The 72,089-nt window shown below is 33.4% G+C and overlaps 4 protein-coding genes and 1 long non-coding RNA gene across 7 annotated transcripts; 2 read left to right on the plus strand and 3 right to left on the minus strand.

Annotated features, from left to right (window-relative positions):
• Positions 1–18,423: 18,423 nt before the first annotated feature.
• On the plus strand, positions 18,424–26,320 carry LOC105968046 (protein MEI2-like 4). Of its 2 annotated transcripts, none has more exons than XM_088825170.1 (16): positions 18,424–18,912; positions 19,008–19,307; positions 19,925–20,079; positions 20,269–20,314; positions 21,494–21,838; positions 21,935–22,350; positions 22,442–22,600; positions 22,714–22,830; positions 22,909–23,057; positions 23,218–23,315; positions 23,401–23,802; positions 23,926–24,541; positions 24,745–24,829; positions 24,948–25,016; positions 25,119–25,298; positions 25,576–26,320. In XM_088825170.1, exons 3-16 carry the CDS (start codon positions 20,014–20,016, stop codon positions 25,732–25,734), a joined length of 2,907 nt encoding a protein of 968 aa, XP_088681296.1. In that variant the 5' UTR covers positions 18,424–18,912; positions 19,008–19,307; positions 19,925–20,013; the 3' UTR covers positions 25,735–26,320. The 2 variants fall into 2 exon arrangements, with proteins under 2 accessions (XP_088681296.1, XP_012848096.2); XM_012992642.2 differs by having other exon boundaries at positions 18,427–18,916.
• Positions 26,321–32,389: 6,069 nt separating this feature from the next.
• Positions 32,390–35,107, plus strand: LOC148766875 (uncharacterized). The gene has a single exon (XM_088825501.1). It carries the CDS (start codon positions 32,522–32,524, stop codon positions 35,024–35,026), a length of 2,505 nt encoding a protein of 834 aa, XP_088681627.1. The 5' UTR covers positions 32,390–32,521; the 3' UTR covers positions 35,027–35,107.
• Positions 35,108–37,445: 2,338 nt separating this feature from the next.
• Positions 37,446–40,721, minus strand: LOC105968136 (ubiquitin thioesterase otubain-like protein). Of its 2 annotated transcripts, none has more exons than XM_012992757.2 (9): positions 40,482–40,721; positions 39,509–39,797; positions 38,958–39,023; positions 38,787–38,870; positions 38,574–38,696; positions 38,403–38,455; positions 38,246–38,295; positions 38,059–38,159; positions 37,446–37,922 (listed from the first exon to the last, which is right to left on the minus strand). In XM_012992757.2, exons 2-9 carry the CDS (start codon positions 39,683–39,685, stop codon positions 37,641–37,643), a joined length of 936 nt encoding a protein of 311 aa, XP_012848211.2. In that variant the 5' UTR covers positions 39,686–39,797; positions 40,482–40,721; the 3' UTR covers positions 37,446–37,640. The 2 variants fall into 2 exon arrangements, with proteins under 2 accessions (XP_012848211.2, XP_088681360.1); XM_088825234.1 differs by having other exon boundaries at positions 38,958–39,092; positions 39,329–39,797; positions 40,482–40,569.
• Positions 40,722–42,848: 2,127 nt separating this feature from the next.
• LOC148766876 (uncharacterized) lies at positions 42,849–43,679 on the minus strand. Its single transcript, XR_016034281.1, has 3 exons — positions 43,593–43,679; positions 43,106–43,437; positions 42,849–43,039 (listed from the first exon to the last, which is right to left on the minus strand). It is a non-coding gene; the product is annotated as an uncharacterized LOC148766876 (long non-coding RNA).
• Positions 43,680–67,439: 23,760 nt separating this feature from the next.
• Positions 67,440–67,922, minus strand: LOC148766877 (uncharacterized). The gene has a single exon (XM_088825851.1). It carries the CDS (start codon positions 67,755–67,757, stop codon positions 67,440–67,442), a length of 318 nt encoding a protein of 105 aa, XP_088681977.1. The 5' UTR covers positions 67,758–67,922.
• Between the last annotated feature and the right edge of the window lie 4,167 nt (positions 67,923–72,089).

The raw sequence follows: 72,089 nt of genomic DNA on the forward strand, positions 1-72,089 counted from the left end.
TTGATTTGGAAGTGCTGCACTCGGGACCGAGAATTCAAGAGGAGGATCGGGAGACACTAATTGGCCCCGATCCTTAGTTTGGAAATTAAGGACACATTGTTTGATATTTTTTATGACAAAGCACCGGGGCCTGATGGCTTCACCGCCCACTTTTTCAAAAAAACATAGGAAATGGTTGGGCCACTCTTGACGGAAGCGGTTTAAGAATTTTTTAGGAGCAGCTCTTTGCTCAAACAATGGGATAATATAGTATAGGTCTTTATACCGAAGTCAGCACAAGCCCAAGAAGTATGGGACTTTCGACCCATAGCCTGCTGCAATGTGATCTAATGATCTACAAGGTTATCGGGAAAGTTCTAACTAACCGTCTATCAACCGTTCTGCCAAGGATTATTGACAAAGCCTAATCAACGTTGGAGGGGGGGGGGGGGGGGGGGGGAACTGATCACGGACAACATACACGTGGTGGAACACCTTATGCGGCATTATGAGAGGAAAATAATATCGCTTAGGTGTCTGTTGAAGATGGATTTATGCAAAGCATATGACTCAATCAATTAGGAATTTCTTCAAGCTATGTTGGAGGGCTTTGGATTCCCAGTTGAATTCACGGGATAGATTATGCAATGTGTTACTTCAGTGTCGTACACAATCTCGGTAAATGGTGAGACGAAGGGTTTCTTCCCGGCCATGCGAGGATTGAGGCAAGGGGATTCTCTATCACCATACATATTCGGCATATGCATGGAGTACCTCTCCCAGTTACTGCACGTATGGCCGGTGGATCAGGAGTTAAATTATCACCCGTATGCCATTTGCACAAGATCACACAACTAATAGTGAAAGATGACTTAATGAAAGTTGTAGTGTCTGGGACTTCTGTTCCAACCTTAGGAGATACAAGTTTGCAGGTGAATAAATGATTACCTTATTTCTTTCCCAACAGTTTGAGATCCAGTAGAAGTGGGAGTGCCGCCTCTTAGAAAATCCAATTATAGATATTGTATAAAGGACTATTATCAAACTTAAGCTAAAATATACTTCTACTCAGTCGACCGAAAGCACATCTTTGTAAAATATAGAGGTGGTTTTAGTACGGTTGCCGAATATTTTGATCAATACTGTATACCTACCGAATTATATGGCATTGAAAAATTCGATATCGTTACCGTACCAACAAGTGCGATATACCGTTATTCGGTATACCGTTACTTTCGGTACGGTATATCGGGACATGGTAACTCTACCGTTAATTTTAATTTGTTATACTTTTAAGACGATCATTATAAAAACACAGCACTTTAAACAAGAACATTGGCCATTTATATGATCATATTCAATTTTTTAAAGCTCATTTGAATATTTGTCAAACTTCAACTTCATTGATTTAGTCACACCTTGCACAATAAGATTACTAGAGTCATGATTTTTTTTCAATCTCAATTTGGAGCCGTACTATTTCAGTGAAAACCAACTGGGTGGGATGTACGTTTTTTTGTTGCACTAAGCTTCAATGTTGCCTCATAAATTTTTAAGAACTGTAATTCAACTTTTTTAAGTTTGACCTATTTATTTTATGTAGTAATTTTATTTTAGTTAATTACTAACCAATATAGAATAAATATATATTAATTAAATTATAAAATTCAAATTTCCGGTACGGTACGGTATTACCATGGTACTGAAAGTACAATACCACTACCGTACTGTATAATAGTCGTACGGTACCAGTACCGTACCAAATATAGTGGTTACCGAAGTTTTAGTAATCTTTCGATATTGTTTGGTAGGTATACCATGGTATTCGGTAGGGTTTAATTATTTTCCAGCCCTAGTGAAATATATTATCAAGCTTAGGTGCCTTACTTATCGTAGAAAACTAGGAAACGTTTAGTTTTAAAGCGTTGACATTTTATTCACACCAAAGAAAGTGGCGAGAATAGAAAATGTAGCCCCTATAGATGATCTAATGGTTCTATCACGAGGAGATGTGGAGTCGGTCCCCATCCTCGCCAAAAATGTCTTTGAATTTGGGCAGGCATCGAGGCTCAAGGCAAATCACACGAAGTTGAACATCTTTCTTGCATGAGTCAAGCCGGGCGATCGAGCAACCATCGAAAACAAGTTTAACTTTGCCACGGGGATGTTTCCGTTGCGATACCTCAGTATTCCACTCGCTGCCTCCAAACTTCGGGTACTCAACTATCAATCATTGTTGGACAAAATTGAACAAGAAATAAAAGCGTGGACTTTCCAAACACTCTCTTATGCCAGTCGCTTGGAAATTTCAAAAACAGTGGTTCAAGGTACGTGTTGCTACTGCAGGTTGTCAATATTCTTGATCCCGCACTCGATTATAGAGTATATTGAGCAACTTTGTAGGACGTTTTTATAGGGTGAGACAGCACCGAAAGAAGCGTAGCCTAACATGTGTAAACCGAAAGAAGAAGAGAGGGATTGACCTGCTCGATCTGACTGACTAGAATCGAAGTCTTCTCGTGAAAAATGTATGGGATTTCCACTTGAAGAAAGAGTCCCTTTGGATACAGTGGGTAAATGAATTCTATCTCAAGGGACAAACCATATGGGAGTGGTCACCGCCAAATACATCTTCACCCTTCTTGAAGAGCATCATCTGGATACATGACGAACTAGTGGGAGAGCGGGGACTACTCAGTTACTTACTGCTAAGATGGAATAGTGTACGGAGCTTGGCAAACTGAATGTTAGCAAGTTTTTCGATTGGAGCTTTGGGATTCGTCGATGACTCCAAAGCTCTCGTTTATTATATGGATGGGCAGCCCTTGACTGCATGGCCCCGATGGACCGGGTGGAGCGAATGGGGTCTCCAATCGAACACTCTAAATGTGTCTTGTGTGGTGTGGTTAACAAAAATAGGAAGCACGTTTTCTTCAGATGCAGCATGTTGAGGGAGGTGTGGTTGGAGATCAGCCAGAGATCGACCACATTGGATGCAACACTCAAGTGGCTCAAGAAGGATTTACAAGGGAAGTCGTACAGTAGCAAGAAGAAACGATGTGCACTGGCTAGCATCGTATAACACATTTGGGAGGCTCGGAACAAGTGGAAAGTCATTATTATTCTGTAATACAGTAATATTTATATGTTCAACGGTCCACATATAAATATTACTAAATTACACAATAATAATGACTTTTGTTGTGTTAATATTACCGTGCTGAGATTAATATAGCAATATTTTTTGTGTTAAACTGTAGTATAGTTAATAAGGGTTAATATGTTGGGGTCATTCGTAGCAAATTTAATTAGAGTTAAATGACAATCCCAAACTAATTTTTTTAAATGCATCCCTATTTTAAAATATAATATGTCTTACATCCCTAATTTTTTTTAATCCCTAACTTGCCCTTATACCCTAAATATAAACTCTATTTACGTCTCTCCAACCCAAATCTGTTTCTTTTCTTTTATTCTCTCTATTTCTTTCTCTAGTTCATTTCTCTCCTTTACATGTCTGTTGCTCTTTCTCTCTCTCCCTCTCGATCTCTCTTACTCCCAGTTATATGGTGGGTGACTATGGCGTCTACGGCGGTGGTGGGGGTGGTCATGGAGGCGGCGGGTAACGTGGGGGTTGTTATGGAGGCGGTCATGGTGAATGGCGGCGGCTATAGAGACAGTGCATATGGTTGGGATTGTTATGGCGGCGGCCATGGAGGTCGTGGGTATGGTGGAGATAGTTATGGAGGCAGTTAGGGGCGGTGGTGGTCGCAATTATGAAGGGGGTTGGTTATGGAGATAGAGAAAGGTAGGGAGGCGATGAATATGGAGGTGATGGGGGCTATGGTGACGGTTTTGCAAATCTAGGTTTTTATTTTGGCGGCTATGATGACGGTGGTTGTAGATCTAGGGTTTTATTTTTGGATGACTATAGATTTTCGTGAGTGTCTATGATCGTCTATGGCTTGTTGGCGGCTAGGGTTCAAAGAGGGTGTTAGGGTTTTCGTGGTGGAGCGAATCTAGGGTTTGGTGCAGAAAATTTAAGAATTTTCGATTTGGATGTCTACAGATGTCTGTGAGTGTCTATGGGTGTCTGGCGGCTAGAGTTCAAATGAGGAGTTAGGGTTTCAAGATGTCTGTGGGTGACTACGGATTACTACGGTTCATACGGGTTTCTGTAGATGTCTACAAACGAAAAAAATTAAAAAAAAAAATCATAATTTTCAATTTATGTAGAAAAGAAGGGAAAAAAATAGATTTTTATATAATGAAAAATACGAAAAATGAAAAAAAAAAAACGTGTTCCACGTAAATGCTAGATGCAAACTTAAAAATGTCAAATAATACCATACTTTATCATAGTATATTTACAATCTGCTGTAACTTTGAATTTGGGAGTGGAGGGGCATTTTTGGAATGTAATTTAATAAAGGATGTGAAGCCAATTTTAGTTAGAATTGTCATTTAGTTCTAATAAGTTTCGTCACCAGGGACTTGTATCTTAAGACCACTAGTTAATATTATTGTGTTTAATAGGTGTTTAATAGTAATATAGTTAATACTACTGTTAACCACAACAATATTGTTTTTAAACGAGGGCAAAAAGATATTTAAAAAAAATTAGAAAAAAAAAAAGTCAACGCCGCCGGAGACCGGCGTTAACCGCCAGTCAGCGGCGGTAGAAGCCGGAAAAAAAAAACGAAAAAGTAAAAGCCAGAGCCCGACGGAAAAATCAGGAAGAAAAAAAAAATCAATGCCGGAGACCAGCGGTCAACGGCAGCGACGGACGGAATTGTACTCAAAATAATGTTTTGGGTCAAAATTGAATAATTTGTAAAATTATGGGTCAGAATGAGGTTAAATTAAATCAAAAGATGAATTTTGTGCATATTAAAATATGAGGATTATTTCTCAAAAAAAAAAATATGAGGATTATTTTAGTCTTTTACAAACCTTTGAACAATATGTTGACTCTTTTGTTAAATAGTTTTATGCCCAGGCCCATTTATGAATAAATACATATTAATGGGTTTATATATAAAGTGTCCAATTAATAAAAACTATTTTCAATTTATCTTAAAAATATAAAATAAAATTGGTCTTTTTATAATGGGGTTTTTGTGCATAAGTCCCCAACCAAACATGTTTATTATTCTAGGTTTAGGGGCTATATCTCTTTCACTAATAAGCCCATCCCTTTAATATTTATTATAAATAAAGGAAACATTCATGTATATGTCAATATTACCCTCAACCATTTATACCCAATTCTTAATTGTAACCTCAATTTAATCAATTTTGTCCACAAAAATCCGATTTTGACCACAAAAATTCAATTTTGGCTTTTTTTTTGGAGCATACTTTAATATGCTCCAATTTCATCATTAACTTAATTTAATTTCAATTTGACCCCAAATTTCACAAATTACTCAATTTTGACCCAAAACTTTTTTTTTCAAAACAAATTTTTTTGCCGCCGGTCTCGGGCGTTGACTTTTCAAAAAATATATATATATATATATATTTTTTTTCTTTCGGATTTTTTCGCCGGTTTCCGGCGTTGACTTTTTTTTTCTTTTTTTTTTTTTTTTGCTTTTTTCTTTTTTCTTTTCTTTTCTTCCATATTTTTTCGCCGGTTTCCTGCGGTCTCTGGCGTTGAATTTTTTTAGTGCTTTTTCAAGTTTTTTTTTTTGTCTTTTTTTGTTTGGTTTGTTTTTTTTTTTTTTACGTCCGCCGCTAAACGTTGACCGTAATTGTGTTGTCACAGACAGTAAATTAACGTAATTATACTGTCAATGACAGTTAATTAACGTAATTGTACTGCCGTTGACAATACATTTATGTAATTGTGCTGCCTTTGACAGTAAATTAATGTAATATTATTATTTTTTATTTTTTGTTGTTTTTTTTTTATTTTGTTTGATTTGTTGACAAGTCAACGTAATTAAATTACTGTCGTTGACAGTAAAATAACTGTAAACACAATAATATTACTGTCAACTACATCAATATTATTATTTTTTTGGGTTTTTTGTTTTGTTTGAGTTATTCACGGAGTAACGTAATAATATTAATGTCTATTATTGTAATATTACTGTAAACACAATAATATTATTGTGGTTGACGGTAATATTACTGTTGTTATAGTAATATTGTTGTCAACCACATCAATATTATTATTTTGTTTGGATTTTTTGTTTGTTTGAGTTATTCACGGAGTAACGTAATAATATTAATGTCTATTATTGTAAAATTACTGTGGTTGACGGTAATATTACTGTTGTTATAGTAATATTACTGTCACTCACAGTAATATTAATTCTTTTGGTTTTTTATTATGTTTACATTTGTTGAACGGTCAACATAGTAATATTACTCTATTACACAATAATAATAAGTTTTTTGTGTTAATATTGCTGTGCTAGAGATTAATATAGCAATATTACGGTGTTAAACTGTAGTTTAGTTAATTTTACTGTGTTTAACAGTAAGATAGTTAATATTACTGTTAATCACAACAATATTATTGTTTAAACGAAAAAAAAAATTGCATAAAGAAAGAAAAGAAGAAGGAAAAAAAAATTGAAAAATCAACGCTGGAGACTGGCGTTGACCGCCGGAATCCGGGCGGAAAAAAAAGTTTTTTAAGAAAAAAAAAATTGAAAAAAAAAAGTTTTGGGTCAAAATTGAATAATTTATGAAATTTGGGGTCAAATTGAGGTTAAATAAAGTTAAGGATGAAATCGGAGCATATTAAAGTATGAGGGGTTATTTTAGTCCTTTACAAAAATCTGGACCATGTGTGAACTTATTGGTAAAGGAGTTTTTTGTCTGGATCTCTTTATGAATAAGTATCCATTGATAGGCTTATTTGTAAAGACCCATTTTATAATAATACTTATATAACGAGGGAATGTGTCAAATTTTACCAATTAAATAATTTATGTACCAGCGAAAGTAGACGTTAGTTGACTAAATTACTCGTACTACTGAATTGTGCGACGAGCTGTTAATTTACATAAACGTTTTAGCTTTTTCTTTCATTTAAACATGTAAGGGCATCTCCAACCTTAAAAGCTAAAAAGAGACATGTTATAATTTTTTTAGCATTTGAACAGGTGTTTAACATGCCATTTTTTACCACCACCTCCAACCACGTCATTTATAATTTACCATTTTATATATTTTATTAATTTTGTTATTTGAATATAATATATATATATATACATGGCTTTTATTCTCACAACTTTATGGGGAGTTGTGGCATGTTTAGAATTATTATAATATATTTTCAAATACCTTTGGTGAACAGAAAGTGGTATATATACTAGTTGAATCTTCAATTTTTACAGGCCATGTAAATTATACCACTCCCGTTGGAGCAAATTTTTTTGTTCAAAAATGGTAAAAATGTTAAAATATAAGTTTTAGCTTCCCAAAACCAAGAAGGTTGGAGATGCCCTAGGAGGGTAAAAAAAAAATTAAAAGAAAATGGACATGGGAACAGTATTTTAATAGCGATATACTGTATAAATAAGCACGCCGAAATCAACAAATAAATGGGATTTTGTTCTTATAAATTTTACTAATTAATTTAACTAGCTCTCACGTGTCTTAATGTGAAGTGTTACTGTATTAAATTGGATGATCCTTTTTTTCTTTTCTTTTTTCTTTTTGAATTTTGTACAAAGCTAGTGGGGACAAAATTGTACACTTTGACTGTAGCTAAGATTAAGAAATGACATTGGGAATGACAATATGGGATAATGCACATTCCAACATTTTGTCAAAATACATTGCCATAAAACATTAGAGTACATTTTATTATTTCTTGAGAAAACAATTTTTTGGTTGAATAAGTTTGAGATCGAAAGTTATGTTTATCTATATTTTGTGAGAAAATACGAAAAGTAATTTGGCTAATACAGTTAAACTTTTATAAATTAATGCAAACGTGATTGACTGAACTAATAATTCTATTAATTTAAGGAAATATTAAATTACCGAACTAATAATTTAGTATCATTTTACTGAGTTGGGGTCGAAATAAATTATTATTTAAGCGAAGTTATTAATTTATTGAGTATTAATTTTTGAGGTTCTATTGTAGTTCCTTACAAGGGCTGGATATTCCCAGAGACCCATCCAAATGTTTGGTCTGAAAAGTCCATTAGCTAATTAATTTATCGATATAATAATTTTTTTTTTGATAAGTAACCCTTAACCCTGTCAATATACACAGTTTACTAATACGATATCCTAATTTTACCTCATTTTCATATGATGATCAGGCGTTGATCAACGTTGATCGGCGTAAAGCGATCATTTTTTTTCTTCTAATTTTACTTTTCTTTATTACTTTCTTTCTTTTTATCATAAGTCATCTTAGAGCCCGTTTGACTAAACTTATATAAAACATCTTATAAGCTCCTACATCTGATAAGATTTTTTAGGAGTTGATAAGCTGTTAGACCTTATTTTAAAATTATTTTTTAAGGTATTTGAATATGTAGCTTATAAGTTACTTTTAAATTTTATAGGTTGTTCCGGTGTTTGAAAATATAAGGTCTTTTATCGCCATAATGACGAAAAAGTACATGACACCATTTTTAAATATTTGTATATTTTTTGTGTATACTAAAAAATTACAAAATAAAATAATATTCAAGAGGCCGGTGCCCTCAAATTCCGATAATTTATAAGTTCCTATTTTTTTAAGTGTTATTTATATTATTTTACTATACTTAATTTCGAGACCCTTAGACAAAATTCGTGGATTCGCCAAATGTGAGAATGGTGATAAGCTACCTAACATTAGAAGACTATAAATTGTTTACCACACGTGAAAATCAAGGTTATAAGAAGTTCACATTATTTCTATTTCTTTTGTCTTTTGCAATGGAAGAAGAGTTTACAATATGTCAATGGAAGAAGAGTTTACAAAATTAAAATGTTGGATGTGTTATTGATCCATTTGCATGTAGGTTAAATAACTAGTGATAGTCATTTGATAATAATTATTACGGTAATTACGGCCATCACCCGAGTTAAGGTCAAATTACGAAAAGAAACTCTTATGTTTGAAAATTTACAACTACCCCTCAATTATGTATTTTCTTACGAAAAGATCTCTCATTCAGTAAATACATTTGACATCACAAATGTAAATATGTAAAGCTATATATAATTGAGGAATAGTTATAATTATCCAAACATAAGAAGTTTTTTTAATGTAATCTTACCTCAGTAAATTGATCGTAATTTTCCCTAAGTATTATATTATGCACATATGTACAAGAGCTTTATAAATCAAACTCGTTGAGTGGCACCTGTATTGTGTCATGTGTTGCAAAATTGATAAGCCTTGCTACTATATATTATCTATATTTTATAATTAGGAAAGTAACAAAAAATTGAATGATTGTTTTGCCAGGTAAATTATAAGGTAAGAATCTTCTTTGTCATGGTCTGCACTTTGTGCTGTACGCACTGCTGAAAGTGTCAACAAGGTAATAAATAATGCACATCCACTAGCATCTCGACACGTGGCAATGGCATCTGGACCCCAACTTGCCCCTACAAATCCCGAAACTGAATTCGTGCTAGTGCTAATAGCTCCATCAATTTTCCACTTCACACTGCCTTTCATTTTTGGGTAATTTTTTCAAAACTAATTAGGGGACTTATCTATCAGTTTTAATTTAAATGTATACATACTTGTTTTTAGTTGTACACAAATTCCATTAGTTCATCACTCTATTGGTATAAGTATTTTAATAAAGAATTATTGAACAATGATAGAGGTTTTGTTGGACCAATGCCTCTAGATTAATCAGGACATATGCCTTGAAGGGATCGCAGTGTATGTTAACTATATCATACGATTCTTACAAATTCTTACAGACACTTCATTTGTATATAGGGTATCATGATGCGTAGTTACTAAATGTTAATATTGATTTTTTGGGCATTCGCCAATTTGAGTTTTGGTTAAGTTCAAATGTGTTTTATCTTAAGAAGGAATCTTAGGAGGAGTCCGTATAAGAACAATGTGTTGTTTGTATCACAAAATATTTTGAACCCACGACTAGCTTACAACTGAATCATTGAGGGCCGCACTTCTCGTGTAATAAAGATCCTTGAATACAATGAGCGAAGATTTTGCTAATGTTTGCATAATTGGAGTTCAATGTGATTGGGTACAATGTTCGTAATTGTTGAATGAACATTGTTGACTACGGATTGGAATAAATACATAGAAAGAAATTTGCGGAAATTTAGTGAACTTTCTAAATTGGAAAAAAAAAATTGATTTAGCATGTGCACATAATCAGAAGTTTCTAATTTTCAAAATTGGGAAACTTCAAGTGGCACTCGTATTGAAGAGAGTTTTATTCTCATCGCAAACATATGTTTTTTGCATTTTTCTTAGGTATCGTTTGTTAGAAACGGGGCATGTGGGGAGATGGCCTAACAACTTAATAGACTCAGTCCATGATTTAAGACCACTAGGTTTAAAGAGCCCTAGTATAAGAATAACTCAAAGAGAAGTTGAAATTAGATTTCAACTCCCTAAAAACCATAGTCGTCCCCCTCTTCCTCTTTGCTGACATGATGCAGCCACCGCCGCCTGCCGCCGTCAGTATCCTCATTTTTTTCTCGTTTTCTTTCATTGTACTCTAATCTTTTCGTATCTAGTGTTGTAGAAGGCGTGGATCGAATTATACGAGGTGAAATTCGATTGGAGGAGAAGACAACGAAACACCATTGTCCGCACGCGCCACCGCTGCTGCCGTACGAGTCGTCGTAGTCCGTTGCACATGCAGATGCCGGACTCCAACCGAGGGTGCTGCTCCGGTCCTTGCTATCCACTCACTGTTCTCGAGGTCCGACTAACTTCGGTGATCGTTCGATTATGTTCTTGGAATCTCACGCTTCAAGGGTATATAATGACCTAAACTATTTTCACATATTAATTCATAATGTGAGTATGTTTTCTTCATATATGCAAAATATATGATATGAATGATTGTATGACTTGATTGTATAATTTACTTCGATTGGTTAGTGTTAATTTAATTTTGGATTAAGTTAATTAATATGCATGTTTGTTCTTGCGGGAGCGATCAAGGCACATCCTTAATCCATGTGCATGTATGTTTATATGACATGACATGTTTTATGTGAATTTTTTTTTTATTTTCGCTGCATATATGTGCGTTGATTTCCAGTATTTCTGCATCGCTATAAAATTGTCTTTCACTACATATGTTTGAACTTCTATTCAAAATATTATTTATATGGCGGTTATTGCACATTTTTTGGATGATGATTGGATTTACACAAACGAATCATCTCATTCAGCAAAATCGACAATGTTTAAGAAATTGAGAAATTGAGAATATTTTTGCCATTATGGTGGATAATGCATCAATCAATACCAATGCTATTGATATTTTTAAAGGAAAGCTTGGTTGAAGCAAGGGACTTGTTTTTAATATAAATTATCTGCATGTGAGGTTTTGTTTTCACATCCTAAAGTTGATTGTGTAATATGGTATAAAATTCTTAAATGAGTTGAGTGAAGGAATTAGATTGAGAGTCAAAAAGGTTAAATCATCATCGCAAATGTTGGAGAAATGTAGGGAATAAGCTCGGGCTGGATGTATAAACGGGCAACCAATGGTATGCCTAAATGTGTGTAATAGGTAAAAATGCATCTAACTTATATTGGATCATGTTTTAAACAAATTAAAAGTTTCTAATATTTTACGTCTTTTAGATTCAGAGTACCAGGACTACTTCAAGACCACAGTAATGCTAGGTACCCGAATTTTACTGATTGAGAGAATGCCAAAGAATTTGTCTCGTTCTTAAAAGTTTTTATGAAGAAACTTTCAAGTGCTTCTAAAACACCCACTTCTCACTTTGTGTTCAAACAACTATTGAATATCCAAGCATGGGTGGCTTAGGATTTCGAAAACCAACTAATGAGGCACTGCAGAAAGTGGCGCGGCAACGCCGGCAAGTATGAATTTTTTTTTTAAAACTGTTGGGGGAAGTGGGAGAAAGTAAATCGTTTACTTTATTTTTCCATGGATCTTTATCAAATATATATGTTACCTTATTTGAGTTTTCAATTGAAGAACATTCGGATGGAAAAAAATATGGTACTAAACTTGGAAGCGCATGTGAAAGAAATTTTCCGTGATACGTTTAAAGAGTATGTGATGATGATGCCTAAAAGTAATCAATCTAATGTTGATGGTGTTGATGATGATCCCATGGTTGAAGAGAGTGGTAGTGCTTCTAGAGATAAAATCAATCATTGAAGAAGAGTTAAATTGTTGTCTTAGGAGATAATGTTGATAGATATTTGCATGAGCTTAACCTAGAGACAAGAAGAGCAAGTTCAAGATTTTGCATTACTCTAAGACGGATTTATTTAGATTTTCAATTTTAAAAAGATTGCCAAAGATATATTTGCAATGTCGGTTTCTAGTGTGGCTTGTAAATGTGCATTTAGTTTCGGCTCTAGGAATGTAGATCATTTTAGGACTTGTTAAGCTCCCAGGACGGTTGAGGTATTAATTTGAACAAGTGATTAGCTCAAGGGTGATGGATTTAATTATTACAAGGATCCAACTGAAATTGAATTGGAGCTTTAATTAACTTCAAAAGAACTTGAAAAAGATGATAAATTACTAATACTTGTGTTATTTCAGATTTTTATTTATATAATAGCGTTTGAGTGACCAAACAAACTTAAAGATTCAACATTCAATATTCAGACAATGCTCTTAGCCATTCAGTTTTTTAATCAACATTCAGTATTCAACACTTAATTCTATTAAACGCAACTTAAGTTGGGTGATGTTCGGGTAACTCTACTATTGTCACCGGTGACTGTGGCGTGTGTTGGTATTTGTTTTTTTAAAATAAAATAGAGTAATAGTAATAGTTTTGTTAAAATTGTTGAAATCGTTTTTGTTTCTCCTCGCAAAACACTTGGTATTTTATTTCTAGAACCGATGATTTGCTTATATACATTGGATGAAGTTGACTACAGAAGATTTGTAGCATATTTTAATTAATTTTGTAGTCGCTTTTGGTTTTTTTTATGGCTATGAACATTATATATTTGTTTTTGAATGATTTGTCTATCTACATTTATGAGTGTTGACAACTAAAATTTCGTAGTGAATTACAATAATTTAATAGTTGATTACATCAATTTCGTTATCTATTACTTTAATTTGTAGTGGATTACGTTATTTTGCATGGTGGATTTTGATATATTTACAGTGAATTTGAATATGTTTTTAAAAGATTTCATTATAATAAACCTGTTCGAAAAAAAAATCTATTTTTTGAATGAAAGAAAGACCCAAATTTGTCAAAAAAGTAAAAAAAGAAAATCAAATAATCAAAATTAAAAAAACAAAAATAAAACTTGAAAGAAAAAAAGAAAATTAAAATAAAATTAAAGACAAAGAAAGGACATCTTAGGCATTATAAAACCAATAAGTTTATAACTAAAGTGAATTTAAAATTGGGGGAATGGCAAAAAAGCTCATCACATGGGACTTAAATGCACATTGGTTAATTAAACCAATCCTCATGTCTTTAGTCTACAATACCCTCCATAATATAATTCTTATCAATTCCATCCATTATGCTCTAACTTCCTTAATATTACACATTGATCCCGGCTTTAAACAAATATATCACATTAACCCCCAAAATATTTGTTTTTCTGAATTTTTTTTTTCCGGCCAGATTCCGGCGTTGACTTTTTTTTTTTTAATTTTTTTTTCCTGAAATTTTTTTCCGGCCGGTCAACCACCGTTGACCGCCGGTCTCCGGCGTTGACTTTTATTTTTATTTTTTTTTTCGAAATATTTTTTTCTTAGAAACAAATATTTTAATTAATATTACTGTCTTGGCTACTAAATTATTGTCTCAGACAGTAATATTACTGTTTGGGACAGTAATATTATGAATATTATTTTCCCGAACAGTAATATAATTAATATTATTGTCTAAGACAGTTAAATTACTGTTGGAGACAGTAATTTAGTAGTCAATGCAGTAATATTAATTAAAATTTTTTTTTTTAAGAAAAAAAATTTCAAAAAAAAAAAAAGTCAATTAACAGTTAAATTAATGTCTCCGACAGTTAAATAACTGCTGGAGACGGTAATTTAGCAACGAATACAGTAATATTAATTAAAAATATTTTTTGTAAGAATAAAAAAGTCAATTAACAGTTAAATTACTGTCTCCGACAGCTAAATAACTGCTTGAGACAGTAATTTAGCAACGAATACAGTAATATTAATTAAAATATTTAAAAAACAAAAAAGTCAATTAACAGTTAAATTACTGTCTCCAACAGTTAAATAACTGCTGAAGACAGTAATTTAGCAGCGAAAACAGTAATATTAATTAAAATACTTTTTAAGAAAAAAAGGTCAATTAACAGTTAAATTACTGTCTCCGACAGTTAAATAACTGTTGGAGACAGTAATTTAGCAGCTAAGATAGTAATATTAATTAAAATATTTTCTTAAGAAAAAACAACATTATAAAAAAGAAAAAGTCAACGCCGGAGACCCAGCGGTCAACGGCAGTTGACCTAACGGAAAAAAAAAAGTTTTCAAAAAAAAAAAAAAAGAGTCAACGCCGGAGACTGGAGGTCAACGGCGGCGACTGGCGGTCTCTGGTTGTGGCGGGTCAAAATTGGGGTCAACATTGAAATTATGGTTAAAATTGGTTAATTGATGAAATTGGGCTAAATTGGGGTGTAAATCATGAAATTGGAGTTGCATTGGGTTTCAATGAATTGGGGGTAATTTTGGTATATATAAAAGAATTTTCCTTATTTGCAAGTAAGTTTGAATGAGTTGGATTTATTTGAAAGACAAAAAAGTTGAATGTCCCTCTTATAATTAAGTGCCCTTGTCATACGCCTATTTGCCATTTGACCTTTAAAATTTAGACTTATCACAAACGGGAAATTCACCGGCGGTTTTGTCAAACAACAGATTTCTTATGCCAATCGTCCTAGTTTGGACAAACATTTTTTTAATTAGCTAAACTTTATATGTTTGAATTTGGCCCAAAATTTCATAAATATCTCTACTAATAGAAATAATTTTACTAAAATATTAAACGTTGTTTCAGTTTTACTAATACTGGTTTAATTTTGAATGTGATTATTTTCTAGTTTTATTTTGGTAAAATTTAAAACACGGAAACTGTAGCCCTTTGAGTTAGATTTTTAATCAAACTTGAGTCAACTAGATTGGATGTTAGATCGCAAAGTTATGCATGAATGAAATATATTTTTTGAATTATATTGATTCATGCATATATTTCTCATTCAACATCGAGTCTTAGTGAGTCAAGTTTAATAATAAACCTAATTCAAAAAACTATGAATTCCATATTTCCAGTTTTGCTAATTTCAAATTAAAAAATGGTAAAAATCACGCTCGGAATCGAAACAATGTTATTAAAACTGAAAGGGTAAATTACAAACACCCCCCTGAGGTATGGTCAAATTACAAAAAACCCCTCTTGTTTGGATAATTACATCTACCCCCCTCAACTATGATTTTTTCTTACACCTCCACCCTTATAGTGCCAAATTCAACATAATCATCTAGATTCCGTGAAATTTGCTCTAGTTTGTACTCGTTTTGTGTAAAAATACAGTTTCCGATGCACCAAAAACTGATATATACAAGCTAAAAATCACATATTATGATCATCTTGCTTCATAATGTAGAGTTTGAATGAGATAAAACGGGTACAAAAGTGATAATATTCCATATAATCTCGAAGATTTCACTAAATTTGAGGAGTTGAGGGGGTGGTTGTAATTATCCAAACAAGAGGGGTGTTTTTGTAATTTGACCATACCTCAGGGGGGTGTTTGTAATTTACCCAAACTAAAATGATATTTATCACATCCATTTCGGCAAAGTAAATATATTCACTTCATATGCTTAAGTAAGACATGTCTAATCAAAACGATTCACCCAGCGGAAGAAATATGTCGATTATACCATAAGAAATTTGAATTAAACCCCATCGAATATGAATAACACTATAGAAAGTAACTTTAGCCACCCCCGTAATGATAGGTATTAGGTAATTCAAGATATTTTTCATTAGTACTTTTTTTTGATAAATCATTAGTACTTGTTCTTACAAAGTTACAAGTTTAAAAAAACGTTGAATTTCTCTTTATTTGTTGGACAATCCATCATTCGGAAAGAAACCTTTGGTCTTAGACCAACAAATATTTCAACCTTCAACTAATGCAAAATTATTTAAAAAATGTTGGATGGATGTTGCATTTGCTTTGGAATAAAACACAAGCAATTATCAGCAAAATGTAACATTGGAATATATATATATATATATATATATATATATATATATATATATATATATATATATATATATATATATATATATATATATAGCATCAAAATTAGACTTATACGCCAATGTTTTGAAGCATTTTTATTTTGTTTTTATTGTTTCTCCAAAACAAAATTGGGTTAGTTTGACTCTTCAATTATTTCCTCAAAACAGTTTTAAAAGTTTATCTCTCCTCCAAACACGATTTAACTACTTCTACAGTAAAATAATTTGACTGTTATAGTAAAAAAAAGATCAATTTAACTGCTATAGTAAAAAAAGTTTTCACTAAAAAATAAACAAACATCACTTTATCTTTCACAATTTACTTCTAAAATACATTTTTCTAGCACATTTAAACATTATTTGATTATTACAATGTATTATGTCTTGTTCCAAAATATAAACAAATATTACTTTCATTCTCAAATTCTTCACCCGTGCTACTGCGACCGTTATAAAAAAAAAAAAAAAAAGCAAAAAACACTTATAAATTGACTATTAAAAAACATTGTATGAATGATATTTGCACACTCCAAATTTAAAAAATAAATAAAATTTGCAAACCGAACCTAAATAAGGCTGATAATAATATAAAACACTTGTGACAAGATCCAATAATTTTCTCCAAGGACGCGCCCCCTAATTTTAGATATTATATTAATAATAATAATAATAACAGATAATTAATAAACAATATCAACGATAATAATAATACTAATATAATAGTCGTAACAAATCCTTATCTCCCAAACAGCACATATTTCAAGAGGGCCCCACTCCAAATTAAAGGCATCGTTACCCAAACCTGACCTGTTTCTCACCTAAAGTTTTCTTTGTTTTAATTACCTAATACTGATTAACAAAATTAATGATATTATCATACTCCACAAAACCCCTTTTGGTCTTTTCACATTTAAAGATTAGATAAACCAAAACCAATAACAATCTAGCTAACAATAAATAGCCAGCGTGTTTCTTACCCGATTACAACGGCTGATGCTTCTCTTTCTTTAACGCCGTTTAACTCTCTTAACGGCAACCGGCCTTGTCCTTTGACAAGAAACTATACTCTACATCTCGTACACGTATAGCATTCGTACACCCTTTTATTTCTTGATACTTAATCATAAATTAAATGCAGAATATTTGACAAAACTGAGTTTAAATAAATGCTTTGAAAATTCACTTGACTAACTCATTTGACGTGTTTTAAAAGATTTTATTTATAAATATTTGGTGTCTTTATCCAAATTGCGCATGGAACAATTGATTAAACTTTGATTAGATACACTAATACTACGTATATTACTTATTGTGTATAGCATGCAATATAATCTAATTTAAATTAATTTAATTGCACAATAAAAAAATGCATGAATGATTATTATATACTTTTTATAATTTAGTTGTAACATCTGAGTAATTGGTTGATTATTTCTTACCTAAAAATTAATATTTAGTAATTGAAAAATTATTCGTATAAGATACTGCGATCTACGAAACCGTATAAATACAATAAATTACAAAAATAAAATATAATTAAGTAGAACCAAATTGAAATTATATTTCAATTCACATAACAAGACGAGTTAGTCACCATATATATTTAAAAAATGACGTGTTAGTCACCATTTATACATATATAAAATCAGCCAGAAAGGAAAAGTGAAATTAATATCAACTGTCGTCACTTTTTGACCGAAAACAGCGGAAATAAAATCTTATCAACAATAAAGAAGATAAAAATAAACCGAAAATAAAGGGCGAGAAAATATTTGAGAGGCATCCATATTATATATATATAAAAGAAAATTTGGTTGCAAATTATAATAATAATAAGAATTGTATTTGAAATTAAGGAAATAAAATATGTGAGAGGTGTTAAACAGCCCATGATTAATAATGATCGGATAAATGATGGGCAAAATTTGGCCGAGTGTACGTAGGCACGCGGCGTAGACAATAATATCTCATTCGATAAGAATGGCATTTACGTTTTCGAACCACATTAGCGAAATACACCGGAAAACAGTCTTTCACCCTTTTTTCTAAAGAAAACATTTTTTGTTTGCAAGATTAATTTTTCTTTTTCCTTTTTATTTTTTATTTTTTTTATTGATTTTTAAAAATCTAAATCCTCTCTCTCTCTCTCTCTTCTTTCTCTCTCCTGTTAGTCTAATTTTATTCTCTCTTTTCTTCTCTGTTTCTCTCAATTGTCCACTTTCTCTCTCTTCAAACCCTCCATAAAATCCGATCTCCATCCTTTTTTTTTTTCTCTCTCTACCTTTTTTTCCTGTGCTGCATACGGTTCGATTTTGTTTATTGGTAATTCAAATTCTGAGCTCGGAAGCGGGAGGTGGAGATCAGGATCTCCGCCGTTTCTGGCCGGAAAGTGACGTCATCTCCGGCCGTGAGCGCGGTAGCTGAGAGATTACGCAAGCAGAAAACGGCCGATTTCCTGAATGGGGAGATAGACGGAGAGAGAGAGCGCAATTCGTATGTATAATTTTATATATATATTACAGAGAAATATTTAGGAGAGAGAGAAGAGAGAGAGAATAGATGATACATGTGGTTAACGTGCAATGTAGGGAAAACAGCAAGGAAAAAATGAAGAGAGAGAAAGGCATCGAAGAAGGCTTTGGAGGAGGTTATTTGCACGGCACAGATACCTAGATCTCTTCCTCAATCTCCCTTACCCTTGCCTTTTGCCGCAATTTATTCCCTTTCTTCTCATTTTTAAATTCTCTGTTGATTCCTCTTTTTTTTTTCTTCTCTCTCTTCAAATCCTTCTCTTATAGTTGTCTCCTTCTACTCCTTGTTACCTCTTCTTCCCTTGTTCTTCAAAATTTTGCTTCTGAGTTCCGAGAAATGGCGCTGTAATTTTCGAGGTGAGTTTTTGTTTTTATTTTTTTTTTGAGTTGTTTTTTCTGTGGAATTTTGAGTTTTCTAGACTTGATCTTTTTAGGATTTTGGTCTTTAAGCACAAAGATTGCAAACTTTTGATTTTCTGAGATTTTTTACTGTGTGATCCGATGTTGAATTATGGTTTAATCACCTGAATTTTGAGGGCTGGGCGTTGGTTTTCTCTGATTATGAGTTGGAGAGTTTTAGGCGATCTTTCCTTGTTTCGATCTGCTCAATTCTGAAGTTTTCTATGGGGGATTTGGTAGATTTCGTAAAGCTGTCTTTTTTATTTTTTCAAAAAAATAAAATAAAAATAAATTTAGTTACCTTTCTAGCGGTGAGATCTTAAATGCAACTGTTATCATGAGAATTTTGTACATGTGTTTCATCGCCAGTTTTTGGCAACCTATTAATTTAATCCAACTGAAAATCTCAATTGAATCCTCTCTACTTGTAACTGAAAATTGGTTGAGTTATACCACAGCTTATATTTTTTCTTTTTGGGTTACAAGCACTAGATTACTTGTCCTGTTGTTTCTCTATAGGCTTTTTTATGCTGTTTTTTTTTTTTTAACAAAGTAATCATCTTGTGAATTTCTAGGGTTTCCTCGAGCCGTTTCTTCTTGAGCTTGCTTACAGAGCTTACGTGTTTGTACTTTGGTGGAAGCCATAAATACTTGAATTTTTCAAATGATGAATCGTCGTGGTTTTCCTCCTTCATCTTTCTTTTCTGAGGAGGTGTGTTTGTCTGATGAGGTATTGATTTCCCTACAATGTCGAAGTATGCGTTTTTAAGATATTTCTGTGGGACAATTTGCATCACCATTAAGTTTCACCTCATATAAAACATGAAGACACAAAGAAAGGAAAGAAAATTTTGACATTCTTTTGTTTATATGTGTCTTGTCATTGATTAAGCATGTTGTTTGTTTTCAAATTTTGCAGAGGCAGGTTGGTCTAAGGAAGATGGACCATATGACTGGTTACTCTGGTGAGTAGTCAATGATATTTTAGTTTGCTGGTTGCTTTGTTGAAGCTTAGGCACATCATTATATATTATATTGTGTGCCACAGTGACACTGTTTCAATTACTTCAAATTTCTCTCTTTTAAGAGAAAACAACAGGGGAGGGGAATGAGAGAGGGATATGTTCTTTTACTACATTTTCGTTTTGCTTTCTGAAGCTAATGTTTGTTTACATTTTATTATCTCTTATTTAAGTTCTTCACTGACCTCGGAATTTATATAAGTTCCTCCACCATGTTTGTTTTTGATTGATCACATGCTAGTAGTAATCACTGAACTGAATGATTCTCTGATCTGGATTATACATTTTGGACAAGTAGTTGAACTAACACACTACGGATGAAGAAAATTGAACTAACACACTACGGATGAAGAAAATTAAGTTAAACTCATAAGGTTTTTTGGACAAGTAGTTGAACTTAAACACTGTGGATGAAGAAAATTAAGTAAAACTCATAGCCAGCTCGAACTAGTTAAGATTAGTTTCAGTTTATGGAAATTGAAGTTTTGACATAATATTATTGGGGGTACAAAACAATTAATAATAAGCATAGTTTCATTAGGTATACTAGAAATTTTGTCCTCACAAACTTCAGATTGATTGAAGATGTTTGTTTAGTTAGGACTCGTATTAGCTGTATCAAAACTAATGCTATTCATTGTTTTATTGACTGTGTTTGTATTAATTATCATTCCCTAGTTTTTGGTAGAAAAAGAACAACGGGTTCATCAATGCACCTGTTTCATTCTAAATCCATGAATAAGTTACTAATACTTCGCATTTTGTCTTGTACGACATAAATAATTAAACTGCTGAAGAATCTACTCAAATTTCTGTTCTTAAAAAACTTGGGTTTTACTGGGAAAGTTATATACTCTTTCTTAACGGGCTTGTAAAAGTGTCTCTGTCTTAACTCTGATCGCATGAGTTCCTCTGACTTGTAAATTACGAAGACTTTCCTAAATTAAGGCACATGAACCATGCAATTCTCAGTTATGAAGAAAAAGCCAAATTCCAGCTGTGTATTATAAATGCTCCTAAATCGTTTGAGAAGGGGACGCTTGTCGTGAAAAACAATATCTACCCTTGAGACTTATTTGACCTTTTCTGAACCTTGTGCTAAAATGTTTGGATCTTTTGCAGGTCTAAAATTAGATGGAACATTAAGAACAGAAGGTTTTCCTTCATCACCTCTTGAGAATAGAATCCCACTGGATTTGCAGATGGCAAAGGGTTTCGCTCTTCCCGATTATTATCTCAATCATGGTCGAAATGTTAATCATTCTCTAGGAAAGCATATTGTTGGAGCAGAAAGAGCAGCCAGTCGTTCCTTGCCGAGTACTGTTGACCAAGTTCTAGGTTCTAGAACTAACTTGAATATGGATTACGCGTCCTATTTTTTCGATGGAGAGAAAACAAATCACATTGGTGCTCAGTACGAAAACAGCCTCTTTTCAAGTTCAATGTCCGAAGTATTTACTAGAAACTGTATGTCCTCTCTTTGCCCCTACTTTGCTTCATTCGAATAATTATTAGAGCATGTCATTTAATTGTCTTGTTCTCTCTTGTGTTTATTACTTGCAGTAAAATTATCATCAAATAATGCTGCATACCGCCACTCTGTTGCCTCCCATTACGAGGAAGATGAAGCTTTTGAATCACTTGAAGAACTTGAGGCTCAAACTATTGGTAATCTTCTACCTGACGATGATGACTTGCTCTCTGGGGTGACTGATGGTTTTGACAACATTATGCGATCGAGTGGGGATGACATGGAAGATCTAGACATGTTTAGCAATGTTGGGGGACTGGAACTTGGAGAAGATGGCTACTCACAGAGAAACTCTGAACTGTCTGATGTGAATTCCATTAGCCAGCTGGCAACATCTGTTATTGCAAATGGCGGGGAACATCCTTTCGGAGAGCACCCTTCTAGAACTCTCTTTGTGAGAAACATAAACAGCAATGTTGAAGATTCAGAATTGAAAACACTTTTTGAGGTAAGCAGTGATATGACCTTTTGCGGTTTGAAATTTTAATTCAAGAGTAGATTCGTAAACGTTCTTACTGGTTGATTCTTTATATTTGTAGCAATATGGAGATATTCGCACCCTGTATACAGCATGCAAGCACAGGGGTTTTGTTATGATTTCATATTATGACATAAGAGCAGCCCGCAATGCAATGAAAACTCTCCAGAATAAGCCTTTAAGACGTCGGAAACTTGATATACATTTCTCAATTCCGAAGGTGATTTTCTGCTATGCTGTACTTTGTTGTTTCTGACTTTTTATTCTTCCCTTTTCTTATCTAAACACAAACTATGTTCTCTGAACTGTTCTTTCACTGGCTATGCTTGCCAGGAGAATCCATCAGAAAAGGATATAAATCAGGGCACTCTTGTTGTTTTCAATCTTGATTCTTCTGTTTCAAATGATGAACTCCATGAAATTTTTGGTGTCTATGGTGAAATCAAGGAGGTGAGTCTGAGTGGCAGCTTAAATATGATAACTTGTAGTTCACATTGAGTGGAGGTAACTATTGTTTTTCGGTTGCAGATCCGTGATGCTCCACATATACCTCATCACAAATTTATAGAATTCTATGATATCAGAGCTGCAGAATCCGCACTTCGTGCATTGAACAGGAGTGACATTGCTGGAAAGCAGATTAAGCTTGAACCAGGCCGACCTGGTGGCTCCAAAAGGTGGATTTTTCGTACTTCATCTACGTGTTTCCTCTGTCAGATTTTTCACAATTTATGACATTCGTTTTACAAGTGCGCAATTAATTAGTCGATATTTGGTGATTTTGCAGCAAATATTGCTTTCTGCGGTTCCTAACAGATTGTCCTGTCACATGTATAGGTTAATGCAGGTATTTTCTTCAGAGATGGAGAAGGAAGAATCTGGTCTTCTGTTGCAACAGCATAACACTTCTAATAACATGCCAATTGGATTTTCAGGTAATTTTATTTTCTCATTGTAAAGGTGGTTGGTGGACTTTGAATTAAATCATGATTGAGGACATGGTTGTAATTATGATTCCAGGATCACTTCCACTTGGGGGGATTGCACCCGGTACAGATAATGGAAAAATTCCCCACCTCTCAGCAAATGGAGGCTCTATTAATCCCATGCTGGATGATATGCTTCACTCATCTAGTGTACCTAACAGCTTACCATCTCTAGTAAGAGCTGAACCAGTAAATCAATCCTCCACTATCTCTGAAACCGGCCACTTGAGGAACCACCTGAAATTTGAGCTCCACGGGTCGCCAAATCTTCATCCCCATTCACTTCCTGAATATCACGATGGTTTAGCAAACGGTCATCCCTTTGGTTCACCGAGTAATATGTCTGCCAATATTATTTCCCGACAACAAGAAATGATTGATGGCCAGCAGTTTCGTAGAGTTAGCTCTAACGCTCAATCAATCGAGTTAAATGAAGGTAATAACAATTGCCAAGATTTAGTTGCTTTCTCTATATTCTATGCACCTTTTCCAAGATTTTGTTTTTGTTAGCTGTATATTGGTTAATAGAAGCAGAGTAATTTGGTCTTGTTCTCTTCAGTGTTTGGATCCTCTGGAAATGGGAGCTGCCCGCCACCTGGGCGTCACTATATGTGGAGTAATTCGCATCATCCACAACCGCAGGCTGTTCTGTGGCCTAATTCACATCATCCACAACAGTTGCATGCAGTTCCAAGAGCACCTTCTCACATGCTGAACGCACTTCTGCCTCTAAACAACCATCATGTGGGGTCAGCGCCTTCTGTGAATCCTTCTTCTGTATGGGACAGAAGGAATGCTTATGGTGGGGAATCGCCCGATGCTGCTCTGTTTCACCCTGGTTCACTTGGGAATATGAGGATCTCTGGTAATTCGCCACATCCATTGGAATTTGTCCCTCACAACATCTATCCTCGCTCTGGTGGAAATTCTTTGGACATGCCAAAAAATATTGGATTGCATCCCCATCAACAAAGGTGCATGATTTTTCCTTCGAGAGGCCAAATGCTCCCTATGATGACTTCATTTGATTCTCCTAATGAACGAAGTAGAACTCGGAGAACAGAAAGCAACTCAACTCAACCTGACAACAAGAAACAGTTTGAGCTTGACCTTGACCGGATTTTACGAGGAGATGATAAGCGAACTACCCTTATGATAAAGAACATTCCTAACAAGTACGTCTTAATCCCACTATTTTTTTTTTGAGCTTGTATATTCGTATACATGTGGTAATTATTTTCTTTATACCTTTGTTGATTATATACACATACAAAGCGATGATATTTCGCTGCCCAGATAAACTTTAGGCTGGTTATTTCTAGCTTTTATGCACTTGTATCCTCCTTTTTATAGCCTTTCATTGTGGTTGCAATATTAGGTACACCTCAAAGATGCTGTTGGCTGCAATTGATGAACGTCATAGAGGGACTTATGATTTCATTTACTTGCCAATTGATTTTAAGGCAAGTTTAATTTTTTGCTTCTGAAGTTCATTTTATTTTTGTAGCTGGATGTTTCTGGACGATGTTAATTTGGCAGCATCTTTCATATTTGATTCTTTGATATTTCTTTGTGTTGCAGAATAAATGTAATGTAGGCTACGCATTTATAAATATGACTGAACCCACGCTCATAGTTCCTTTTTGTCAGGTATTATTTACGCAGGGATCCTTCATAAACTTGCTATTGCTTTTATTTCACCGAAAGCACAAGTGCAATAGTAAATAATTAATTTTTTTTTTTTTTTTGCAGACATTCAATGGAAAGAAATGGGAGAAATTTAATAGTGAGAAAGTAGCGTCGTTGGCATATGCTAGAATTCAGGGAAAGGCCGCCCTCATTGCACACTTCCAGAATTCAAGCTTGATGAATGAAGACAAGAGATGTCGTCCTATACTCTTCCATACAGATGGTCCTAATGCAGGCGATCAGGTTCTGCCTCATTCTCTCTCTCCACGATTCTGAATATATATGTCCTCGTTATGTTTTTCTCGATCCCTGATATCACAATTTTACAATCTTATCAATTTTTGTGTTAAAAAGGTAGGCTTGATTCATATCTTACAAGACTCTACTTTTCAGTTTTCAGTCCTTGCATTTTGTCGTTCTTTGACTATCACTTGCATGTTTGGCTTTCTTTTTATTTTAATAAATTTAATTAGACATAAACTGACGTCTACTTCATTCTATCTGCTTATTGCGACTGCAGGTTCCATTCCCAATGGGTCCCAATATTAGAGCAAGACCCGGAAAAATTCGAACCAGCAACTCTGAGGAAAGCAATCTAGATAACCCATCAAATTCTTTCCTGGGGGAGGAATATTTCAACGGAGATTCATCTTCTGGTTCGGGCAAAGATTCTGATTGAATTGCTGCCCGCGCCTTTTTCTTTTGAGTATCACTAACCTTCTAGAAAAAAAAAAATGAATATGTCCTTGTATTTTACATCAAAATTTTGTTATTGTATGTATATTAAGGTGTGGTAAGAAAAGACAGTGGAGGTGTAGTAACATGGGGGGACTACGAAAGCGTAATTTCTGGTGAACAAAAAAATGTGTAGAAATTGACAAAATTGCCTGACCTAAAAAAGCATTGCATTGAATTGTTGATTTTGTGGTGCGCCGAGTTGACGAAGGAGCAACATAATGGATGTGGAGCTTCAAAATTTTGGAGAAAATATTACGAGGAGTTTCATTATGTATGTATAGAGTTTGTGAGCGACAGCAAAAATTATGCTGTATGGAGGCGGTTTCGAAGGTCATTTCCTTTTCTTTCTTTCTTTCTTTCTTTTCGGTTCCTCCTTTTTTTGCTCGGTTTTTTATCATCTTGTCAGAAACAGACTCTGCTAGAGAATTTTTGTTGTGATTCATACATTCTGTTGTCCTATTTTAATGTTCCTGATAAATATTGAGTTTCGTCTACTTTTAATCCACTTTGTTTAGTTGTCGATATCAGTTCTGGATTCTGATACTGATTGTTTTCTTTGTTGGGACCTTTTTTTTTTTTTTTTTTTTTTTTTTTAATGGGTGCAAAGTTCGTGAAGTATATAGGTACAGTTCCAGAAAGAAAACAAAAAAAAAAAAAGAAAAAGAAATAGTCTATTAATTGAACTGAGTTCTTTTCGTGTTCAAATGATCAAAATAAAACGGTTAAATTACGGTCATCTCCTTGAGATAAGTTCAAATTATGAAAATCCCTTCATATTAATCACTCATCAACTATGAAATTTTACCTTATTCGAGCTCCATATTCTCAATCAGATCATAAGATGTCTCTCTTAGCTTGTAATATTAGATTATGATGCATCAGAAACTGTATTTATGCACAAAATGAGTACAAACTAGAGAACATTCAACGGAATTTAGAAGATTCTGGTGAATTTTGATACCATAGGGTGGACGTGTAAGAAAATTCATAATAGAGAGGGGTGGTTGTAATTACCCCAAACAAGAAGAATTTTTTTTCGTAATTTGGCCATACCTCAAGGGTGACCGTAATTTAGTCAAATAAAATTGTTGGGAATATTGAATTTTAGCAACAAATTATATCTAGTGGTTTAATTTATATAGTATTTAGTGTAGCAACCAATGTAGTCCATTTATTTTGGTAAAATGTAAAGAACATTGGGAACAAGACGTTGGGGAATGTGTGTTCCGAAACTTGGTTTATATTCATAATCCCAAAGTAAGAATGATAATCTCCTAAATATTTCGAAAACAATAAAGCTTGGTGGCCAAAAAGGACAATTTTGTAACTTTACAAAAGATATTAATATATACAATTACTAATATATCCTTGTTTATAATATTTAGTTATTTACTGTCCAGTTTGAATTTGATTTTTTTTTTTCTCTCTCCACAACATATAATTATTAGGATTTCAAATTTCAATGTATTAATTATTAGATTACAACTTCCAATAAAATAACATTAATTAATTTATTTTTTTAAATGTTTGGGTAAACCTTTTAATTTCATGTATATGTATTAAGATGGCGGATATGGGATGGTGGGCGGCATAGGAGAGAGAGAGAGAGAGAGAGAGAGAGAGAGGAATTGGGACTGTGAGGGGTTGTAGAAACAGACACTATATAAATACATATGTGGGGTAGGGGCTGCGAACAATGAGAGTGATAAAGAAGAATACTGGTTAATGATTATTGAATTGGCTTATGGAGTTACACTAATTAATTATGTGATTATCTTAATAAAATAACTGAAAACTCTTGGGTGAATTAAATTTTATTATCAAATTTATTTATATTATAACATAAAAAAATTACAAAATAAATAATAAATTGTAATTATATATTTTTTAAATTTTTATATGTTGTTTTTATATTACTATATATTTTTAAATAAAAAATAAAAATAAATAAAAAGAAGGCTGGCGAGTCGGCTCGTGAGTTCATAAACAACTAAAAAAATCTCAAGCTCGATTTGTCAAAAAAATCAAGCTGGAAAAACTCGACATCGAGTTCGAGTTTTTTTTCTTCGAGTCGGCTCATCGAGCTCACGAGTCAGCTCAGCTCGTTTACCACCCATAATGTGGGTCGCACGATCGAGAGAAAAATTAGATGATAAGTGGATCTTGATTCAATATCTCTAATTCAATTTCAAATTTGCTAATAAAATCGGATTATGATCAATTTTATTCCTAATTTTGAAATTGCCATTAGAATCACGAAATTAACTACTCTAATTATCAATTAGACACATAATTACTTTTATTAGTTAAGAAATTAATATTATGATTATTTATTTATTTATTATACTTCTAAGAGAATTCAATCGAATATTTTCTATGACTCATCATGAAATTACATGTCTACTAATAAATTTGTATGTATAGAATGCTTTGAATATTAGAAAATATACTTAACCTACACTTACAACTATATATATATATATCAAGGTTGTAAAAATCGGTAATCGGGTCCGACTCGGTCAGGCACCGACTCACGATTAATCGGTGCGGCGGTGATTAATCGGTGATTAATCGGAAATAAATCGGTTTTTAAAATTTAATATAATATATTTGTAGATATTATTTATAAATACTCAAAACATAGATAAAAAATATTTAAACATAGTTATATCTCCATCATGTATATGTTCTAATAACATAATAAAAGTTTAATAATAATAAGATCATAATACATAAATATCCTTATAAAATATAAATAAAAAGGCAATTTTTTTTGAATTTACATACATTCTTGGCATACATCAATAGTTCTTTAACAATAATAATTAACATAAACAAAATAAAGCATAAACTCTTTTTTTTTTTTATTTAAATTCCAACTTTTATTTTGATTTATAAAAAAAAAAAAAAAAAAAAAAAAAAAAAACCGATTTTTTGCCAATTTTTTCCACCGAAGTTTGACCCGCCTTAAAGGTTTGACCGCCTCGGACCGCCTCAGACCGCCTCGGACCGCCTCACAGGCAAAAAACCGATTTTTCAAACCTTTACACTAAAATCGTAAAGGTTTTGGACCGCCTCCGCCTAGGCGACCGATTAATCGGCCGCCTCGGCCGATTTTTAGAACACTGATATATATATATATATATATATATATATATATATATATATATATATATATATATATATATATATATATATATATATATATATATATATATATATATATATATATATATATATATATATATATATATATATATATATATATATATATTTCTAAAATCTTACTTTGATAAATAATCTATACTAGCAGTAGTGGATTAGTAAAATATTATAGAATTTGTGCATGCATTACAAAAATATATTCTTAAGTTTTTTTGTATTCATTAGTTTGTTGGATAAGTTTATAGTTCTTATATTCAATCTTGTTAGTTTTGAATTATTGATTGTTCGATAAAATTCTTTATTTTTTAAATTTCAAAGTTATTTATAAATTATTATTAATAATAATAATAATAATAATAATAATAATAATAATAATAATAATAATAATAATAATAATAATAATAATAATAATAATAATAATAATAAATACTGATAAAAATCAAGTTTAATAATATTAATAATACAAGACCAGTTTGTTGTACATTGCATTAGATAAAAAATAAGGCAATGATGGAAAAATGGTTAATGTCAATCCCTTCATTCAAAATTGATATAACTTGACATATACACCAACGAAATTTATTAGCTTGCTGCTTCAAAAAAAAAAAAAAAAAAATAGCATTAGATATAACCAATCTTTGAATTATTATTAATAATGTTATTATTTTTATGTATTTTCTTATGGTTTCATATGTCTATGAACTCTGTTAAATTTTATATCCAAATTCTTATTTAGACTTTGTGATGATTTTTATTTTGTAATGTTTTTCGAATAGACTTATTTTATTTCCAATTAGTATTATTTTTTTTCTTGCAAATTGACTAATAATATAATAAACTATAAGTTGAAATAAATTAACAATAATAATAACAAAGCACTTCACCTGGTTCATCTACAAAAGTCACCCCTGCACCACTTCACGTGAATCCATCCGGGAATAAGTAATGGTTGGTTTTTATTGTTTGGTGTGAGAATGCGTATAATAATTGGTTTATTTTAGGCTCATCAATGTTAACTTAATGACAGAGGAGGAGGGAAATTTTTTGGAGGGAAAGCTAATAATAAGGGTATAGATGTAATAGACTATAAATAATAATAAAAAAATCAATTTCTGGCTGGCCAGATTCTGGCCATTTAGCATTGTCCTTTCGAAAATGTGCTTACCAAAATGGGCCCACTACTGCGTCTTATATCCCATCAAAAAACTATACTTCCTCCGTCCCGTATTATACGTTTTTTTTGGAGTGTTTTTTGTGTTCAAAATTATTTGTCATTTTAGAGTTCCAATAACGTATTAATTGTATTTTTATCAATTTTTCCCATCTCCCTTAATTAGTTAATTAAAAAATAATTAGTGACAAGGGTATTTTAGTATTTACAATGATATTTTTGGTATAATCTATACATATTTATTGACTATTTTAATCTACGCGTAACAAACAAAAACGACATATAAAAAGGGATGGATGGAGTAATAGATTTTCTTTTTGATAAGAAAAACATTGCATTAATAAGAACTGAGAGTCCACAAGGGGTGACCCCATCACAGAAACAACTACTCAACTGTTTCTTTTTAAGTGTCGTTTTAACTATAATTATATTTTTCATATTAAGTGTCACTTTAGAATTTTAAGATAAGACAATTTTTTTTTTGTTCCATTTTACCCTACAATTAATGAGAGGTTGTTAATGAACTAGTAAAGAGAGATTTAAAGCCACAAAATGTTAATTTTGTCAAATATGAATTATTTTCCCTAAAACCAATAGTATTTATTAACTTTCTTAATTAATGTGTTAAGACCTTAAGCGCCACTTATTTGAAATAAGATTGAGTATTAGGCAATAAATTAGCATGAATAAAACCGTTCGATTTGCACGAGAACACCCACTTCACAAGATTGTGGGCGCCAAAATTTGAACTTCTTGAACAAAACTTGAACTTTTTGAGTTTTGCCTCGTTGATGAACATGCATGCATCTCTAATGGCTAAGGCTTCAACAACAAGAGAATCATGGCAGATTTAATAGAATTAAGTTCACCATATTTTTTCCTTATTTTTTCCCTTTTAACTATACCTGGCCACCTCCAAGTATTACTTTAGGTTGCGTTTGGATGGAGGGATTTCAGATCCATAATAACAAATTTCTTGGACTTGTTTGAATTGAGGGATTTGGTGATGAATTTGAAATCCACACCCCTTTTTTTTTAGTTGTTTTTGGAGCAATTGTGGTGGATTTCAAATGACTCCAAATTGTGATCATTTCAAAATCATTCCCCAAATCAAATCCCTCTATCAAAATACATCCTTATATTTTTTCCCTTTGAACCGAACTCATCTCTAAATAATTGTTGAAAAGTTAAGACACATTCTTTCCCACCTACGATTTTCACAATATTCTCAGTTTGAGATACTCCATTTTCCGCAGAAATATTCCATCAATTTCGATATTTCTCGTTTCCACTACCGTCGAATGGAATAGTCCATCTTCTCAAGAACACGCAGTCGACTATTTATTGGTTTAGTTTAATTTTCTTTCGGATTTTTTAGGTACGTATTACGCAAATGCAAATCCCAAAAAATTGGTGAAAAATGCATTTGCAGAAAAAATGATACTTTTTCCCTTTTGCATTTACTTTTGAATGTTTATAATTTTCAAATTTTACCAGCTCCTAATACCATAATATTTTTTTTTCGAGGAAATCGTGATCCAAAAGATAGCATGATATACGAAAACTGGACATCGGTTCAAACTCTTTATCGTCCATGCCATTACATAGAATGTGACGGCTATTTTTTGATGACCAGGTTTGTAACGTCTCGTAATTTGCCCAAGTAATAAACTCCAAATGAATTATGGGGTGCAAAGGCATTGCCCAAGTAATATAGAACGAGGAGGGTAGTATTAGATCAATAGTTCTACTCTCTTTTTGAATGGTTGTAGGCATAGTAGTTAAACTCGCGAGATACCGCGATATATATCGCGAGACGGTACGGTCCAATCAAAACGATACAACTCATCAGGGCCGGCCCTGGTGCAGTGAAAGTGGGGCAGCTGCCCAGGGCCCATTATCCTGGGGGGCCCATAATTTTTTTTTTTAATATATATATGCCTAAACAATTTTGAAGTTGGAAATAGAGGAGGGGCTCAAAATTGATTTCAGCCCAAATTTCAGCCCAAAACACGAAAAAAAATAAAAAAATAAAAAAAATAAAAAATAAAAAAGAGAAAGAGACGTGAAGGGTTTACTGGTGAGAGACCCAAATTTATTTCTTTTTCTTTCCTGCTTAGGGCTTCTACATAGGACTTCTTCAAATTTCTCCATTAATCTTGATTCTTGAGCAATATAATTGTTCAATTCCAACAAACTATCAACTCCTCCAAGGGCATAAGGCATGGGTCAAGATTATTGAGAAGAATTTGCTAATATCAGGTTTTATCCTTCTTTGTTAACTGTTGAATTTTCTTTTTTTTTTTTAGTTTCTTATTTTTGAACTTGGTTGTTGTTTGGGCGTTATTGGCTTGCTTGTTGCAATAAATTTATTGAATCATATATTATAATCATGAAACAACTCTCTGGATTTCAAAAACGAGAAAAAAAGAAAAACGAAGAAGAGGAGGATAAACGTTTAAGAGATTCAATTAAAAAACTTTGGAGTAAGAAGTTCAATGTCACGGTAGAAAATTCAACTCATAATCGAGAGAATGAAAACAATTTGAGTGAAGAATTTTTTGAGAGTGAAAATAATGTGAATGAAGAACTTTTAGAAAATCAAAATAATTCTAATGAAGATGTTAATGAGAATGAAAATGATGTGAATGAAGAACCAAGTTATCTTTTGAATATTTATGACCCAAGAACTTGGGATGGTCTAGATAAAAAAATGAGAGATTTGCTTGTAGAAAATGGTCCTAAAAGAGATGAAAATTTCAAGTTTCCCATGGATAAAGAATCTAGACGTTTTTCCTATACATATTATGTTCAAATGTTACCAAATGGTGAGACTCGCGATAAAAAATGGTTGGTCTACTCAAAGGAGTTAGATAAAGTTTTTTGTTTTTGTTGTAAGTTGTTTAAAGTTATGAACACCAAAAGTACTTTAGCAACCGATGGAGTGAATGATTGGAAACATTTAGGTGCCAAGTTGAAACAACATGAAAATAGCGTAGAGCACCTTACTAATTTAAGAGCTTGTGTTGAACTACAAATGAGATTGAACAAAAATAGCACAATTGATAAAGAATTACAAGAACAAATTAAAAGCAATACAAAACATTGGAAGCATGTTATGTTGAGAATAATTGCCGTTGTTAAATGTCTTGCTACGCATAATTTGGCATTTCGTGGTACACATGAAAAAATTTACGAAGATGGCAATGGCAATTTTTTGGGCATACTTGAAATGATTGCGGAATTTGATCCTATAATGCAAGAACATTTTCGACTAATTCGAGAAAAAAAAATTCATTATCATTTTCTTAGTCATAAGATTCAAAATGAGTTGATGTGTTGCTTAGCCTCAAAAGTCAAAGAAGCAATAATTAAAAAAATTAAAGAGGCAAAGTATTTTTCGGTAATTCTTGATTGTACACCGGATGCAAGTCACAAAGAACAAATGACTCTTATAATAAGATGTGTAGACATGTCAAATTCTCCAATTAAAATTGAAGAATATTTTTTAGAGTTTTTGAATGTTGAAGATACAACTGGTTTGGGACTTTTCAATGAATTGCAAGTTATTTTACAATCTTTAGAACTTGATATTGATAATGTGAGGGGGCAAGGCTATGATAATGGCTCTAATATGAAAGGTAAACATCAAGGTGTGCAAAAAAGATTGCTTGATATTAATTCTAGAGCATTTTATATGCCATGTGGTTCTCATTGTCTCAATTTAGTTGTTTGTGATATGGCAAATTCTTGTGTTAGAGCAAAATCATTTTTTGGAGCATGTCAATGCATATACAACGTATTTGCTAATTCTACAAAGAGATGGAATGTTTTGCTTGAGTATGTTGATGAATTAACTTTGAAATCACTGTCTACAACAAGATGGGAAAGTCATATTGAATCTGTAAAAGCAATAAAAACTCAAGCCTCTAAAATTAGAGAAGCTTTGTTTAAGTTGGTAGAAATCAGTGAGGATGTGAAATTAAGTAGAGATGCCGAAACTTTAGCATCCGGTGAACTTTCAAGTTTCGAATTTATTTTAAGTTTGGTGATTTGGCATGATATTTTGCATAAAATTAACTTAGTCAGCAAAAAATTACAATCCGAGGACATGCGTCTTGACATTGCTGTAAAACAATTGGCCGGACTTCTTTCATTTTTTGAATTGTATAGAGAAAACGGGTTTGCTTCTGCCATAATTGAGGCAAAAAACATAGCTTACGAACTAGAAGTTGAACCTCTTTTTCATGAGAAACGTAAAATTTGTAGAAAAAGAAACTTCGATGAGGTTTCTAATAATGAAAGAGAAAATCAACCTGCCGAAGAATCTTTTAGAATTGATTATTTTCTTTTTATTGTAGATATTGCTATAGGTCAATTGAAGAGCAGGTTTGAACAATTGCAATACTTTGACTCTATATTTGGTTTCTTATTTGATGTTACGAAATTGATTTCATTGGATGATGGTGATTTGATGAATGCTTGTGTGAAACTTGAAAATGCTTTGAAACATGGTGATGCTTCTGATATTGATGCAAAATGTTTATGTTCAGAATTAGAAGTGTTACGAGTGATGTTACCGAATGAATCATGTGATAGAAGTAAGCCATGGGCCGCTATTCAAATATTAGAGTTTGTAAAAAAGATGGATATGTTTCCACATGTCATGATTGCTTATAGAATATTGTTGACGATACCCGTAACTGTAGCATCTGCCGAGAGAAGCTTTTCAAAATTGAAATTATTAAAATCCTACTTGCGTACCACAATGACCCAAGGTAGAATGAATGAATTAGCAATTTTATCTATTGAAAAAGATATGTTGGAAAATATTCAATATGATGATATCATTGACGATTTTGCCTCTAAATGTGCAACTCGAAGACATCTTCTATGATTCATCTAACTACTGGTTTATTCTTGTAGGTAATTGGCTACTTGAAGGACAAAATGGTGGCTCTTCGGCTATAAAATTTTAGTTTATAGAAGATAAATAGTTAGTAGATGAACCTTTTATTTTTTTTGTTTTTTGTAATGATAAACGATCGGGTACTCTTTTTCGTTAATTTATTTTATTAGGGGCACATTTTGTCGTGTTCGCCCAGGGCATTCAGAACTGCAGGGCCGGCCCTGCAACTCATAATATGTATCGGCTATGCATGAATACCGTTAAATATCGCGAGATATCGTATTGTATCGCCATATCACGATACGATACGATATTAGTCAAAATATAAAAAAAAAAAAATTAAAAATTTTAAAAAAATTAAACAATTAAAAAATTAAAAAATTAAAGAAAAAAAGAAAAAAACGAAATATTCACATTATCAGGGCCTGAAAACGTACTTCAATATTATTTAATGTTTTTTTTACATATATTAGATCCAAGAAATTTACACGCCAAGTTTTATATTGATAAGAGAAAATAGGAAAATGCCAAAGTTGGAGTTGATGAAGTTGAAGAGATTGATGAACATGAGGATGTAGACACTCGTTTGAAATTGGTGGATGAAAAAAATTGAAGTTACATTGATCTTGAAGATTATGAGTGATAGATTAGTTTTTTATAAATTAGGGATTAAAATTTGAACTGTTATATTTATGAATAGTTATGACTTCTGTCCTATTTTATGATATATTTTATGATAGATTTTTTTTTATGAAATTAGGAATGTACTTTTATTATGTAGATATATATATTTTATTATTTTTAATAGTTGATTAAATATCGTACGATACGATACGATACATGGAGGAAAACAATACGCCGATATTTTCCGATTCAATAACTATGGTTGTAGGCCAATTTATATAGCCAGTTAAAAAAATTGAACACATGTATCTGACGGGGTGGCCGTAATTTGCCCTTAATTAAATTATGGACAAAACCTGACCAATTTAGTAACACAAGTACAGTACCTCATTTAAGCATAATTAAGGTCAGTCCATTAAGCTTAGATCAGTCTATAGCTATAAATGATTCTTGTTAATCTCTATAATTGAAACTAAAATCAGCCTAGTTAGTTACAAATTAATTTGTTAAGCTCAAGTAACTAAAATTAAGTCAACCTAATTAGCTATTAATCCTTATAATTAAGATTAGATATGTCGAATTAGCTACAAATTATTCTAATTCAGCTCACATAAGTAGAGGTTAATGTGTATCTAGTTAGCTATAAACCAATATAGTTAATCTCAGTTAACCTGATAAGGAACTTCAAATTGAATTCAAATTGCAAAATAACTATTTAATTCGGAGAAAAATTATTAATGGGCATTGGTGGAAATATCGAAAGAAATTATGGAAAAATTAGGGTTTTCTACGAACTCAAATTGTATTTGAGTACAAAACGAACTTTTAGGAGTCTAAACGACGTTGGAATAACTCTTCTGCGAATTAAATAGTTATTTTACAATTCGAATCCAATTTGAAGTTCCTCATCATAACCTTAGTAGAGCTCAAAACAGTTAACCGAGCACTAATGACAGGGCGGTTGTTTACCAGCCACACATTGCCTAACCAAATCAAATCCTCTCTCGATGCGTTCCTCAAAAAATCCAATTCGTGCATATTCTTGCCCCAACTAACGAAGAGATCTTGGCGAAATTGCCACATATGAAATTGAGCATAGTTTTGCAAAGAAATAGCCCCCTTGTTTTTCGAGAAGAGATGGAAAGAATGTGGTTGTTGTAAAATGACCTATTTAACTCTTTGGTATTGATTATTGTGGAATAATGCAGCAGTATAGTACAAAGCAAACAACAAAAGAAAGAGATAATGCAAAGAACAAAAATCCGTAGAGAGATAATTGTGAAATCATTAAGAGGATGAAATATTCTCATATATATAGGTGTAAACTACTAAGAAATTACAGAAGATGATTTACGTGGAAGTTATTTCCTACACATATTGTGGATGAAAGTATGAATAGTGGGTAAATGACACTTAGTCGTAAGTTAATTAACTTTCTTCACAACGGTTCTACACACGAGAAACTTTAATCGGAACCTTATAAAGACGGGCCTTATTACTAATGACGACTTTTAGCTAATTGCCCTGGCCATTTAAACAAAATTCCTTGAAATCAATTTTACATTACATTAACTTGGAAGTGTCCTACTGAATGAAATCTGAAAATTCAGTTTTGGAACAAATTTTTGACAACAATTTCAAAAATTCCAATGGTTTAACGATTTTTTTTGGAATGCAACTGGAATTACTAAAATAACTTCTTAAAAAATCGAATTGCTTCTTAAATTGGTAATTTCGATCCAATACGTCCGATTTTCACTACTGCGTGTCGACAACTAACAGAAAACATAAACCAAATATCATATAGTTGCGACAAATGTTTTCATAACACATAAGTTCCTCAATCAAAAAAAAAAAATGTTTTACGAATCGAGAAGCCTTAGGAGAAATGATAAGTAATCCAACTTCACCGAGTATCTTAAAGTCACCCATCATTGGACAAAATGTCGAAAACAAGAAAATATAAAGGAAGGAAAAGTTAGTTATTAGGGTAGAGAATGTCGTAATGACCCGGTCGGTATAGCAAGTTAATGAATGGTTTGATTGGCTGAGAATTATTACTATTATTATTAATATTAGCATTTGTCGGATCACGAGCAACAGGACTGAAATCGTGATGGTTCACAGTCACGCTGCCCTTATCGTCACAACTTCTGTCAAGATACACTATCCGTATCGCTACTCCCAATGCATCTGATATAGCTGTTATGTGAACATGGTCACTCTCTTCCCCCATTGGTTCCACCGACGACTTGCAAAACTGCACCATAACCACAATATATCAATTCTTATGCGTAATTAAATTAAATGCAACAAATGCTCGTGTTTGTGTAGTTTAGTTTCACAATCCGTAATTCTTATGGTTGGTAGTATGACATAAATTCAAGAAAACGAACCTGCTCCACTGAGGTATTTGTTAATCCTTGAATAAATGGTTCGTAGAACTCTGAACGGTTTCTTATCTCGCCAGAGGTAATAAATCTGAAGAACATTACAACTAGCCAACAAAATATTACGTTAGTAAAGAAATTAAAAGGAAAAACGGAAGTTTAATATATCCTAGAAAATGCGTGCGGAGCTCACCATAGTCAGATACTGACTGATCTCTACTTCTCTCTACAAGTTCTTCATGGCTGTGAATATTTAAAAAAACAAAAGACACGTATTAGTCGTATATGTATCTACGACGAAACGAAGGAAAGGGCAAAATTGTACAAGTAGATAATATAAGTTTCTGAACCTTATGGAAGCTTCAGGCCCTGAAAGAACACTTTCAAGTTGCTCGAGGAATAGCTGAAAAATACGAGCAGATGAACTCAGAAAGATAAGATTCACGAATATTCACAGACCTTTTTTTTTTTTTACATAAATGGGACTGAGTAAATTATAAAAAGTAAAATAAAATCGGTACCGCAAAAAAATCTTCAAAAGTAAATTCTGCATAGCCCAAACTGAGAAGTGTCTTTCGGCAGTACTCCACGCTGGCTGTGATGCGATCAACTTCTGCACGGTCTTGTGATTCCAGAATATGCTCCTAAAATTTGTCGGACCACTTAATCTTTTCTAATGTACAAATTTCAAAACCCTAATTAAAAATACTATGGTTGTAAGAAATGAGACGTACGAGGTAAGCAAACATGAAGCTGCGAAAGAAGCAATTCCCGTCTCCACGTGTTCTCCTCACGGCAGCGTATTGTTCGGTCAGAACCTGCACAGATTGTAACAGTTACTATCTACAGAGGATTAAGCTTCAATAGAAACCAGAAAAAAAGTGTTTAAAAATTACGACGCAGACCTTGATTTTCTCCAATATAATTGGGTTTCCCGACTTGTATTCAGCTGCTAAAGACGAGAGAGGCTCCTGCAAATGAAACAGCATTAGCAAAATCGTTCCTCGTTCCAAACATTTAGCATAAACATTTTCTTATACCTTAAGGCCCCGTTTGGTTGCCAAGATAAGCCATGATTAACTAAATAGTTGGACTTAATTTGATGTTTGTTATCCCAATAAATTGCCGGGTCGACCCGCCAAAATCATATAATCATGGCTTATCTTGCCTTCTAATGAGTTTTTTTTGGGCGTTGCAAGCTCCAATAAAATAATTAGGTTTCATTAGATTATTTAATCTTATCTTGGCTAATCTTATCTTGCCAACCAAACGGGGCCTAAATGGATGTGTTCTACGGGATACATATTATAATAACATTCACAATCATAACTTATATAATCGATTACTGAAAGGAAAACATGCATGCTACTCATTAGTTATAACCTAAAAACTACCAAGTAAGACCAAACGATTATAAGAAATATATATTGAAAAACTGGATATTGCAGGATCTTGCCTTGTCACCGACAAACGGAATCTTGTCGGCTTCGACAGCCTGGATGGCAGATTGCTGCTGCATAATATCATCATCCCTGAAATTTGCCCAGTCATCAACTTCAGGTGGTGTTTGTGTGCATGTTTTGGTCGTCTCTGCTTTAGAAGAATCAACCACCTGTTCGTCCTCACTCTGCATCTTTAATGCAGTGATCGAACAGAATATACCGTTCCTCGATAAATCTTGGGCAAAACTATCGTTTCAGGCTACACTTTTGGCGGCTTATGTCCAGATCAGAGAACAGCGTGTACTGAAATATTTGCATTACGGTACCAGAGTTACAAAAAATGCAAACGATAGAATATGGAACAAAAATCCATTTAAACATTTCCATTCAAATTTACTCGTGACGAATATCACGGCATGCTTTTCAAGAAACAAAAAGAATAATCTCCCCAGTATACAACGGTAGAATACTCTGTATTATTTGAACTCGGAACGAGAAATCAAAAATGAAAAATCAAAACAAGAAATTGCAGAATTACATTGGATACTACAAATTAGAAGTGTATGCAGAGGGAACTATATAAAACAATTGCTGAAAACGATAAGAACCCCTCAAATCACTGCAATCCCTAATAAACATTTAGTAATTAATCGACCTGCAAATATCAGAAGCATATTTCTTATGCCAATTTTCTATTTGAAGTATGCATTCGTTATAATTGCCTATGTGTTTGGTGCCCTAAAATATTCCCAAAATCAAAGAGAAGTGTCGACATAAAGCTGTTCGTAAAAACAGTAAGAAAATGGTAAATTTCACACCACCGCGGTAATCAAATCTCAACAACGAAGATGAAGTACTTGAAAATCAAATCACAGAGGGGAAATAATAACATGAAAATCCCTATACATACATGAAATTAGAGAGAGAGAGAGAGAGAGAGAGAGAGAGAGAGAGAGAGAGAGAGAGAGAGAGAGAGAGATAGCTAACCAGAAAGAATAGAGAGGAGATTAGATCTTCTGAGAGGCAAGGAAGAGATTGTTGATCTGCGCTCCGTTTTTCCTTGCTTCACCACAGCAATGGCCGACGGGGAAGTTATGTTACTAATATTTTATTGTGCTGGTGCTGGGGCTTAAATAAGGATAATTATAAATTGGCCCCTGTGGTTTCGTGTAATTGCATTCCACGCGTTACCAATTTGGGATAAAAGTATTCAAAACAATTCGGAATGGGAAATTATGTCAACACCCATCCGTTTCAAACACTCGTCATTCTCAAATTATTCCTTTTTTTTTTTTTAAATGGATATTTCTGAGAGTTAAATGGTTTATTCTATGCTACATCGGGTGAAATACACCGAGTAGATTTTTATCACTCATATACACACAAACACCCACACACCCACATTAATGTGTGTAGATCAACGGTAAAAAATCACCCGACGTAGTTTTCACTGAGTGTAGCATAGAAATAACCGAGTTAAATATACAACATTGTTTTGGTTTTATATTTAATAAATAGACTTATTTTATTAAAATATTTAACATTGATTTTATACATCATATAAAATGAATCTAGAAATTACAAACCGTGAAAGTTGTTGTTTTTACGAGGTTTTCTAACACAACTTGAATAATTTTAATCGAAGTTCGTAGGCAAAAAATATGATGAAAATAAATTACGAATTTATGTAATAGTGAATTTTTAGAATGATTTAATTTGACTCTCACAAATAGCAAAACTAATCGAACTTTGTAAGCCTTACATCGCAACTTGAATCGATACGATTGGAGTTAAAATGATAACATTAAAGGAACAATATTTTACTTTATTTTCGTCATTGTAATCATATTGAGATTTGTTTAATTTTACTATCGTACTAGTATTTTTCCCCGTGCGCTGCACGGGGCGTTTACTAAAATAAAAGAATAAAAATTGAAAAGCATAATATATATTTTACGGCATCTACTTAAATAAAATCATAAAATATATTTTTGTTAGATACAATAGAAACTCAATAAATTAATAATCTTGGTTAAATAATAATTTCTTACAGTCTTGACCTTAGGAAAAAAACATTCATAAAATTACTCACTATTTAGATTATTTAAAGGTAAATGAATAAAAATACCTTGGGGTAACCAACATTCAACCAAAATGCCCATAGGATTTCTCAAAATGTGCCACAATGGCTTCATGAGTATTAAAATGATTGACAAATCAAATAGTTTTGTTTTTGCAGAATATGAGACAACAAAATTACAAATGGAAGAAGAAGAATGATACATGTTTTGGTTTAGCATTACATGTCAACAATCTTCGCAAATCCATTTATATATTAATGCACCCTCCAATTCTCGTAACATAGAATCGGGAAGGCAATGTGTCTGAGTTAATTCTTTCCTCCCGCATTAAACAAAAATAAACTCATCCTCAACTCCAATATCACCACAATTCCAATATAGCACTTATTCTTTGAGGATGAGTTGATTGCAAAACTTGGGATAGTGAAGCCAATAAATTAGTCAAACAAAGAAAGGGTTCAACGATCCAACCATTAACAATATTTGTGAAATCAAAAGGTCAATTGAACAAAAATTACAAAGCCTTAATTCCCTCTGCTTTCAACTAAAGAACCAACACCACAACACATTAAAAGAGACAAAAAAGAAGGGAAAAAAAAAGAATCGTCAACTACGGCTTCAAATAATTAAAAGTAGTAAGACGTTTTCCTATAAGCTCATATTACCTCAGTTTCTGAATCACATTATGAACTCCACGACTACAAACAATTAAAAGGAGTCTTCAGTTTCCTATGAACCCTTATTAGCTCAGTTTTTGCATCGCACAATCAACACCGACATTTTTTCCTAAAATGCAGTAACATTAACATCCAAGTTAGTGTTTTGAGCATGTTGTAAAATATAAACACTGATAATTTTTTTTGCCTCTTCAAGAAATTCAGATTTATAGTCAATAAACATACCTTGAATTTCAGCAATATTCCGGCGGGGTAGAAAAAATCAAAACAAAGAAGAAACGAACTTCTAAAAGAATTCAATCTATTCAAACGGGTGGTAGAAGAACCGTGAGAAATAGGAAAAAAGGGGCAAACAATCGAATTCAAACTATTGAAGCTGATAGTTCAATCTAATTCTTATACAATATTTATTTGGCCATACTCATTTCATTTCTCTTCTAGAAGTTAGTCATTTTCATACTTTTTCATGAACAAATAATATGGGCAATAACTCTCACTTATTCAATAGGACATTTATGTCACTTAAAGATTAGAAGATGAATTTTATAAGTTTTTCTTTGCTAGGTATTCTTATGTGCTCCTCTTTCACTTCACAATCATTTTACTGTTTGTTTAACCATCAAGCATGCAGGTTGCGACCACAAAACATGAAAATGCACAATTCTATTATTCCACAAAAGATAAGACAGCTAGATTTATTTACTTATCAATTTACCGAATGATGATGAGATACCACTTGAGCCTACAAAAGCATTCGACAGATATAGATCCCCTGACAAAGGATACGCTGAAAAAAAAACCATGCATTTTATTATAAAGAGAACATAAAGGTAATCTAAAGAGGAACTTTTACCTCCGACCAAGAAAATATCGGCGCCTGTGCAACCAACGAACACCACTGCAATACAATATTTTTCGGCAAAACTTGAACATAAACAAAAGAAAATCACAAATATTCAACTATAGAGAATCCGATTGACAAAGAGAGGGTTATGAATTATGATTGCGTGGAGCCTAATACTATTATGGTGTAAACAACAATAGGAACAACTACTGTATAACTGTTCACACTGAATCGAAAAAAGAAGATTAGAAATATACCTCCGCCGAGATTGTTCTTTGCATATGTAATCTTTCAAGATTATGCCATTTTTTTATAGTCAATAGTTTTATTCGCCACTACCCCTGCAAAAACCACAAACACACACAAATAAACAAACAAACAAAAAAAGAAAAGAAAAAATCACTAAAACTGAGAAACCCACTAATTACTTTTGCTAATTATATTCTTATAAATTAACAAAAAATCAACATATAGAAAAAGAGGAGGAGGAATTAACTGGAAGAATTACAGGTGATAGTTTGTGGAATTGCTCGGTGGAGAAGATATAGAGTCACTGTGAGAATAGGTGGCGGTAAAGAGTGAGCCACGACGGCTCGATCGTGGCTCAATCCAACAGATGTAGCAAATAATATTACTAATAGCAAATGATATCCATAAGAATATCATGATATTATTTTTCTCCTTCTAATAAATCAACCAATTCCAGGTTGAGATATTGAAACAAATCCCAAATTTACCAAAAACTGAAAAAAACAAAAATTATTGCTCCCATCTCAAATAGTGTTCTGAATTCCAGGTACTCATTAAAATATATAACAATAAAAATACATTGTGGAAATAATAGGCAAAACAGTCCAAAAAAAATAAAATTAAAAAACAACCTGAGGGCATGAGTGCAGGTTGTAGAGATTGTTAGGATCCATGCAAAACTTCACCCCAATAGTCCCATACCTCATGGGTGATCACCAAAACTGAATTTAATAAAAATTATGAAGGAGAAACAAATAGAGATTGTTTAATTTGCAGAGAATAACAATAAATTGAAAAGGGTTAAGGCTCAGGTCATTACTGCCGATTCTGACTTCACATTCTACAAACCAAAATTGAAGATGAATTGGAGGAAGAGAAAAACATGATTAGAACGGAAGTATATTTTTTTTTCTTCAAGTTACATAAACCTTTATTCATTTCATTTGTGGGTGATGAAGAAAATCTGAGAGGGAAGTTAATTTTTTTGGGGGCGAAAGAAAGTCAATGATTAGAACAGAGATGGCGGAGAGGCAGGGAAAAAGGACGGGAGAATTCTCGTTTTCCAAGGTTGCGATTGAAAAGGGTGAGTTAATTTTTTTTTCAGCCAAAATCATGCAGAAGTTTTTAGATCGTGGCAGAAAACCGAAAACCAATAATCAAGATGAACAGACGGAAAAGCCCTTAGGGTTATAAATATTTCACAAAAATAGAATTAGGGTTTCGGGCAAAACCTTTCTTTTATATATAAAGATTACTTCAATATAATTTTGATCCTGATCCAAATTAAATATAAAAATAGCAAATAAAAATGTGTAAATTTTTTTATGGGCTTTTCAAGACAACTTATCGCAATTATCAGTTTTGCATGAGAAATTTGTGACGAAAATATCTTACAATAGTTTATTTTATTGTCGACCATGGTTTGATTTGAGTTTGAAAAAATAAAAATATGAAAGTTGCAGCTCTAATGGTAAGCTTATAACTCAATTTTAATCAGCTCAACTGGACTTATAAAAAAAGTTAGCACAAAAAAAAAAAAAAGAAAAAGAAATAGAGAAATGAACACCTTTTTTTTCCGTCTTTACAACTTAACTTATTGTTTCAAACATTATGATTAATTCAATGCTATTTCTTACCATAGTCGAAACCAAATTTTTAAAATACAGGACATGAAACGATAAAAGTTATAGTCAACATATCTCACATTATGGGCAGAACATAGGAAAATTGTAGATTTAACTGTAAACCAATACAATTGAAATCATCTAAATCAAAGTTAAAATAAAAGCATTATGGTAAAAAATACTTAATGTTTTTCCCTTTTTTGTTTGTTTGTTTGTTTGTTTGTTTTTTTTTAATATCTTATCTTGTTAAGAAGACAACACAATTTTAATGCAATATTAAACTATGATTCAAATTAAATATTAGAAATTATATAACACAATAATACCAAAAAATAATATTCTTTGTGAATGAACCATTAAATAAATCTTTGCAGCTCCAGTACTAGCAAACCACATCACACTTGAACCAAAATTAAAGTCTGTCCAAATTATACTTTGGTGTCCCTCTCTCTCAACATATCAGCGGTTCTTCACTAGGGTTCACGGAATAGCACAATCTCTACATTGGTATGATATTGTGCACTTTGGAGCAAACCCAAATATCCAATCTTTATAAACTCATAACCTTTCTCATATTAAACCGATGTGGAACTTTATTTGTATCCAACAATCCTCCCATCTGGCAAAAGACCGCAAATGACGGACCACAAAGGACCATCGAACCTCCCCTTGGCTCACCATCTTTGTTCGGCACCGAGCCTCGAATAAAGGAACACCAAGCTACCCACTATTTGCGCATCAAGAGCTCACCATCCTTGTTTGGCACCAATGAGTTTTGAGAATTTTCACGATATGGTTAAAGTCTTGGTCTTGACTCTGATTCATAGTGACGAAGATCCAGGTTTGAATCAACTGCAGTCCTTAAGTCCTTGTCCGGGTTCCACTTTGGTCAACCTACACGATGTAGTTCACTTGAAAACACCCAAATCCTAAATTCCTCAAATCTGAAACAATAATCTCAAAATTACGTGTTTCCCTTATATTGAAATATGCATTAATACATTGAAAGTATTAATCCAACATAAAAACATGATTCTCTCAAAGTACTTCGTATTGCCTCTCTTTCTCAGATTTTTCCAACTGTCGTTGTTCTTCTTCTTTCTCGTATTTTTTTTATTCCTCTCACATAAGAAAATATGGTGTATTTATACGCCCAAACTATCAACAAAACCAGTGAAGAATCTGACAACACATCATAAAAAAATGTTAAAGGATAAGATGAGGTGCCTGTTGAGATAAAATGGGAGAGGCATGGTGTTAGTTTGATCTCCAATCACCTTTGAAACTTTGGTCCACGTGGCACCAGAAGAGTTGAAGCTGATCAACTAAGAAGTTGTGGACTAAAATATAGATGATTGTTGTTCTCTTTAACTAACTCATGCTGATGTGGAGCTTGATGAGTCGTGCAAGAGTTTTAACAGAACGAACACTCATCTAGATAATTCATTATGTGAGATACTGAGAGACACACAAGAGAGAAATTAGAGATGTATAGAAAGAAGAGAGATAAAACCATTGTTGATTGAGCAATAAAATTGTATATTATGAAGTTTTCTTGAATGTTTCTTTTGATCTTGTACTTTATGAGCATGGGTGAGGTGATTGTGAATCAATAAAGAAGCTTATCTCTCCTAGTCGATGTAGGACAAATTGTCCGAACCACGTTAAACCTTGTCTTCACATTACTACATAATTCCTTCTTCATTTCATGGAATTAGAGTTTACATGTGTTGTGTGAATATTGATGTGTAAAAAGATCAATCGTGTGAGCTGATTAGATTTGAGTCTTATTTACAATAAATGGTTTAGTCGTAAGTGAAGAATGATCAATGTGTTGAGAGAAGGGAAACAAAAGCGAGATTTGTGCTGACTTTTAATTTGAGCTCAAGTGTTATGTGGGCTGCTGGTAAGTTGTCTGCAAGATGCATTTATTAATGGGTCATTCACAAAGAGCATCATTTGGGTCACTCTTAACAATCTCCACCTGGCCCAAATGGATCAACTCAACTTTTTAAGAGAAACAAAGTCATCAATGCCGTAGGACACAACATCTTTAATACCCTTTGGATAAACAATAGATCTATTCGCTAACTGTAGTCACATACACCAATTTTATATCTCCTAATCCCAGGCTTTGAAAAAAAGAGAATGGCATAAGGTTAATGCTAGCCCCTAAGTCTATAATAGACCTTGAAAAGAACTCACTGCCTATTGCCATTAGAATTATAAACTTACCGGGGTCTTAGAGTTTTGGTGGAAGTGGGCGAGTGAGGAACGCTGCATTGTTCAGTTAAAGTTATCATTTCATGCTCACCAAATTTTCGTTTTTTAGATACCATATATTTCAAAATATTTACCCAATGTGGCATTAGCTCAAGAGCTTGAGTGAAATGAATAATAATATGCAATTCATTCAATTTCCCAAGAATTTTTTTTAATACTACTCAAGCTTGGCCTTGACCAAGCGTTGCGGATATGGTACATGTGGGGTCGACTTAGGTGCAACGACCCCCTTTTCACCTCGCTTGACTGTCAAATTCACCGTGTCTCTTTGATCTTACTTCGCCACTTCATCTACAACTTGCTTCTCTTTTTTCTTACTCGCTTCTCCCTTTCTTGGCACTCTGACGACATTGCACTACTCGATGTTGCTCTTTTATGGGTCTTCCATATTTGAGGGCAGCGCTCCCAACGGTCTGGTGCTTAGATGGGTTGCAAATTGGCCCATCTATGTTTTCATGTTTTGGATGGATGCTTGAGTTGATGTCATGAATTGGGCTAGGATTACCGCGAGGCCTGCTCCTTGGACTGGAGCTTGAGGTGGATTTTAGAATACGGGAGCTGGTTGAGGTCGTGCTTGACGTTGACGTTTTGGTGGTGCTTGACCTTGAATTTGTTGATTTTCTCCCCCTCCAAAGTTGAGGTGATCTCTCCACCCCGGATTATATATATTGGACTATATGTTCCTCTGTTGATGATTTGTGCTATTCACTTAATTCACAGACTCCATTTCTTCTAGGCACTGGTCGGGGCTTTGGACTGCATGGGATTGTTGGGTCTGCGGAGCTGCTACTTGCTTTGACAACTTCTCCAATTGAGCAGTGATGGCAGTAACTCCGTCTACTTCAAGAAGACCTTCTGTCTTCTTGGTTCCGTTGTCCGCCCTGTCTGAAGCCCTCATGCACTTGTTCCTCACTATCCACTCAAATAATTCATAAGCTTCGTCATATGTCAAATTCATGAACTTCCTCCTGCTATTGAAGCAAACACAGTTCTTGAATTCTCCTGCAATCAGTCATAGAATATCTGTATCTGACATCACTCTTGAAGTCCGTGATTAGGGCATCTTCGGATTAGCTGTTTTAATCGCTCATAGGTCTCAAAAATTGCTTCGCCGGCTTCTTGCAGGAAATTTTGTATTTTTCTCCGAATCCTTTTGGTTTTAGTTGGAGAGTTATACGTGTTCATGAACAACTGTGCTAGCTGGGGCCAAGAGGATACAGAGTGTGGTGCGCGGGTTTGCAACCATTCTCACGCTGCTCCTTCTAAAGAGTGCTAAGAGGCAGAGATGCAGTGATTTAGGTGACACCCCGTTCATCTTATGCGAATCACACGTCACAAGAAAATTGAGCAAGTGAAGATGCGGATTCATGAGCTAACCCGCTAAACAAACTGTTGTTTTGGAGCATTGTGAGAAGTCCTGCTCTAATTTCAAAATTGTTGGCTTCAATGCGGGGTTGTTGAATGCTTTATTGAAACTCATTGAGTGTCGGAACGGTGTACTCGTGCAATGCTCGTTGGTGAAGCCTGCGAGATTGCTGATCAACGAGCTAGAGGTTTTCCTGCTCGTTAATGATATTTCCTTCTGCATCTAGGAAGTTCCTTTGGTCATCCCTCCTACGGTTATTTCCTCCTTCCATAGCTACTTGAGCTTGTTGAGCCAACCGCTGAATCCTTCTAGGTTACCTAAATATTTGGTTTCTGGATCAAGATGTATTAAGTATGTCCATTGTCTCATTCACAAAATAACCAATACAAAAATAGTTTAAAATAAAACAGGTTGAAGTAAGAAAAAATGATCAAACTCGATATTAGAATAAATAGATGATTTAGCCCTATTCCCTAGCAACGACGCTAAAAACTTGTTGGGCTAAATACCTAACACGGAAGTGCACGTATTACTTGTTTAGTAAAAATGGACTTGTGAGAGTCGGATATCGATCCCAAAGGGAATACTCAAATAGCAAACCCTAAGTACCAAATTCTGACAATTATGATTTTTATCCAGCCTACACAAGTTTGTTAAGTTTTATAAACTAAATAATTAAACAAGCTATGAAAGCAAATAACCACGATAAGATATCAAATAAAAACGGAACTAGAACTTTATCTTCCCCTATGCGTTAATTCGTCACCCAACTAAACCTCTATCATGCAAGTTACGACTCCTGATTATTAATCCGAGACACTAAATTACTTATAACACGCTGCCGCGTGTATTATAAGTTTATCATTCATAAGCAACTTATTATATGTCTATGTAAACCAATTATGAATGAAACATTAACTAAAAGTCTCATAAACAGCTACGTAAGGTGATATATCTATGTCTATGATACCACATGCAATTTAACATACTAATATAGTGAAAAACTACTCGAAGGTTTTTCTTTCCATGTTCTAATTATTAAAACGGTTTGTCAATTAAACTTTAACAATAACACATAGCAACATAAACCAGCTAGATTCATGCATTAAATAAGACCAGATAGAAGAAATAATAAGGGAATCAAACTCGTAATATTAGAAAAATAGGTTCAAAATCACCACATAGGGTTCCGAAAAAATCCTAGAAGTTTAGCTACTCATGTTCTTAAGTGAAAAACAATAATTTAAATAAAAATACATAGATTCAGAAAAAGGGAAGTAAAAGAAGAACAATGATGAATATTTGTCAAGTCTTTATCTTCGATTCTCCGGTCTCTCGCTCTTCTCACTCTAAGATTTCTCAATTTTCGTCCTCCAAAACTCTCCCTTTCTTCTATTGGAAACCTCCTTTTTATACCTTAACTTATGGACCAAGTTTCCAAGTTTCAGCAAATTTCCGCAACCAAAAGTTCTCTGACCGCGGTATGAGATTTTGTACTAAAAACTCATACCGTGGTTTGAGATAACAAGGTTTTGATATTTAACTCTCTTCGACCGCGGTATGCGATTTTGTACTAAAACTCATACCGCGGTATGAGACCACATCAAGTTCTTCTCTTCTCAGACTGAGGTCTGAGATTTCTTCATGATGAGACTGAGACCCCATATGTAAGCTACAACTTTTTGCCTGATTTTTTCTCGTAATTGACCGTTTCCTTCCCACGATGCTCAAATCTTTAATTTGTACTTAAAATACAATAATCGAGTCATTAAGCACCATTATATCGTTAAAATTACACAAAAATCCTCGTAAGAAAGTATAAATTGAGTGTAAAATCTACACTCAATAGCGCACCTTACCAGTTGAATACGGATGGCTCCTCACGAGACGGGATATGCACGGGGGGTTGCGTTCTTTGAGATTTGTTGGGAAACATTGTGGCTTGTTGCTCGTCGATGTATGGTTAGGGGATTAATAATGAGGCGGAATTACGAGCAATGAAGGAATGGCCTTCGTTTGTGTCATTGGTTGGGAGCCTCTCAGGTTTATATCGAAAGCGATTCAGAAATAATGATAAGTGCTCTTAAGAAACGGAAAGATATAGGATGGGCGCTTGAGTACCAATTTAGAGAATTCTTATCTCAGATGCAATATTCTTTTTACCTGACTCATGTCGTTCGAGAGAGAAATACGGTGGCGGATCGGCTAGCTGATTGGGCCCATAAGAACAAGCAAATTGTTGAAGTTTTCAGAGAAGATGATCTTCCTCAGTATATTCGGAGTTCGCTTTGTAGCGATCAAAATGGGTTATGGAATTTTCGTCCAAAGTGATGTTGGTCTTGCATATATTCAGGGCTCTCAAAGGATAGTGGTCGGGGGCTGTAGCTCTCCTTTTTTTTTTTTTTTTTTTTATTTTTATATTTGCTTCTTTAACCTCTTCTCAGGGTCGTTTTGTAATAGATTTTATTTAGTAGTTCTTGTAATTCTATTTTAATTATAGGAGTACTCTTTTCCTTATGTAGGCACACACGGTTTTTAACGAGGCCCCCTTGTAAAATCCAAGATTGATGGAATAAAAAAATTTGGCCAAAAAATAAAAAATAAATAAATGCAATTTCTTGCTTTAGAGATGATCGATGGAGTAATGGGACTATTGCAGCCGATATTCGGAATTGTATTGATTTTTTTCATTATTTTTCAGCAGGTCACATAAGGAGACAAAAGAATATAACAGCGCATGAAGCGGCTCGTCTTTCCTTCGAAGGCCCTTGTATGACTACTTTGTTACCTAGTTCTATTCGAAACATTGTAATGATGGAGGCTGAAATCTAATAAATCGTTTTCGTTTCTTCTAAAAAAAAAAATCAAAGTTCGTAAGAAAATTATGATAAAAGAAAATTGCAAATTTACTTTAAAATATAAAAACTAATTGAAGTTTGGTACATCGCAACTTGAATCAGTCAATTGAATTTAAAATGATAACATTAGAGGGAAAAATATTTTACTTTATTGTCTTCATTGTAATCATACTGTGATTTGCTTAATTTTACTATCTAATTACTTTAATACAATTTTGATCATGATCCAAATTAAATATAATAAATAGCAAATAAATTTTTTGTAATTTTCTTATGGGCTTTTCAAGACAACTTATTGCAATTATCAGATTTTGTATGAGAAAGTTATGATGAAAATATGTAACAATTATTTATTTTATTTTCACTACGACCATGCTTCAATTTGAATTTGAAACACCCCCCTCCTTTTTAAACTAAAACTAATATATTAGGCATAATTAGCCCAATTGATAGGAAGGGATGAGCCCTCAATATAATCAGAGATCATCTATTTAGATAGATCATGAGCTAAACGATTACCACTCCGTTTAATAAGCGAAAATTGACAACGGTGAACGTCTCTCGCTAAAATTAAGCAATCATCTAAAAACGCGCCAAAAGATTGCAGCGACGAATCTGCTCTAATCAGCATCTCCATTACAAGTGGGCAATCTCCTTAAAAAATAATTGAATCCCATGCCTTATGAATTTTATTAAGGGGTGCATGGGCTTCCACTTCCATCGGGCGAACTTTTCCTGGCAATGTTTCGATGCACCACCTAATACATTGACCGTTAGAGTCACAAGAAACTAATGATGTTGAGTGGAAGTCCGTCTCTGGTGGTAATGCTACATCAACATTTATTTTAATGATCCCAGGAGGAGCCAATGCCAGAATGAAGTGAATTCTCTACCTGCCTTGAATGTTCAAAAGATCCGGGTTAGTAAAAGATCCGGGCTAGTAACCACTTTGCAGACTTGTTTTGCAAGAGTGGCAAGGAAAGTTAAGAAAAAAAATAAGAAAAACGAACACCTTTTTTTTCGTCTTTACAACTTATAACCTTATTGTTCCAGACAATACGATTAATTCGATACGATTTTTTTACAAATATCGAAATCAAATTCTGAAAATACAATACACATGAAATCTATATATTTTTACATGGACTTTTTCATTAAATTGAATTTCATATGATAAATGTTGGGATAATTACACTTTTTGTCCTCCGAAGTTAAGCGTACCAACCCTCATTAGGAGAGTTGGTACCTAGCCTTTACCAATAGGGTAACGGTCTAGGGTTCGAGTCCCCCCTCCCCTACTTTCCCTTGTAATTGACTTGAATTTTCTCAAAAAAAAAAAAAATTATTGCATATTTAAAAAAAAAAAAAAAAAAAAAAAAAAAAAAAAAAATAATTACACTTTTTGTCCCTATATTTTGCTACTTATTTGAATTTCGTCCCTAAACAATGCCTCTATTATGTTGTCTCTGTCCCTCCGTTCATTTTATTCAGTTAGCATGGACATAAAATAACGAGATAATTACAGTTTTCGTCCCTAAACTTTAATACTACAACGATTTTGGTCCCCAAACTGTCACACCCACGAAATTAGTCCTCAAACTCACCACTTTTTGACACTTTTGATACAACCGTTAAGTTTCCAGGTTAGTTGGGCGGAATTATCACGTGCAGCACATGTGACGTCCATTTGGCTGATAGATGTCGAGTTGGAGCACATATTACTCCACCTCACACTCTTCCCACTTCTCAGACTAACTCAAGTTCCCATTTGTTTGTTTCACTCTTTCAATCCTGTAAACCCTAGAAAACTTAGATTCCCAAATTTCTATCTCTCTCACAATCCTGTTAGCACTAGCAAATGTTATCACAAATTTCTCAACATATTTCTGTCTCAATCCATAAACCCTAGATCGTAATCTCATAAATCCATAAGACATCTGGAGGTGGAAACTGGTCTAGGGTTGCGCGAAGCCCATATAAGAAAATGTCGAGGAGTGTTTTGCAGCTTGGTTTTACCCCCAATTACAATACCTTTTCTTAAATTTGTAGTTTAGTTACTTGACTAATTGTGTGTTTTCTCTTTTTTTGTGCTTTTTCTCTGTGTCTTTTATATTATAAAAACTTAAAAAAATAATTTAATTTAAATGAAATTGGTGAGTCCACTTGTTTTACTTTGAACATGTAACATGGTGGAATTATGAAACATGGAGAAAACATGTTTTATATAGGAGGGAATATATATATATTTTTTTTGATTTTGTGGCCCTAGATAAGATTGTTCACATCTTAGAATTACAGCAACCCAAGCATTAAATCAGGCTTAGGAAGACTTTTGTAAAAAAATTGAAAGAAAATCCAAAGTTATGTACGATTGAATTTTAGAATGAAATATGTACCACTTTGATAGATAATGTGACTAAATCACAATCTTATAGAGCAATAATGAAATCATTGAAAATAATCCAGGGGACTTTAGAGCAACAATTCAGCAAGATATAGAGTTATTGTCAAGAATCAGGGATAACCAATCCATGTTCTACAGTGAAAATGCAATTGAACGATGAGAACAAATCCAAAAGATTTTATATGTGTTTTAATCCATGTTATTTTGGGTTTAGAAATGGTTTTAGGCCAGTGGTTGGGATTGATGGTTGTTTTCTGAAGGGTAACCATGGGGGTCAGTTATTGAGTGTAGTTGGATTAGATCCAAATAAAAAAAATCTATCGAATTGCATATGCTATAGTTGAAAGTGATACAAAAGAAGTTGCTTTGGTTTATAAATATGTTGAATGGTGATGTGAACTTTAGTGAAAATGAGCACACATGGACTTATATGTCTGACAAGCTAAAATGCTTGATTCCAGCCTTTGAAAGCTTGATGCCCAATGCTGAAAATAGGTATTGTGTGAGACACATGCACAATAACATAAAAAGGGATGGTTTCACTGGATTGACTAAAATCTGCTATTTGGGCAACAACTAGAGATACTAACGTTGATGAGTTCAAAAGAAGAATGCATGAATTGAGAGGTATAGATGAGAATGTAGCATCTTCGGTTATCCAAAAAACCTCCATAAAACTAGACTAAATCTCATTTCACAGCATACACTAAGTGTGATATTCTCTTGAATAATATGTATGCGTGTTTCAATAGTTATATACTTGATGCAAGAGAAAAATCAATTATCCGATTGTTTGAAACTATTAGAAACCTGTTAATGACAAGAATTCAAATCAATAGAGAAAAAACACTTACGGAAGGGTCCTTTATGTCCCAAGATCAAACAGGTGCTGCTAAACGCAATGAAAGAAGTTGGAGAATGCATCCCAATGAGGTCTGATGAATGAAATTTTCAAATTATGGGACCTTTTGATCAACACATAGTTGATGCAAGGAGAGGAAGTGCAGTTGTAGAAAATGAGATTTGACTGGGATCCCATGTGACATTCATGTTCAGCTATTTGTCCGCGATGAAGTTGAGTCATATCTGCACAAGTGTTATAGTGTTGATACTAAGTGTTATGAAACTCCGATACTTGGTCCAAATCGACCTGAAATGTGGCCTGCAAGTGTGTTGAAGCCTTCATTACCATCAATTTACATAGAAACAAGTTGGTATGCCTCAAAAAATGAGGAGGGAACCAGATGAACCACCTGTTGGTTCAAATCCACATAAACTGGCAGGGGTTAAAAGGACAAACAAGTGCAAATCATGTGGAGGCACAAAGCACAATTCTAAAACATACAAAAAAAAGGCACTTTTCAGGTTGATCAAGGCAATGTGGAGGCTGGAATGGGAGCTGAACAAGATAATCCAGTGCCTTTAACTCAAGCTTCAACACCACAAGTGCCAAGGACTGTACCAACACAAGTGCCAAATTCTGCACCACCACAAGTGCAAATTTCTGCTCCAAAACACAAGGAAAGCCTACAGGTTCTCTTTTGGTTTAGTCAAATCCACATTTCAAAGAAACATTTCAGTATTTTGTTAGATTGTTTCTTATAATTGCATGTTAAAAGACATCAGAAGAATATGAAAGTTACCGACATAAGAAACACAATTTGATCATTTAAGGTATTTAACATTTAGATACAATTTTTTGTAATTTTTTTTAATAACTTTAGTGAGTAACTTAATTTTCTTTTTTGGATTAATCATAACCAATGTTGTCAGAACCGGACCGGACCGGCCGGTCCGACTGCGACCCGCCAAAAATATAGTCTGGTTCAACCACGAAAATCGAAAAATTAGTTAACCGGGGTCAGAGCGTCAAAAACCCGGTTCGACCGGAAAACCCGGTAGACCCGGGAACCAGTTAAAGAACCGGGTTTTAGGCTAAAACGATGGTAAGCCGGATTTGCGCGGAGGATCACCGTGGTGGTCGGATCTGGGCGGGGGACTGCCTTGGACGGTCGGATCTTGGTCGTAGGTGATTCGATCGAGTTGGGAATGGCTAGATCTGTGGGCTGAAGAAAAAATAAAACCGAGCAAAAAAGATGAAGAAGTGAAGGGTGAAGATGGAGAAAAATCAAAGAGAAACATGAGTAGATGAGGAAGGTGATGTTTTTTCTGGACATGGAGAGAAAAAAAAAAGAAAAGAAAAAAAAGGGGATTAGGCTTGGAAGTTGCAGAACGAGAAGAGAAAAGAAAAGTTGGAAGTGAGGGTAGGTGACTGAAGAGGTAAAAGGGGAAAAATTATAAAAAAATGATATATTAAAATTGGATTACAAAAAAAAGGAGTAAAGGTGAAATAAACATAAAGAATACATAAAAAAACATATAAAATAATATTTTTATATTTATAAAAATAATTAAATAATTAAAAAATTAAAATAACAAAAAACCCGAGTTGACCCCGGTTGAACCGGTCCAACCATGACCCGAATCCTTACCCGGTTTTGTGTCCGGTCCGGTTCTGATAACATTGATCATAACCCAACCAATCTTCTCCAACAATCCAAGCTCCAATGATTATGAAAGGGGTGTGAATTTCATCACCTGTCCAATTTAATATCCACTGTAACTAATCAACTAAAGGGAAACTCAGGCTTTGGATTTGGAGCTAGTGCTTCTGAAACCTCTGTTTCCAAGAGTACTGCTCCAAAACAGCTTCCAAGGCAGCTTCCCAACAACTTCCAAGATATCTAACACATCTTCCAACGCTAGTTCTAACACATCTTCCAAGGCTGCTTCTAAGGACAATTGATCAAGACAATTTCCTGTCTTATTTTAAGTTTGTTTTAATTTGATTTTTGAATGACATTATATTATTTTACATTTTGGTTTGATGAATGACAATATGTTAGTTGGATTTGGTTAAGAGACAATTATGTTAATTTTATATTTTCAGTTTGTTGGATTTGATCAACATATAATTGTTGTTTTGTTTTCAGTGACATAAATGATGGATATGTGGTTTAAATTGTTGTCATATTTTATTTGTGTCATTTAGTGTATGGTTTTGTCATAAAGAGTTGAAGTATTGCTTGATGTGTTACTGCACTTACTGGATGTGTACTATATTAATAACCCAATCGAACATTTAATATAAGACAAAATTGAGAACATCAATATAATCATTCATAAATTTAAATTACATTTGAAAAGAAATTCACAATTACAAACAACATAAAATTCAAACATAAATTAACCAAGCACAACAATTCAACCAAAACTAGTCCTTAAGTTGCATATATGCAACTCTTTTTGTGTCAATCGCCATTTTCATCATAAATATGGCAATGAACAGATGTATGACCACCAAAACTCCAACTTGCAACTTAATCCTCCTATTTATATTGCAATCAACTTGTCCAACTCCGTGTCTCTTTTTGAATGGTCTTTCTTTCCTTTTTAAGTTCATATTCTAACTTGTTCAATTTTTCTTCTTTCTATTTGTAAAAACCCACTTGACCTTCTAGTTGGTTCAATTTTGCTTCTTTCTCCTTGAAACAAGCTACTTCACTTTCTAGGATAATCATCTTAAATAGTGCAGGGATAATCATCTTGGATCGACCACATATTTCAGGTTCCAACCACCTGAATACACCACAGTAGCTTGGTTTCTGTGATACAATTATGAACATAAAAAATATTCCAAAATTTGAATCAAGTAACATAAACAAATTCAAGATACACTAATGAACAAGGAAAAAAGAACACAGTTTACCCCAAGAACACATTTTACCCCTTAATTGGGGCAGACATGGTATTTTCTCCCTGGATTATCTGGCGTCTGGAAATCCACATTTAAAAGTGACTGTAGATGTTGATTGAGCTTATGAGCTCGTTGAAGATGAGCCCCTATAGCTATAATTAGATCTTCTACACATATTTTATGCTACATCAAACTTCTTGAGGTGAAATCAAAACTGCATCTAGGGAAATTACCTAAATCGATGTTCAAAGATAACAACTTTGAGGAAACTTACCAAATCACGTGATTGTGATGTTTCAACTCCCCAAATGTTAAAAAAAGTTGTGAAATTATGGTTGGGCGCTTCAACTATTGCCGAATTTCACCTCAATCGAAGGATCTATCAAGGGAAGTTAGAGGTAGGATTTACCAGTTTATTGGAAATTTGGGGAATTAGAGATTTCAGAATAGAAATAGAGGAGGAGAATGACGTGTCACTCCACTTCATGTTTAATCTTCCAAGTACACTGTGGATGTGCTCCAGCTTGACATCTAACAACCAAATGGATGGCACATGCGCCGCACATGACAATTCTGTCCAACTTAACCTGGAAACTTGACGGCCCAATCAAAAATGTCAAAAAATGGTGAGTTTGATGACTAATTTCGTGGGTGTGACAGTTTGAGGACCAAAATCATTTTAGTGGTAAAGTATACGGACGAAAACTGTAATTGTCCTAAAATAGCATGTGCACCTCACATGACATACAAGAGACATTGTGCACCACACATGACCAAAATTCATGTAAATGTAGGATTTTAAGAGGAATTTCATAAATACTCAAATTTCTCTTCAAATCATAATCCCCAATTTTCAACATCTCTAAATTCCTTACATTTCACCATTGACATCTCCTCAGCAAATCTTGAAAGCACAATTAGAAAGTGGGCAATTCAAAATTTGAAGTTTTTTTTTCCAACCAAAATAGCTAATTTTAGCACCCACGACCGCGGATTAAAAGTAAATTTTGTTCTCTTTATCCATCCTAAATGTTCAATTTCGAACCAAAAATTAGGTATTTTGTTGTTTTATATTCGGGAATTAATGCAACATAAACGATTAGTCTAAACACAAGCTATAGCTACAACTCAAGATCATAAGTTAGAAGTGCAGTATTTTAATTTAAATGTGGAGATGATATATGTTGGTGGAAATACCTACACGCAAGTGCACGTATCGTACAAGTAATATAGTGGACTAAAAGTCCGAGTATCGATCCCACAAGGAATATTGAACTATCTAATTCTAAGCGTTAAATTCTCAAAATTATGTTCAAGCACACCCTACACAGCTGAATTAAAGAAGATTAAATAATTAAACTAAAATATCGCACACAAATTAAACAGCGAGAAAAATAAATAAACATGAAGATTATCAAAGTAAACGAGCCTAGAATTTTATGTTCCCCTATGTGATTATCGATCCTCCAATTTCTTCAATTATGCAAGGAAATAATTTGGATTACTAGCATGAGATGCTAATTTAATCATAACCCGCTTCACCATGTATTACGATTCTATTATTCATGACTAAATTATTGTATTTCTACGCAATTCAATCAAGAATAAATCATTAAGCAGAAATCTCAATAATAGCTACCTACAGGTTAACTATATTCCTATGATAACCTAATAAAGGCTCTTGTACCAAAATTCTAATTGTTGAACCGATCTTCCGATTCTTGCAGTCAACAATAACAATAAAGCACATAAATCAAGTAGAAGAAATAATCCAAAATTAATCCTTGCATAAATCATAGAATTAGGTTCACATCCCACATAGGGTTCAAATAAAATCCTAGAAATAAAGACTTAGCTACTCCTAATTCGTATGATAAACAAAATAGAATTAATAAAAGAAATAAGAAAAACTATGCTTGAGTCTTCAATCTTCGTTCTTCTCATTTTGTGGTGTTAGATTTCGTGCTTATGGTGTAGAGACTTGTTGATTTTATAGGTTTTTTCTTGATTAGGAAATAGTGGAAACCTTATATGATTCAATTTTCGCCACTTTCTCCCACCAGGATATGTTCTTCGATTTTGACCATGTTGGAGTCCGAAATTTGGAATGTTGCGTGAAATAATACTTGTAGCCCTTTAAGTTAGCTTTCCAATGCCGCTTGAATCAGGTGATGTGGAGTTCGTATGAGAGAGATATGCTCGAAATGGTGGACACTGCCAAAGTTGTTGCGAGATTCCTTCTTCCAATTTGATTTATTTCCTTATTTGCATTTATTTTCTTTTATTTTTGATCATTTTTACTTAATGGATACTTAGTTCTCGTTTTTCACCTATAAAACACAAATCTATAAATTAAAGAACAAATATAATAAAATCTAAACAAAAGATCCACGTAAAGTAAACGTATTGAGTGTAAAATCTATGCTCCACAAGATATCATTGTTAACCTTATTTCAAAGATGTTATTCAGTGAGTTTATTTTTATGATTTTTTTACTGAAGAGTATCATTCAGACTTATTGGTTCTATGATGTTGTGGTAATGAGTGAAATATGATAAAAAAAAAAAGTCAGTCGTTTTTCAAGATTGGCCTGCAAATATGTAAACCATCATCTATCGGCTAGTCTTAACTCATCAAATGAACTTTTTCAAAGAACTTATCTGACTTTTGGCTGCATACCTTTTATTTGTATCATTTACTATTTCGGATAAAAGTGACTAGAGATATTGTAACTTTTATATTTTGTTGGATTTGAAATGAAAAAAATTGCTTTTCTACTGTCATCTAATTAGGTGAACCTGAAATAGGTGTGGTAAATCTATACGTCGAGTGGATATCTCATGAAGCGTAAATGGTTAATATGAATAAATGGTGTGGTGCTTACACAAATTTAGTTTAGTAGGAAAATTGCTTGAACTCGTTTTCGAATTCACGTAGAGCTCATTTATAATGACGATTAGAATTATTATGATATCTCACAGTATAGAAAATCTCACTCACTCATGTTATATAAGTGATTTAGAGATTTTGAAAATTGGGGATTAGGGGTTTTGAAGAGAAATTTGGGTATTTATGAAATTTCTTTTAAAATCCTACCTTTACATGAATGAGGTGTCTTTTGTGTGACATGTGCGATGCACATGCTATTTTCCGGCCATACTAACTGGACAAATGGACGGAGGGACAAAAACAACATAGAAGTGAAATGTAATGAGACGTAAATTGTAACTTCATCTTGATTAGGGACGATAATTGAATAAGTGGCAAAGTATAGGGACTAAAGAATAATTTTCCCGATAAAATTTATAATCAACATATCTCACGTTATGGACAAAAATACACGTTTTTTTAACCTAAAAAAATTGCCAACTAAACAAAAACAAAATAAGAAAAAAATTAAAAAAAAAGAAAAGGAAAAATTGTAGATTTAATTGCAAACCAACACAATTGAAATCATCTAAATCGAAACAAAAACAAAAATATTATGGTAAAAAATACTTATGATTTTCTGTTCTTTTATTTTTTTGTTGTTTATATCTTATCTTGCTATGTAGACAACACAATTTTAATGCAATATTAAACTATTATACAAATTGAATATTATAAATTATATAACACAATAGTTTTAGATATTTGTTTGTTAAGAACGGCCCAAGTGATATTTTTTGTGAATTAATGACACATTAATAAAGCCATTTTGCAGCCCATTTACTAGCAAATCTCATAACACTTGAGCCAAAATTAAAAGTCAGCCCAAATTATACTTTAGTTTTTCCTCACTCTCAACACATTAGCCGTTCTTAATTGGGGTCCATGGGATAACACAATCTCCACATTGATATGATATTGTGCATTTTGGGCCAAACTCACATGAATTTGCTCTTGAATTTTACCCAAAATGCCTCATACCAATAGAAGTGTTATCCCATTTTTATAAACTCATGATCTTTCTCGTATTAAATCAATGGGGCACTTTGTTTGCACCCAACAATCCTCCCATTGAACAAAGGACTGCAAATGACAGACCACAAAGGACCATTGAGCCTCCCCTCGACTCAGAATCTTTGTTAGGCACCGAGCCTCGAGTAAAGGAACACCGAGCCACCCGCCATTTGCACAACGGTAGCTCACCATATTTATTTGCCATCGAGGATTGTCCACAATTTCCACTACACCATTAACCATGGCTCTGATACCACTGTTGCGTATCCATCTAGAGAACAATAATTATACATAGCCATAATTAATCAACGAATGATAATCTTCTATTTAAATAAAAAAAATAAAAAAAATGAGGCATAGTTTAAAAATAACTGGAGGAATCGCACATATTCATAGTGATGAAGATTCAAAACCAACTCAGCTCCAATCCTTAAGTCCTAGTCCGGTTTCCACTTTGGGCAACCTACACTTCAGTCAAGAATCGATCCACACAAAGTAGTTTGACTAGAAACACCCAAATCTTAAATTCCTCAAACCTGAAACATTAATCTCAAAATTTTGCATTTCGCTTTTACTGAAATCGGCATTAATACATTGAAAGAGTAAAGCCAAAATTAAAAACAGGAATCTCTCAAAGTACTCTATTTTTTCCTTTCTTTCTCAGATTTCCCTAACTATTGTTGTTATTGTTTTTTTCTTTTTCTTTTTTTGTGATTTCCGTCTCACATAAGAATATATGGTGTATTTATATGCCCAAAACATCAATAAAATCAATGAAGAATCTGACAACAAATCACAATATTTGTTACAGGATAAGATGAGATGTCTGTTGAGAGAAAATGGGAGAAGAATGGTGTTAGTTTGATCTCCAGTCTCCTTAGAAACTGTTGGTCCATGTGGCAAGAGAAGACTGGAAGCTGATCAACTAAGAAGTTTTGCACTCAAGTGTGGGAGATTGTTATTCCCTCTAACTAACTCATGCTGAGGTGGAGCATGATGAGTGGTGCAAGTGGTATCTTGCCCATGTAAGAAATTTTGACGTGATGATTGTTATTCCCTCTAACTAACTCATGATGAAGTGGAGCATGATGAGTGGTGCAAGTGGTATCTTGCCCATGTGAGAACAATTTTAATAAAAGGAAGACTCATCTACCTAATTCATTTTGTTAGATACTCAGAGACATGAAGAAAGAAATTAGAGATAGAGAGAAATTGTGAGAGAAAATCAATGTTGCTTGAGGAAGAAAACTATATCTTGTGAAGTTTTCTTGAGTGCTTCTTTTGATCTTGTAATTTCTGAGCGTGTGTGAGGTGTTTGTGAATGAATAAATAATATTCTCTCACCTGGTGGATGTAGGACAAATTGTCTGAACCACATTAAACCTTGTCTTCTCCGTTACTACACAATTCCTACTTCAGTTTATCGAATTAGGGTTTGCATGTGTTGTGTGATTGATCCATGTTGAAATGTCAATTATGTAGATTTTTGCATGTGAGCTGGTCACTTGAGTCTTATTTGCAACAAATTGTTCAATCGTAAGTGAAGAACGATTGATGTGTTGAGAGAGGGAAAACCAAAGTGGGATTTGGGTTGACTTTTAATTTTGGCTCAAGTATTATGTGGAAGGATAGTACGTGGGCTACAAAATAACTTATTAATTAGTCATTTACAAAGAATATCGTTTGGACCACTCGTAACGAATCTCCACTGGCTCAAATGGATCACCTAGACCTTTTAGGAGAAACAAAGTTATCATTGCCGTAGGACACAACCTACACTCAAAACACGAAGTTAGTACAAGTTAATAACATCAAAACACAAAGTAATGCATAAAAAACAAAAACACAAAGTAATGCAACAACAAGCAACACAAAATTTAATGCAATAACAAGCGAAACCAAGAATCAAGAAAAACGTAAAATAATGCAAATAGCAAGCAAAACACAAAGTAATGCAAATAACAAGCAGAACACATCACCATAAGATATCATGTTCGCTTGATCTGTATTTTGGTATTTCTTAGGCTGGGGCATTAATTAATATAATGATTGGAGTAAGTTCAATTAAAGCACCTTTTATTATTAGGCTTAGTCTTTGACTTAGAGCCTGTTTGGCTAAGCGTGTAAGTTTCTAAAAACATCTTATAAGATGTTTAAGAGTTTATAAGCTGTTTAAAGTGTTTGGTAAACAAATTAGAAAATATCTTATTTTTTCCGAAAATAAGCTGTTAGGGGAGCTTATAAGATGTTTTTAAAAAAGTTCCTCCACCCACATTTTTACTTTAAGATCTTATTTGATTATTTACTAAAACACTCAAAATACAAAATTACCCTAAAAAACTTTATTATATTACATGAATACTAATAACATTTATATTTTATCAAAACAACGTATTCTTGTAATCAAGATTAATTATTAGTTAAAATATAATTATCATAATAGTTGTAAAAAAAAGTTCTCTATCTACATTTTATATGTACATAAAACACCCGAATATTCACATTATCTCAATAATAAATTATATTTCTTTTATCTATAAAAAAATTACATTTCTTTTACAACCTTTATTTTATATTAATATATTAATTTTATATTATTATTTTTATTTGAAAAATTAATTTGTTAATGTTATAATAATATTTTAGGAACAAAAGTATTGGGTCAAATAAGTTTAACAGTTATGATGGCGTCATGTACTTTTTTGCCATTATAGCGAGAAATAGACCTTTTATATCCAAACACCCGAACAACTTATAAAAACTAAAATTAACTTATAAACTACATATCCAAACACCTTAAAAAATAATTTTTAAAATAAGATCTAACAGCTTATCAACCCCTAAAACATCTTATCAAACGTAGGAGCTTATCAGATGTTTTAAATAAGTTTAGCCAAACGGGCTCTTACTCCAACCTCCACCATTTTTCTTATTTTGAGCATTATTTTGGTCATTTTGACTAGAAGAAGACTTTTTATTTTGGAAATGAATTTGATTGTCTACTTCTCACTAAATTTACCTCACCAAATAATTTATTCTTATCTAATTTCAAATCAAACTTTTTGCTTTTTAAACTATTAATCACAGTATCTAACGAAATCTGATCTCTACCATACTTAATAACATACTTAACATCAATATAAGCATCATGTATCTCATTTAAGAGCACAATAGGGGTATAATCATCAATATTTTTATCACCAATTAACTTAATATCTTGAACTAACTTGGTAAATCCATATATATTAGCACAAATATTTTTTCATAAGTCCAATTTAAATCCATAAAGATATCGAGGAAAAAATATTTTATTGGACAAAGAAGTTTTAGTATAAAGTTCTTCCAATTTATCCCAATATTCTTTAAAACAATCATACTTACCAACTTTTCTAATCAAAAAATAAGACATATGCAAGATTATGGCACAATAGTCATATTCATCAAGACCAACACATTTGGTAACAACACTGTTAGCAGAAAAATAATTATCAGATGCTTTAAAACCTTTTTGTTGAATTAATATATTCTTTTGTTTTTTGTTGCCAACTTGAAAAATCACCCTTTCCATCGGAAAGAGCCAAAGAAAACGTGTAGACAGATCCCATTTTTCAAGTATCACAAAGATAGCAGGATCAGAAAGATTATCAAAATTTCAACATAATAAACACAATGCAAATCACAAATATTTAGAATTTCAGAATAAGTCGAATAACTAAGATTCCAATTTTTAAGTATCACAAAGGTTCAATTTTAGAGTAAAATCGAACCACAACAAATACCAATTTTCGAATATCACTAAAATAGCATAATCACAATTTTTCGGTAAATTTGAATCACAACGTATTTACAATTTTCAATAGAAGCAATTAAGAAAAATCAACAAAATTCATAGAATCAACACATATTCTGAACATGTATAACACTAAAAGTTAATCACCATCCAACTCATATCATTCACAACATAAAAATAGAAGAGGGGGAGTAAGCAATATACCCCTGGACCAGAGTTTCGACGGCACTCCGTGTTGGATCCTAAGGATGAGGATTGTTGGTGTAAGCATAGACCCATATCGATTTAATATGGGATAGATCATGAGTTTATAAGGTGGGATATGGACTCTATTAGTATGAAGTCTTTTGGAGAAATTTAAGAGAAAATTAATGCGAGCTTGACCAAAATTGGACAATATCATACCACGGGAGAGATTCATATATTGAATCAAGTGAGCGCCAGGCCAGTGCGTTGGGTAGAGACACTAAGAATTAATTTGTGTAAATTATTTATCGAAATTAATTCGCATCTCAGAAATATGAGATTGATATATAACTCTTGAGTAGCTTATGAGTTTTATTTATGTCAAATACTTGGGCAATTGGATTTTGAATCGACATATTCAAATAAGTTGAACGGGTAAAACTCAAGAAAATATATCATTTGATTTATTTGATAGAGAATAAATTATTTGATGGTTATGAGGATTTGTTCGACCCTACACCCGGTGATAAACACCGGGTGGGTCTTCTGCTGCCACGTGTCTCTTTTTTGTATTTTATAATACATTCCCCGCTAGGGTTTACCTTTAGGGGTTTTAGAAAAATAAAAAAAAATGACACGTGGCAGCAGAAGACCCACCCGGTGTTTATCACCGGGTGTAGGATCGAAGGAACCGGTTATGAGACTATCTTAATGCAAGGAAAACATAAGTAATGATAAACCGGAGATCAAATATAATGTTTGAGAATAGAAATGAGAATCGATTAGTATTTGATAGTAGAAAATAAATAATTATTTCATAATTAATTAAATGAATTCTTCAGAATTCAGATTTACTTGATTATTATTTGTCGATATTATATTTTCTCCTTTTGTATCCTATTGTTGCCCAATTGTGTTATCTAACAAATTAAGAAAATATGATTAATCCAAGAGGATCACGTCAAGGAAAAATATTTGGATAATCAAGCTCCAATTTTCAGCTACTAGGAAGATAAAAGAGAATGAAAATTTTCCTTGAACTCATTTCCTACTTCAACTCCTTCTAGAATCTTAAGAGATAAGATGGAGGAAATTTGAACAAAAAATTGGACTCTAAGAGAATCAAATTATGTGGTCTATAGTAGTGATGGAGAAGAATTTGTTTTCTTCAATCATTTCCTACTACAACTCCGTGTAGACCCTTATAAATACAAGCCTTAGTAGAAGAGAAAAATCACTTGAGCCTTCTACACTTATGATTTTCAAATTCTGTTGTTTTTCTTCTTGATTATAGTTTTTGATTTTTTTCTAGATATAAGCTCACTCTTATAGAAGAATTAAATCCAGGACATGCACTATAAAAGGTTTTGAGACCATAGGTGAATTCTTGGATTTTCTGGTGTTGGTGTTTTAGACGCCATGACTTTATCCACCGTTGGATCATCGTGAATTTTTTACCGGAGCTTCCTAATGTGTGAAGCAACGATTAAAAGTAAACAGATTGTATCTCACTTCCAAAAATATAAATTTCACAAGCCTGCTGAAGTTTCCAGGCAGCAACATGCATACTTCTCTTGGAATTGGTTTGGATTGCTCCGTTCGTGATTTTGGAGGACGTTGTTCGTGTTTTGTGTCGTTGCTGAAATTAAAGATGGAGTTTTGGACCGTATTCGAATCCTGTTGTAATTTATATTTCTTAATATATGATTAAATCCCGTATCTTAACACTTATGCATGCTATTAAATTTTAAACAAAAAATTCTACATTTCAAGTGCCGATTCAAACTTATCGTTGGCTCCCAGGACTCGGATTTCCAACAGTTTGCTCCACCCTCGAACGCACCCTAGCACCAAATACGGCGGACCTTGGAAAGTCAAAAAATCTAGGGCACGACCTTTAGGTGTCTGCACTGCACTCGGCTCATCATCATCATCATCATCACATCATCATCATCATCATCATCATCATCATCATCATCATCATCATCATCATCATCATCATCATCATCATCATCATCATCATCATCATCATCATCATCATCATCATCATCATCATCATCATCATCATCATCATCATCATCATCATCATCATCATCATCATCATCATCGTCATCATCGTCGTCATCGTCGTCGTCGTCATCGTCGTCGTTTTTGTCATCGTCGTCGTTGTTGTCGCCGTCATCCACCATATTATCCACCATCTCCTCATCATTGTAGTCCACATTATGCACCGGAGTACGAACATTACCGACATTGTCATCATCGAAAATATAGAAGGCCCAACTCCCCTTGCAATAGCTTCTTCTCTCGCTTTCATTTTCCTTCTACGAGAGGATGCAATAATTTCTAAATCTTTTATGTAATCCCTAATCTTTATATTATTGGACTTCCCACTCAAAGCTTTCATTAAATTTTTACCATTTTTCGTAGCTTGACTCATTAATCATTTGCCTTTACTTTTCATATGTAATTTTGAAAAAATAAAATTCAATTAATATTATGAAAAAAAATGAAAAAAATAAAGATTTCGTGTGATTTCAGCCGAACAACAATGCACAATTTCGTGTGATTCCAGGAGAACATTCAGCAAAATTTCTTGTAGTTTCACACGGAATCTTGAATATCCATTTTTTTTTTCTTAAATCCGTGAATCAGCAAAACTGAATAATTAAATAAACCATCACTTTGTGTAAAATATGGCGAATTTTTGTACCGAGTTCGCATTATTTTACACAAACTCAGTACATCAATTCGCATAATTTACACGAAGTCATGCATTTGGATTGTTTTTAAGCCTAAATTCATGTTCATTCAATATATAAAAAATATAGAAACTCATGAAGTCACCTAGTTCCAGACGAACTCAATACACCTAGTTTATTTGAATATTCCTACTTTCACATACGGATTCACTTCGCATTAGTTTACTTTGGAGACCGCACTTCCCCCTTTTAAGTTTCACTTAGAGTTAGCTCCCCACCCCACTGAAATGTCTGGAATGCCCTCATTAAATAATTTTATATTTTTTTATTCTCCATTATAGCTATACATGTAACCAAACCAAACACCTTATATTCCAACTTTCAATTAATTATCTTGTTATCCAAACACCAAAAATCCTTAACTTTTTCCAAATTTCGCACACTCGTTTCTTCTTCTTCTTCTTCTTCTTCTTCTTCTTCTTCTTCTTCTTCTTCTTCGTCTTCGTTTTTTCTGCTACTATATTTTCTTCTCTATTTTTCTCCGTCCTTGTATCTCTTCTTCTTACGTTTTTTCTTCCAATTTTCTCAAACCTACGTGGATTTAAAGGACCGTGGGTTCATATCAAACGATCAAGAGCGTTCTAAACTTATACAAGAGGCACTTAGTCGTCGAGGTTTAGTTTTCAAGAGAAAAGTAACGAACAATGCATATCAAGAAAAATATAGTCAAGAAAGTTGGGTTGTTCGAATTCTTTTTGTTTTTTTATGCTTTGGGCCTTTGACTAATTTCCTCAGTACGCCATTAACGTATCATAAGTTTTACTCAGAATTATATGTTGTCTTTTACAAACTGAACATATTGAGCATCGTAACGTGTTCAACAAGACACACAAACATATTAATGTAGCAAATTATTGTTTATTACAAAAAAAAAAAAAAGTAACAGAAGAAAAATAATTAATCAGATAGTGAACTATCTGAATCCGCAATTTCATAATCTTAAAACTCGGGTTCTTCATTAAATAACAGTCTCCTATTTAATACGGTCTCTTCGAGTGACCATTGAGGGCTTGTATCAACAAAATTGGAATCTAAATGCTTCTATTGGTGTAACTGCATCTTTTCATTTTTTGGGTAAGTATGTCGAGAAAATATGCATGGGCTGGTATATGACCAATGAATTGCATCTTTTTGTTTAAGCATATTCTGGTATTTATTGATCAACACTTTTGAAGCTTTTTGTTTTTTGGGTGCATATGTCGAGAAAAATGTATACCAACGTACACAACAATAAATAAAAATGTTTCGAGTCACATGTACATCTAAGAGAGCATGCTTACACATAGAGGCAACATTAAATAGGAGACTGCTATGTAAGAGTAATTAGGTTTTGTACAAATGGTCATAATATTTATTTCTTCCTTCGTTTGTACACACATAGAATGGTCGGCGTAGTTGAGATTGAGAGGCTATTCGCCGATATGAATTTCTTATGTCGTCATGGTGAGGTGACTCTGCCCAATTACAAACTCGTTTGGGAACATATTACAGGTCCCGACGGGGGCGTAACACAATTTTCTCGCTGCCAAGCCAATCTCCATAATTTTGTCTTCCACGAAGAAACATGGAAGATAATTTGTTGGTTTTGTTTGTGGTGGGAAGATGAAAAAGAGGAAATTATTGAACCGAATCTCTGGAGGACGAGCCCGACTTTCAGACTATGATACTGTGGATTCAGGCAACTCACTATCTGATTAATATTTATTTCTTCTTGCTCATCCTTTTTTTTTAATGATTGTTTTTGTAATGAAATACACAAAAAAAAAGATAATAAAAAGGGATTCTTGCAAAAGACGAAAAAAAAAGTCCCACATTGATACGAACCCCGTAGAACTTGTTACGAGACCCAATACCTTATGCGGAAGCAAGATCGAAAGACATCCAAAAACAAAGATTCAAAGGGTGGAACCGCGACCCGTTGCCTATAAAGAGGCAAGAACCTTGGTATGTGAAGACGCCACAATCGATTGTGAAAGATCGATTGATAAGTCGGGGTGAACAAACGGAATCCACCGATATGTTCGAAAAGTTCTTAAAGAACCAAAGAGAATATTCTCAATTAAATCATCAAAATTCGTCCATGAAAATAAGCCAAATTGGCAACCTATTTATAAGATCTAAAAAGACTCATTTTTCACAAGGAAAAGGACTCCTACCTAAACTATAATAAGGTAACTTGTAAATAAGAAAATCCTAACCATAAAAGACTCTAAAATAATAAAAACATAATAAACCTAAATTAAAAACGTGAATAAGTAAATTAAATAACTTGATCTTCAAGTCGACTTCTCGATCACCCTTCTTAACTCGCGACATTGAGCTGTGCACGTGCATGCAATTAAAGCTCAATTTCGACACTGTTCCACTTCGAATATCTCTTCGCTCGAAACATGAAAGTTGTAGATCTTTCAGTTAGCTTTCCGAATCATTTTGAATCGAATTAAATGGACTTCAGATGCGAGAGTTATAACTCGAATGGTAGACTCTGCCAGAATAGGCGAGAATCTCGGATGCATTGAATTCGACTTGTCCAACGACTTCTTCTCTTTCTTTTCTTCCAATTCCAAACCACGGACCCTTCAAAGGCCTGATTCAAGCCTTTATTCTTCAATCCCATAACGAACGGCTCCATTAATCTCACTCGCTTTCTCTTCTTCCAATTCTTTGTCTTGGAGCTTGTGCGGATCGTATCATTCTCCCCCTCTTTAAAAGGATTTGTCCTCGAATCCGGACAAATATCACAAGGAGTATAAACAAAATCGATCTCATAATCGATCTCTCTGCTCGGTAGCAAACTTACACATCTCTGCACCACATCGCAGAACACACCATCTTGCAGCCATTGAAATGTGTACGAACATGGATATTTTGTAGCTCGAAGTCCCAATGCGTCCAACCTCTTTATAGAGAATGGATGAAGCATCTCTCTAGGCACCGCCATCTAGTCAACATTCACACTGAGAGTTTGCACTTTGCTTAGCTCGGCATTAACTTCGATGCATGGCTGGCTCGTATCATTCTCCACCTCTTCAAAAGGATTCGTCCTCGAATCCGAATCTTCAATTTCTTCTTCGAGTGGTGGGGCGGTTTTGCACTTTTCATCCTACTTGGGCTGCAACTCAACAATATCGTCTTGCATCCCTTCAATTTTTTCACCAATGCTTTCAACGATGTCTAGAACATTTTCCTCCATGGGAATTTCAAGGTTATCATTCCTCTGAGGTGGTGACACGTAAATAATCTTTTTCTCCTTTGTAGAATCATCCTCAATGTTGGACCACAAGTTCACGAATTGCTTGCTCGGACACTCTCCTCTCCTAGTCTTGAATTGCTGCTCGGTTTTTGATTTCTCTCTTTTAGGCTTTTGCAACGATTCTCTCACCATGCTCGCTGGATAACTCCTTTGCGATTCCCACCTCGGCGAACTCCGTTCTTCTGACTTAGTAACTTGACTCATGCTTTGCATCTTCAATTCCCTATAATAATGGGCAGGAACAAACCTCTTTCTCATAACTGCCTTCATGGACTCCCAATCATCAATTGGTGGTTCTCCACAGCGGCGCCTAGTTAAGACAAATTGATCCCACCAAGTAATTGCATAGTCAATGAATGTTTCGACGGCGAGCTTCACCTTCTTCTTCTCGGAATAATAATGATAATCGAATACGAGCTCAAGCTTTCTTTCCCATTGAATGTACGCATCAGGATCACTATTTCCTTGGAAAGATGGTATTGTCAACTTGAGTGAGCTGAAGTTTTGATCTACGCCAT

This window comes from Erythranthe guttata, chromosome 11 (assembly GCF_056151865.1).
Source record: "Erythranthe guttata isolate IM_541 chromosome 11, IM_541, whole genome shotgun sequence".
Taxonomy (NCBI): domain Eukaryota; kingdom Viridiplantae; phylum Streptophyta; class Magnoliopsida; order Lamiales; family Phrymaceae; genus Erythranthe; species Erythranthe guttata.

Bases quoted from the DNA above. Each gene is read 5' to 3' on its own strand.
- LOC105968046 (XM_088825170.1), top strand. From the start codon at position 20,014: ATGATGAATCGTCGTGGTTTTCCTCCTTCATCTTTCTTTTCTGAGGAG. The intron at 22,351-22,441 runs GTAAGCAGTGAT...TTATATTTGTAG, and splicing joins AATTGAAAACACTTTTTGAG to CAATATGGAGATATTCGCAC. The intron at 23,803-23,925 runs GTAATAACAATT...TGTTCTCTTCAG, and splicing joins ATCAATCGAGTTAAATGAAG to TGTTTGGATCCTCTGGAAAT.
- LOC148766875 (XM_088825501.1), top strand. From the start codon at position 32,522: ATGAAACAACTCTCTGGATTTCAAAAACGAGAAAAAAAGAAAAACGAA.
- LOC105968136 (XM_012992757.2), bottom strand. From the start codon at position 39,685: ATGCAGAGTGAGGACGAACAGGTGGTTGATTCTTCTAAAGCAGAGACG. The intron at 38,456-38,573 runs GTACCGATTTTA...CGTATTTTTCAG, and splicing joins CTTTTGAAGATTTTTTTGCG to CTATTCCTCGAGCAACTTGA. The intron at 38,160-38,245 runs GTGAGCTCCGCA...TTTGTTGGCTAG, and splicing joins TCAGTCAGTATCTGACTATG to TTGTAATGTTCTTCAGATTT.
- LOC148766877 (XM_088825851.1), bottom strand. From the start codon at position 67,757: ATGGTGGATAATATGGTGGATGACGGCGACAACAACGACGACGATGAC.